The sequence below is a fragment of the Lepidochelys kempii genome, chromosome 13, assembly GCF_965140265.1.
Source record: "Lepidochelys kempii isolate rLepKem1 chromosome 13, rLepKem1.hap2, whole genome shotgun sequence".
In the NCBI taxonomy this organism is placed as follows: Eukaryota; Metazoa; Chordata; order Testudines; family Cheloniidae; genus Lepidochelys; species Lepidochelys kempii.
This window is the reverse complement of record NC_133268.1, coordinates 14966026-15038114: the sequence shown is the minus strand read 5'-3', so window position 1 is coordinate 15038114 and position 72089 is coordinate 14966026.

The following is a 72089-nucleotide window of genomic DNA, read 5'->3' as shown; positions in this document are numbered from 1 at the left end:
CACACGCATATTTTGTGATGGACTCTTAGGCCCCCTTAAAGTAGAATTGGTCTTCTTATTGTAGTTCCTAATGGTTCTACTCAAGGATCAGGGCCATACTGTACTAAGCACTGTAGAAACAAGTCACATACAGACAATCTCTGCCTGGATGGGAGAACAAGGGAACTATAAAGACAGATATGTTTTCATAAGTTAGTAACAATGGTGATCTTAGAATCACTGTAGTCACAGGTTGCCACGAACCTAACCAATATCAATACCTAAATTCTCCCTTCATTTACACCCATGAAATTCCATTGACTTCAGTCCCATGCATATATACGGACTTCACAACCATGGCAGTCCCAGAGAGTAGGATGTGGGCCCCAAATTCCATGGCATTACGTACATGCTTCAAGGTTAAGCATGTGCTTAAGTGCTTTGCTGAATCAGGGCCTGGACCCTGAGAGAAACTAATGTTACCTGACAAATGCAAATGCATTCTGAGTTACAGGAGTCTTCTGTGTCAAAAACCTGTACATAAAGAAGATAATAAATCACTCTTCAGAGATTGAGGTAACCCATAGGCACAACACCACATTAAGGATGGAGAGACATCCTGACCTACATGAATTTCCTTGCCTTTGCTGGTAAGAGTCAGATATTTCTGTTTGCTTTTCCTTCTTGATTAGTCCTACATGCACCAGATTTGATGCAGATCGGTCTCCACCAGTTACTTTATCAAGGTGAACCTAGCACTAGATCTCTTTGGTTATTGCATGACCACAATAACGGCCTACAGTACGTTGGCAAGCAACTGAGCCCAAGAAGAGTGAGGGAGTGAGGCAAATGAACTGAAGCTTTTCATCAACCTTTCTGAATTCACCCCAGCACTTTACACTCAGAGGAAGATGTTATCTGCTGTTCAGCAATAGTCATTTCTGTGCAAAAGGAAGAGATAAGGTAATATGAAAAACATTAAAACGCTTATTTCAGTAACCAACCCATTGCTTGCATATAGCGGTCTTATTTTCTGAAGAATTTTAACAGATGCAACATAGATACACAGGTTTTCGTACATCATTAGTGGAATACACCATTCAAGCAGCAGACATATTCAGTATCAGTATGTTAGAAGTTAAAAAGCACTTCTAATCAAGTTAAAAAACATTAAATGTTAGCAAATTTACACACAAAGAGGTATGTTTGTTTGCTTGGATGTTACTTGTACAGAGGTCATTAATACTTTGTGACATCAGTTTTATAGATTAAATCCAATACTTTATGCAATTCAACAGATAATTTTCCTTAGACACATTAAGGTACAACTCTCAGCTTCTAATAGTCAACGATGAATCCACAACCTTCTATTCAGGGAGCCAAGACACCTAAATTGTAGATATTGTAACTAATCTAAGCTTTTTACTAAACCTAATGGTGGGCTTGAACCAGACCCCTCATCTGAAATCATACAAGCTTTGGAGAAGTTTGGATTGTGAACTTTGTCACTCAGACATATTTCTAAATATAATACGTTGATGAGCTTCCATGGAAATATGAAAGATTAACTATCAACTCTGGTTTAAAAACAGGCTTGCAATTCATAGGGGACCAGATACTTTGAAATCAGTGGGACCACTTATGGAGCAAGGAGCTACTCAGTGCAAGCAAGCATACCAGAATCTGTCCAGAATTTTGTTTTATGCCATATAACTCTTTAAAAATGTGTTAATGATACGTATTCTGGTTGCCTTTGGTAAAGTTATTACAAAACAAATGAAAACAAGCAACAACAAAAACCAAAAATCAACTGATAGAATATCCATAAGCACATCATACCTTTTTTTATCTCTATCCATTGTTCAAATGTAATCGTTTCCCCCATTTTAAACTCTATTGAGTGCGAACAGTTGGCTGTGGCGGAGCCTTGATTTCAAAAGTCACGCTGTATTTCTTAGATACTATTGGATATCTGAATTACATGGCACTGTTTCTCCTCTCCGATTGGATATCAACACAAGCACTACCAGTGCAAATATCCGCACGTGAAAATTCAGCATTTGGTTTCTGAGAATAATCACACATTTGTCCTTGAAATTTGTTTGCTTTGTTTTCTGTAAACAGGCTGGTAAAATCGTTTGGTCATCTTTTGATCATGACAAGTGAATATAACAAGGCAGTGAGCAAGGCTGAGGTGCATTCACTTAAAATTCCAGGGGGTGTTTGTGAAAAATTTTTAGTCCTATTTGCCCAGTTATAATAAGAGCTTTCATTGTGCAAACACTTTCCCCAGCATTGAAAATGTCAAAACATTCACTGTATTAGATCCGATACTTTGTCTTTATAAATACAAGTGAAAGAGAGGATGCTTGGTAGGTAGTATGTGCAGGTTAGCACAGACAACTGTGTCAGGAAGCTGTTCCCAGCTCCTTCACTGACTAGTTGAGTCACGGAAAGTTCCCGAGCCCCAATATACCCATGTGTTAAATGGGTACAGTTACAGCTATGTCAGACAAAGGTTGTGAGGCTGATGACCTGCTTTGATTGCACTGGAGTTACTGGGAGCTTTGCCATTCATTTCAAATACAGCCAGGACCAGGTTCTAACTGTTGTATTTAGTATTTGTGATGCACATTGAAGTCCTTGAATGAAGGGGGCTCTGGCCTCGTAAACTACGTTAACATTAAGCATATGGTAGTCTCCTTGGTTAAATTATTTTACTGGATTGAGATTTATATGCATGTCAAGTATTTATTGAGTTATTTTTACTATTGTTTATTATCATTAGCCCTTTGTCACCATGGCATAGAGTTTGTATCTATATCTCCAAGTGTGAAATCCTGGTTTCACTGAAGTAAATGGTAAAACTGCCATTGACTTCAGTGGGGCCAGAATTTCACCCAGGGACTTAAAACATAATGGAATCTAAAACCGACTTTCTCGGTATTTCTCACTTAATGTTGGGAGCATGTGCATATATTAACTGTGTTCATAGTCGGAATCCATCATAACACTCAGAGTACTCCGTAAAACTTGGTACAGCCATTTTTATTCCCTTAAAATATGCATGTGTCTGGATAGATACTCAGAAATGATGTACTATCAGATTTCATGGATACTGAATCTTGAGATTGGCAGGACATGTTTAATTTGAGGCCGATTTATTTCTGAAATAAGGGTTACATGTCCAGGTTATTGTATTCTTTCTGAAAATAGAAGCAAGGTGTCACTGTTAATTTCTTGTTTTTCTTTTCAGGAGAAAAGTATTAGGTTTGTGTGATTTTTGGCGGGGGGAGGGTAAAGTTTATGAATTCTCTCTTTGTTCCTGATGATTGTAACACTTCTGAATTAGGCAAACCATTTGGTGTGTGTGAGAGACCATAGAATGAATTTTATTACAGCTACAAAACAGATTTTCAGAAGTCGCTTAGTAACTGAGAGCAGATGAAAGGGGAACCAGCTGAGATCTGTGCACTGCAAATCGTTTCCCCATGATTAAACTATTTCATCCTCCAGGCTAACATCTCCCTACTTGTATGGCAACAAGTGATAATGTTAGTGATAAAATGCTCTCCCAGATAATCTAGGGAGGATTGTAGCAATTATTATTACTTTTCTTGTGGTTAGTAAACATTCCTCTTACAGATAATATTCTGCCAAATATATGGGAGATTAAAAAAAATAACTAACATTTCCATGCCAAAGTATTGCAAAAGGTTGTGATGCGTTCCTAGAGTTTGCCCTAGAAATAGCACAGTGGGTGATCTGTTATAGTCTGGTACATGGTTCTGTTCCAGTTTGGCTGAGTACTTTTTGGTTTAGTAATTGTTAATTGCTTTTTGTTTCTTTTTGAATAACTATTATGAACTTTAATGTAGTACTTGTAGAAATCAGCTACTGTGATTAATCCTACCCAGAATAGGGACGCTATTCTCCCAGTCTAAAATAAAGGTCTCCCGTCAAACAGGATACTCATTTGGAAAACAGTCTATCATTAGATTTTTAAAATTATTTGGTAGACCGTCACATTTTTGTCAAAACACTGTAAACTTCTATCACTATGGCCAATGTTTTCCATTTCAGGCATGCATAGTTATGCATCTATATTCCTGTTTAATTGAGGGGAAATGATGCTCAGTACCATTGAAAATCAGACCACTTAGTTAGGTGTCTCGGGACCCAATTCAGGATAGCACTTAAGTATGTGCTTAATTTTGAGCATGCACTCGAGGCCAACAAGACTTAAGCATGTGCTTAAAGTTCAGCAGACTGGTTAAGCACTTTCCTGAACTGGGGCCTACCTATGAATTGCAAAATTGGCACCCAAGTCTGAAAAGTTAGTTTAAAAAAAAAATTGTTGAAGTTCAGGGAAACATTTGGAAGCGAGGCATTTAAAGATATATAAATAAATCAGAGGAAATGCTCCAAACTGCTTAAAGATGGGTGGGGAAGAAAAAAAAAACTGAAAATTGAAACAAAAATATGATTGTTGTTACTATGAATCTGTGCTTTTAAAGTGTGAACAATGCTATGCACATAAAACCTAATATATGAGTTTAGTGTGCATGTGTATCTGTATTCCACCGAAGCCAACAAGTATTGTGACAGCTATCCTGGTATAGAATCTATCCAGACTAACTATTTAATATCAGTGCTTTCCCTACTAAGCGATTTTCAGATTGAGTTCATTTTCATGTGACGATCTTTAATGAAAAATCCTTGCTGAGTGCAGTACAAACCATTTGGTGCCCCTGTGTCAGGAGAGGAAAAGACCAACATTCACTAAAACTGAAGGTTTTTATTATCACGTCGTAAATGAACAAATGGCATTTGTCAATACAAAGGAACTCATAGGGGGTATAGAAAGGAAGCTTAGTTATTACACTCAGGGTGTGCTACTGAAGTGACAAACTGGAGTTTTATTAACATGCCAGTTATAGATCTCTCACCCCACCCCCACAAAAACACACTTTCTATTTCTTTTACCTCCTTCAATTTGGTACATACAAGAAAAACTATAAAATGGACTTCCATAGGACAGCGCTTATCCATTTGATACTGCAGGATTAGTATTGTTGCCACACAGAATTAAAAAGCAGCAGTCCCTACACTGTATTTTAATGTAAAATAGATGCCTGTTTTGGCCTGCCTTCAGGAAATATCACTGAAGGGGATTAAGCAGACTATTTATGTAAGTACTAATCCCATCATCATTTTCATATTTTGGCAACAAACATCTTTTACTGCGCTGATAAATGGCAAAATGTTTATGAGCTGCAGGAAACTTTTATGTCCAATCAATAAAACCAGAGATGGAATAGTTCACATTTGGCCAGTTTTTGAGCATAGCGACCAGAGGAGGGGAGGTCTGGGAGGGATGGGGGAGGCTGCTGGAATTGTTTTACTGGAAGTTGTTAAGGTGGATTTCTCATAAAACTGTTTAGTGGAACAGTCACTTATCAGCCTGGGGCAGGTGTGGCTGCAAGCACGCAAAGGCTATAGAGGAGACCACCCCCCCCAGTACCCGCAAAGTGGGCCCAGAGAAGCCCATGGGGACACCACCACCACCCCTGGTGTTGTGGAGGAAATCAGCCTGGAAGTTCCCCCTCTGTGCCCTGCTGGTGAGCTGGTGTTTGCTGAGAGTTCACAGCAGGAACATTTCTGTGGCTCAGAAAGGGAAAGCACTGGTGTTCCCTGTCTGAAAAATTGAACAATTAGATTACAGTGTATTGAAAAGAGCTCAGTGAGCCAGATTGAAGTAATGTTAGCAACCATGGAAATAGGGGACATTGTCTATTTTTAAGGAAACAGAAACATCATAGAATGGTGTGTATTTTACCAGCTTTCTCCCCCTAGGTATGGGGACTAGTTTATTTTTATTTTGGGCAAACGTCAGAATTGCAGTTAGTGCCTAACCATAGGAAATGCTATGCAGATATTGCTATAGACAGAGCAATTTCAAAAGGGCTTCAGTTTGTAAGCTGCTTAGCTAGGAGGTGAGTCTCTTTCTCACTGATGCACTTAACATAAGTTGAGGTTTGTATTCTGTCCATGAGGACAAAAGATCCTATAAAAAAGGGGTATACTGACTGTGAACCCTGGATCTGGCCTCCTAGAGATTTAGAAATGTTCAGAGTCAGGTCTATAATTTGCAGCTCAGGTTGGCCTCTTATATGTTATAGGCTTGACTGTGCTTCACACTACAGGAGTGTGCAAAGTGGGGTAGAGTACAAGGAGCTTTTATCTACCTTCAACCCCTCTAGCGGAACATTACACCACTTCCCTCTGCACTGGACTGTGGAATTGGTCCTGCACAAGGGAGAGCTCCTGAACCACGTTCTCAAAGGGTCGTACAAGGATCCCCACACTTCCAGCTCTTCAACAAGCATTGTACCTGGCAGAAGCACAATGTCGCCTCAATTCCCATTGGAGATGATGCATGATAGCACTGCTTTGTGCCACAGGCTATGAATTACAGGCACAAATGACCAAGCAGATTCATCCCAAGAGAGCAGAAATTTGCAAATACTAACAGAAACATGAATCTCGTGGTAATACATGTTCATAATGTTGCACCTTTACCCAGCTCTGGATTTCCTGATTCTGGCTGGGACCAGCACCACTGACGTGCCATGAAAAAGACTATTTCCATGATCCCTCGAATCCAGTCATGAATTTGAAGTCTCAGAAATCTGATTAAAAGATCTGCTCAAGTGAATTATTTCAAACATATTTTTCAGAATCAAGGGGCCAAGTCCTATCTAGTGTACCTCCAGTGAGATCTGGATAGTCCAACTAAACTTTGGGTAAACACCCAGGTCCTCAGCTGGTATAAAAAGTCTTAGCTCCCTTGACTTCACTGGGACTATATATTGGTTTGCACTAATTGAAGATATGGCCCTTCCAGATTTTTAAGATTGCTCGTCATAAATGGATTTATCATATCCTTAATGCAGAAATTGTACTTTCTTTCACTGAGCAAACAGTAAAGTATAAATTACAAATTAAAAGTCCCTTTAGAAGACAAAAATCTCAGAGATGTCACATTTTGAGGTCACAGGATGGCCTGAGGTTCACATTTCACTTTCATTCACATTCCTAAATTTATAGATTCACAGAAATGACAACTTTACTACCGCTAACGTAAAAGAAGGCAGCTCAAGACTATCAGGCTGAAGAGTGCTTTATTCTGTTCCCCTTGATCTAGAAGGGTAACAACTCTAAACATCTCTCCCACACACAGGCGGAGGTGAGCGTATGCACATTCATGCACAAATGCACCAATAAAACAGAGAGACCAAACCTGCTAATACTAAAAAAGGGCAGACAAATTCTTTTGCCCTTGCCAAGTACAAAAGAATTTGCAGGGTTCCCATGACATCAAAGCAGGAATTTTGCAAGTTATTGCCATAGCAGTCTTCAACTTCATATATCTCAGGAGTATGAATCACTAAAATAGGGTTCATTGATACAAAGCAAGAGAAGGGGAAAACTCACTTTCAGAAAAGTGAAAAATAACTACCATAATTTTCACTGAAAATTGTAAGTTACATGTTAATGATAAGCTATTGCCTTTATTGTAGGGCAGTTTAGGTATTAATTTTTGTTTTGTTTTGGCATAGCCATAGATATGGCCAGAGGTGAAAGGACTACCCCATCTTTGTTAGACAGAGAGCTGGGAAAATACCTCAAAATGTTTGCAGCAAATAAAAAAATAAAATAAAAAAAATAGGGAATTTGATTTGCAAGTTTCACATCCCTTTTGTATTTACTTTCCATAATACATTAATGAATGTGTTTTCTCTTTACAGAAACAGTGAATTTTAATATTAGAAAATATTTATGGAAAGCAATTTTGAACTAACAAACCTGAGTATTTACACTGGAAACATGATACTGGCCACAGTTCAGGAAAACACTTAATCTTTGAAGTCAATGAGACTGAAGCACATGCTCAAAAGTTAAGTACGTGCTTAAGTGCCTTCCTGTTCAGCAGTGGACGTACACATGTGCTTATGTTCTTTCCTGAATCTGGGCCTCTGAGGTTTTGTCTTCACTGACACAAAGGTGGTTTTTCACAGTGCAGTAACTAACACATGATAGTTATCTTGCTGTAAAATCCGAAGTGGAGACAAGACACTTGCTGTGTTTACCAGAAGGTAGCTAGGTGAGGTCAGCAATACATTCCTCGCCCACAGTTGTTGATCTTGCTTAGGTTACCTTGTGGCAAAATTAAAAAGGCTTGTGTCCACTATGTTTGTACAGAGGGATAGCTAACATGCATTAGTTAGCCTGTAGTAAAAACACACCTTTTGTGTCAGTGAAGACATAGACCTTAGGGGTCTCTCCACACTACGATTAAAACATATTCGCTAACACCCAAACAAGGGTTCCCCTTGGGTATACCCAGATAGCAAACGTGTTAAAATTCAACTTGACCTGTCTATATTAGGAATTTAAAATGGGTTAGTTAAAATGTGTTAACTAACATGTTTTTTTTAAAAAAGACACTTTTCATCCTAAAGTGGACCAATCCAATCAAGGAACAGGAACAATATGACCCTATGACCAGACCCTTACTTGAGACAAATTGGTGTAGCGCTCACACACCAATTTACTGCACCTGAGAATCTGGCCTGATGTGTCCAATTGAAACATATATCTTTAATTTAGAATATTTGCAACGACTTGCTCATGGACAATCTAGATTTTCACAGAGAATTATTCACAGAGTCTTGGTCTGTATGCATTTGAAAGTACCTTCCAAGCACAAGCTCCTTATTTTGCCCAGGCACGTGATAAGTGAGTAGTTAGCCATGTGCTCATCCAGTCAGGGATTTGCATACCCAAAGGCAATGTGCATTTGAAAATCTGATTTTTGGTTGTGCATAAGCTTGTGTGTACAATTTTTTACAAACAATAGTGCACAGAAACTGTGCACAGATTTAGAGTCTGAGTTAAAGTCACTTTGAAATTTGAACCTTTTATTTCTTCTATGATGTACAGTATTTGCCCAGACTAATGCAGACACGTGTGTACATCTTTACATATGCTAACGCAGATCGACAGAGAGGACCAAGGCTGTTCCCTGAGGATTCTTTCTTCTCAATTAAAAAAATAAATAAATAAATTGAATGGACATTAGCCTAGGAAAGCTCTGTTATCACTTTGTCTCACCTGGTTTTAACTTTCATTCTTACTTCCATTCTTTTTTTTTTTTTTTAAAAAATAAAGTTTTAAACGTGCAAGGTATGTGTTTATACCTTAATAACTGCAGAGTTTATATTCCTGGAAGTACAGTAATATGACCCAAATTTTCTCTTTTGCCCTGCTGTTTGTCCTTGATAATAGAACAGTTTGAGATGGTTAAGCCCAATGAGTTTATTATGCTGAACAAGAGACCAGTCACGTAAAGCTTTCTTATTTTCCCCCTCTCACTTGGAGATCTATACATACCTTCTTTTATAGCCCTTTGTGCACGAGTTACCCACATGAGTAGCAGAATTATGGGGCTCAGCTAAACTTTTATTTTAAACTCAATTTTGATATACTGGGGGAGAGGAGGAATCCATGAAATTGAGGAGAAAAGAAAAAACACACATGAGGTTTTCAACAGGAATGTGATTCTGTGTGTCATGTGACTCCTACCCTTATCTAAGAATGGTAAAGTAAATAGGAATGAGATAATTGGAATAAGTTATCAGCACATAAGCTATGGCTAAGTAGGAGCACTGTGACCTCTGGCCATTTTTCACCACTGTACAGCGAATATGGGTGGACTATATTGTACAACATATGGAACTTTCACCTTTTGGGGCATTGGTGGAGTGTTCAGTGATATTAGTGGCTTTGTCATTTGTCACATGAGAGAGGCATACACTGAACAAAAAACACCATATACTTTCTAATCGAGAACAACTGTGGAAACACTGTGTTAAACCGCAAAAAGAAAAGGAGTACTTGTGGCACCTTAGAGACTAACCAATTTATTTGAGCATGAGCTTTCGTGAGCTACAGCTCACTTCATCAGATGTTTACCGTGGAAACTGCAGCAGACTTTATATACACACAGAAATCATGAAACAATACCTCCTCCCACCCCACTGTCCTGCTGGTAATAGCTTATCTAAAGTGATCAACAGGTGGGCCATTTCCAGCACAAATCCAGGTTTTCTCACCCTCCACCCCCCCACACAAATTTACTCTCCTGTTGGTGCTAGCCCATCCAAAGTGACAACTCTTTACATAATCAAGTCGGGCTATTTCCTGCATAGATCAAGGTTTTCTCACATCCCCCCCACCCCCATACACACACAAACTCACTCTCCTGCTGGTAATAGCTCATCTAAACTGACCATTCTCCAGGTTTAAATCCAAGTTAAACCAGAACATCTGGGGGGGGGGGTAGGAAAAAACAAGAGGAAACAGGCTACCTTGCATAATGACTTAGCCACTCCCAGTCTCTATTTAAGCCTAAATTAATAGTATCCAATTTGCAAATGAATTCCAATTCAGCAGTTTCTCGCTGGAGTCTGGATTTGAAGTTTTTTTGTTTTAAGATAGCGACCTTCATGTCTGTGATTGCGTGACCAGAGAGATTGAAGTGTTCTCCGACTGGTTTATGAATGTTATAATTCTTGACATCTGATTTGTGTCCATTTATTCTTTTACGTAGAGACTGTCCAGTTTGACCAATGTACATGGCAGAGGGGCATTGCTGGCACATGATGGCATAGATCACATTGGTGGATGTGCAGGTGAACGAGCCTCTGATAGTGTGGCTGATGTTATTAGGCCCTGTGATGGTGTCCCCTGAATAGATATGTGGGCACAATTGGCAACGGGCTTTGTTGCAAGGATAAGTTCCTGGGTTAGTGGTTCTGTTGTGTGGTATGTGGTTGTTGGTGAGTATTTGCTTCAGGTTGCGGGGCTGTCTGTAGGCAAGGACTGGCCTGTCTCCCAAGACTTGTGAGAGTGTTGGGTCATCCTTTAGGATAGGTTGTAGATCCTTAATAATGCGTTGGAGGGGTTTTAGTTGGGGGCTGAAGGTGACGGCTAGTGGCGTTCTGTTATTTTCTTTGTTAGGCCTGTCCTGTAGTAGGTAACTTCTGGGAACTCTTCTGGCTCTATCAATCTGTTTCTTTACTTCTGCAGGTGGGTATTGTAGTTGTAAGAAAGCTTGACAGAGATCTTGTAGGTGTTTGTCTCTGTCTGAGGGGTTGGAGCAAATGCGGTTGTATCGCAGAGCTTGGCTGTAGACGATGGATCGTGTGGTGTGGTCAGGGTGAAAGCTGGAGGCATGCAGGTAGGAATAGCGGTCAGTAGGTTTACGGTATAGGGTGGTGTTTATGTGGCCATTGTTTATTAGCACTGTAGTGTCCAGGAAGTGGATCTCTTGTGTGGACTGGACCAGGCTGAGGTTGGTGGTGGGATGGAAATTGTTGAAATCATGGTGGAATTCCTCAAGGGCTTCTTTTCCATGGGTCCAGATGATGAAGATGTCATCAATATAGCGCAAGTAGAGTAGGGGCTTTAGGGGACGAGAGCTGAGGAAGCGTTGTTCTAAATCAGCCATAAAAATGTTGGCATACTGTGGGGCCATGCGGGTACCCATAGCAGTGCCGCTGATCTGAAGGTATACATTGTCCCCAAATGTGAAATAGTTATGGGTAAGGACAAAGTCACAAAGTTCAGCCACCAGGTTAGCCGTGACATTATCGGGGATAGTGTTCTTGACGGCTTGTAGTCCATCTTTGTGTGGAATGTTGGTGTAGAGGGCTTCTACATCCATAGTAGCCAGGATGGTGTTATCAGGAAGATCACCGATGGATTGAAGTTTCCTCAGGAAGTCAGTGGTGTCTCGAAGGTAGCTGGGAGTGCTGGTAGCGTAGGGCCTGAGGAGGGAGTCTACATAGCCAGACAATCCTGCTGTCAGGGTGCCAATGCCTGAGATGATGGGGCGCCCAGGATTTCCAGGTTTATGGATCTTGGGTAGTAGATAGAATATCCCAGGTCGGGGTTCCAGGGGTGTGTCTGTGCGGATTTGATCTTGTGCTTTTTCAGGAAGTTTCTTGAGCAAATGCTGTAGTTGCTTTTGGTAACTCTCAGTGGGATCATAGGGTAATGGCTTGTAGAAACTCGTGTTGGAGAGCTGCCGAGCAGCCTCTTGTTCATATTCCGACCTATTCATGATGACAACAGCACCTCCTTTGTCAGCCTTTTTGATTATGATGTCAGAGTTGTTTCTGAGGCTGTGGATGGCATTGCGTTCCGCATGGCTGAGGTTATGGGGCAAGTGATGCTGCTTTTTAAACCGGCATCAACACATTATATTTTAAAACTCACCCATGACGTAGATATCATTAAACCCATTTACATTTGTTGAAATGGAGACCCCAAGGCCACATCTAAACTAAGGGTGTGGGGGGCTCCCGCACCCTCTGACTTGAAGTGGATTCCATTATGTACAGGGTTTACAATTTGGTTCAATGGCTCTCAGCACCTCCACTATAAAAATTGTTCCAGAACCCCTGCCTGATTCTCCTTTAATTTACATCAGGTAATGCCACTGACTTCAGTGGAATGACTCCTGATTTACACAGGTGTCAGAAGAGAGTCAAGCCTATATAGTATAGGGGGTCCATAAGCCAGATCTATAAGATACACAACAAGTTTTCCATAGTGCAGAAGATACTTGCACCCAGGCTACAGTAGAGATTCTTGGTAGTACAGGTATAGAAAAATGGCTTGCAATATTTCCTAACATAGATGAACCCACAGAAGCTAAGTGATTTGCCCAACATCCCATTTTCAGTATTGCATGCCCAGGACCAACTGTGCCCACCTGGCCCCCGAACATGCATGGAGGACGTACGAGGTCACGCCGCATAGAGGATGCCATTTTGCGTGGAAGGATAGAATAGCATGCCTGACTAAAAATGTCATGGCATACCACAGGGCAGATCTCATGACTTAACCAATACCGTCACACTGCCTCCCAATACTGTCAAAAGGTCACTAAACCATTTAGTGATCTGTGTTCTATGGACAGACCCTCAATCATGCATTCCTTACACAACCAGAGCGCCCGTTGTTTGTGCAAGAACATAGGATCAGCTCCTAACGGATTCATGCACTTAGGAACAATCTCAACCCCTTTATTCTGAGAGCTGCAATTCCACACAGAGACCGATTCACTGTAATGGGTACTGTAGAGTAATGGTTATTGTTAAACAATCAGGCTATAGTCAGACAAATGTGTTTACTTCATTTCTGCAGATGCCAGTTTTGCCTCCCTTAGGTGTGACCGCCCTCATTGCTGTAAGATTTATGGAAGTTTATTTGAGTGTGAATCAAATGACTCAGCAAGTTACTCACTGACCTTCCACATGTGTCCATGACTCTAAACCAGCCCTGCCTTTTGAAAAATTCAACCATAAAAGGGCACTCTAACTGAAATGACCTTAGTGAGCTCATCTCAGAACTTTGTAAGGACAGTAACAGCACCATGATTATGAAACTATTGTCTATTTCTCTGCTTTCTAGAACTCAGTTTATGGTTGATTATCCACATATGTGACAAGACACAAAAGGAATTTGCAGTCTGTAGTGGCAATCAAAAAAGATGAGTCATTTGTTTAGTAAAAATTATTTCATTTTCAGAACATAGCTGATTTTATAGGACTGATGAAAGCTAAAATTAGAACACATTTTGCTTAGAAGTTTGCATTCAATTTAGACATCAGATAAAATATAAACTTATACCCAATGTATACATTTCTGAAGCAGGAAGAAAGGCACAACTGAGGGTATATTTTTCAGTATCAAAGTCATGTAGGGGAATGTCTAGGCAGTCAGGTAACATGGTGAATGAGCATGTCATAAAAGCTGAGACATACTAGACAGGCAGGTAGCCATGTGGATGATTTGACCCACCAGAAAACAAAGCAATGCAATGCAAAGTATAGAGAAATAATCTATACTGAAATAAATACAATTTTACACTTCTACAGAACCTCTCATCCAACAATCTCAAAAATACTTTGCAAACATGAACAAATTAAGTCTCACAAAGCCCTTGTAAGTCTATGGATGCCTGCTTTTGGATTAGGTTTAGACTTTCCTCCCTGTACCTCACAATGATACTAAAGACATGCTCAGAGGTGGAATCCATATTAGCCACAGGACATGGGCTCCTAAGAAGGGGCCTACTTCTGTGTTATATGCTGGAAACACTCTACTGGAAAAAAAGAGTTTAAGTGTTGCATGTTTCAGAGTAGCAGCCGTGTTAGCTGTATCCGCAAAAAGAAAAGGAGGACTTGTGGCACCTTAGAGACTAACAAATTTATTTGAGCATAAATAAATTTGTTAGTCTCTAAGGTGCCACAAGTCCTCCTTTTCTTTTTAAGTGTTGCATAACCCTCTTGCCCATAAAATCTTTAGGCTGCTTCAAGTTATTTCTCTGCTCATTGGTTTTTGGAACAGTAGTGTTACCATTAGAAAGGAGGAATGTCAAAGGCTCATTTCAAAGACAAAGGAGGATTTGCCCAGGAAGGTCTCTGGTGAAGAAAGCTGTCAGTTTGGTATTCCACAGACTTTTTAACTACCTTCATTAACCTATATGGCAAACTAAGGGAGTTTAGATGAATCCCATTGAAAGCGAATAAGACTTGTGCTCCTAATTCCATTAGGCATTTTTTGAAAACATCAGTACTTAAATCCTGACCTGTCTTCTACACCCAAATTATATTTTGTAACTTTATTGTTTAAAATCAGGCCAGTTTTGAAATTCCAGTCTCATTTACATTTTGTAGGTCAAACTAGCAAAAAATCTCAAAGCAATTTATCACAAACAGGGATTGTAAGACGCAGCAACAGTGCAGGATCTAGTTAGACATTTTAGTCAGATGACATTCATCTTTGCAAGGATCTATTGTTAAATTCAATTTATTTCTGTCAATATTGACATCTGACCATGGACACAAAATGATCCTTTTTCTTGCCTATACTCTCCTGTCCAACTTTGCATTAAGAAAGCAATTGAAAGGCCTAATGCATGGAAAGTGAATCTTTTGTATTCACTATAATGCCCAATTTTTCCTTTGGAGTTACCAAAGCTGTCCAAACAAGAGCTAGATTTTCCCTTTCAGAAGAGAATAATGGAAACTTTAAATGAAATCAGAAGGTTACTTGACCTGTTAGAAACTCTGAGGTAGAACTGATGTGAAATTATAGCATAAAACCACATGAGGCTGTTATATAAACTATAACGCATTATACAAACTCATATTTTCAATGTAGATTAAAAAAGAAAAACAGGCCAAGAGCTCTGACAGATTATGCTGACAACTAAAGAATGAACAATATCATATTTTACATTGTTACCAGGCCAGGAGTGTGAACATTATTTTGTCAATGTATTTGCCATAAAAGATTGATCATGAACAAATAATCAAGATACCGCTAAGAAAGATATTGGTTTGATTGCAACTTAATTTCATTCAACACATTGTTATGTGAACCTTAATAAATCTTGCTTAAATTCACATAAATAAGGATGCCTGTTACTGCATCTGAGAGCAAATTTTACATCTCTGGACCTGAGCAGCTAAGATTTCTCAAGTTATAAATGCATATAGATAATAGAAGAGATGTTCAGAGATGTTCAGATCTGTGCCATTAATCTGGTTGCATCCGATGAAGTGAGCTGTAGCTCACAAAAGCTTATGCTCAAATAAATTGGTTAGTCTCTAAGGTGCCACAAGTACTCCTTTTCTTTTTGCGAATACAGACTAACACGGCTGCTACTCTGAAACCTGACATTATCAAAAGGAGCTGGTCTTTTTGTTGGGGACTCCTGACAATCTCTGGTGTGGTTCATAGCAACAGGCAAAATGAGGATTTTCACTTACTTGACCAAATTCAGATAATTGGTTTTACTACACGCGCAGCAGTTCTGAATTTGGCCAATTGACTTCAGGATAAATCAAAAATATCCTAAAAGAAAGCACTACAAATGATCACATCCTAAATGTTGGAATAACCACCACCAGCCAAAATCTTCATTCCACCAGCACCCTTGTTTATGAGAGGGACTGATACATCAAAGAAAGAGACGGTTGCTTTATATTGTTTGCATTATTGTTGTAGTCATGTTCGTCCCAGGATATTAGGGAGACAAGCTGAGTGAGGTAATATTTTTTATTGCACCGACTTCTGTTGGAGAGAGAGACAAGGAAATAGTCCCACCTTTGTTTTAGCTGTGACACTCTGTGTATCTTTCCGACACCAGAAGAAGAGCTCCATGTAAACTCAAAATCTTGTCTCTTTCACCAGAAGTTGGTCCAATAAAAAAATATTACCTCACCCACCTTGTTTTTCTTATGTTATAGATGTTTATTCAAATAGGAGAAAAATGGCAAAGATGTATGTGGCTAAATTATCAAAGAGAGAATTAAGACCAGCTCATTTCTATGTTTGCCCCAAACTGCAAAACAGCCAGAGTACAGGTCACCTCTTGTGTCAGTGGTAATTACAGAAGTTAGCACCTCCCTGAGCAGAGGAATCTAATTTGTGCATTCAGGTCCATACTTTGTTCTAAGTTACACTCAACTATACCACAGAAGATAATGGGAGAATATAGGTCTAAGGAATTTTGCTCTCAGATGTTCTTCTAAGTGCTATAGCCATGAACTGGAATTCTTTACTAATTTGTGTGCATTTCCAAACACGACACCACTAATATCCCATCTGCTCTCCGCATTCCATACTGAAGAATACCAATTGTGTATAACTAACAGGGGTGGATGGCATAAGTCCCTTTCTGCAGCCTACCCAAAATCTGAGGCATTGTGAAGCAGAGCCCTTTGTGAAAATAATGCTTCAAATATAAAGATATAACTGTGAGGTAACTTTAATAAAAACAAAATAATACTTCACAATGATTTATTTTTACTCAGCAAGGATTAAATGAATGCCTGACATTAACAACGTATAGGAGGATGGGTGTGACTTTTTAAGATCTATTCTTTTTATATGCACTTTACCACTATTTTGTTTTGATTAAAGTGTCCCTGCCTGATTTGAGTGCAATATGTTGACAATGAACAGAATTGCCAGACAGTTTTGTCACTTATGCCATAGATTTTACTATTCCTTTGAACCCTGATTGGCATAAAAGAAGTTTTTCTTAATAAGTAGTTGTTCATCCTTTGATATGCACATCTGGATGTGCCTCTTATCTGCAGCATGTTAATGCTGTTTCCTGAAGATAATGATAAAAGAACAACTGCAAATAACAAAATAACACAAAATGCCTCTGAGATATACCTTAAAAATAATATTGAAGAAAAAAGCAATCATAAGAAAGTTTCTCATTTTCTCTCTTCATTTCTCTGGCCTTGTATACCAACAAGAGCTAAAAGGAAAGCTGCCACATGATCTATAGATATAGCAATAAAGATGTAATATGGTTATTTTCTAAGGTTTTTCTTTTGGAAAGAAGATTAAAGAAAACACAGAAAGTTTGTACAGCATCCAGCACAATGTAGCCCTGATTCGGGCCTTTACATATTACTATAATATACATAAATAAAAATAAGAAAACAATATGGGTATTAAACAGTTAAGTACATAGATCTCTCAATGCAGCTTAGAAACAGTTGTGGGGGGAAAATTATGCTTTTGACAGATTTTTTTCCCCAGAGCATGATACTACATATATGTATATAATTTTTCCATCTATGCGATCACAGCATGTTTCCCTTAACAATTTTCAAAGTAAAATCATTCCCTTTCACACCCATACTCAACTGCTGACATTTCAGGCTTCCCACCCTGCTTCCATTATAATCCATGGGAGTTTTGGCTTGATGCTTGATAGGCGCAGGATTAGGCATACAGTACACAATATAGAACTAATGGGTCAAATCCAAGGCCCCAGGTGCTTATCCTGCATAAGATTAACTTATTTTTTCACTCAGCATACAAATCAATTTGTTGTTCATACATTTACACAAAAATATCAGACCCATAAAAGTCTCCAGTTTCCAAAGTTATACCGAGTACATGCAAATCTCTGTTTTCTTCTTTACATATGTCTAAAGGGATTCCCTTATCTTTTGTGCATATTTCATGGCTGGTTTTCCCATGACAAATCAGGAAATAGCAAGTCAAACTTTTTGGTCAATCAATTTAATAACATAATACTTAAGCATCTGGTTACCACTGATTAGAAATATCTAAGATATTTAGCAATTAATTAAAAGGGTAGTACCAGAAACTTCTGTTTCATATAAAATTATGCGTGTGTGCATATGTGTGTGTGGAGGGCGGGGGGGGGGGTTTGGAAATGGCAGCATTCCCTATTCTGAATACAATCAGAGATTGTAGTGCTGGACCTTTCTTAGCCTTACAGATAACATTCATGAATTGATCCCTCATTAGTATGCAGCAGGCATGGGAAAATGATAAACTCCTATTAACACTGTCATGGCAACTGAAAAAATGGCTGGTTTGGAAGAACAAGGTCCACAGCAGAAGAAAAGCAAAGGCCTCTTTCCTTTCTTCTGTTTGACATCTGTTGTTTAACATACAAAATTGTATTATAGTGATGCACACTAGCACAAGCTAGAGTTAAGGGACTGCCTTTGATTGTTATCGTTATAAACTCCTATTTTTGAGGGCTTATGTGGCTCATCTCTGACATTTCCCTGTAGGCTGCAACTGGTCATACAAAATTTCAGCACAGGAGCAAAATTTATTGTACAGCTTTTGTTTGGCCTTTAGCAAGGTTAAAGAAGAAAAAGACAGCTCCCATTGATGAATTCTCCCTTGTGACAATACCTTGGAAAGTACAAAGTATTTTTTAAAAAGAAAGTTAGGCTCCTAGCACAAAGTCTCGAAGTCCTTTGGACTTTCAATGAGACTTAAGCTCCTAAGTCACTTATTAAAATAGGAATTAGTTGCCTATGTCACTTAGGCACTTTTGAAAATTTTACTCTGATTCCTTTATATTTATTTCATGTAAAATAGCAGAGGTATTAATTTCAGCTACTGAGCTGGAACAATATCTGGTTTCAGAATGTACTCAACCAACATTCATGTATATGTATTAATAATCTATGTCCCAGACTAAGCAGCATAACCTAATTGTAATAACAGTGGAATTCTGTTCCTTACTCTGTGATTGACTCTCTGGGTGACTTTGGGCCTCCATTTCCTCCTATCTAAAAGGAGGACAATTACCTATATATGTAAAATGATAAAATCAAAAGTGAAGAGAATCCACTCAGGTAATGATTTTAGAACAGAAATCACAGATCTGAGAAGACACATTAAACTTAATTGCTCAGTCACTTTGGGTTTTGTCACATTCTGTTCTTCACCTGCTCATTGTCAATTTAGACATAAGCTCCTTCAATCAGGGACCTATTCTCCTTATTTGTCTATAACCTACTTTGAATGCTATAAAAATAGTGAATAATAAAAGAAACAAAATTGACTAAACAAAAATTTTATGATGTCTCTGAACCAGCACTTTTAGTCCACCAGGTCATGTATGAAGTGTTGCGGTAGACATGTTGGGCTCAGGATATTAGAGCAAGGGTTCCCAAACTTGGTTCACGGCTTGTTCAAGGTAAGCCCCTGGTGGGCTGCAAGATGCTTTGTTTACCTGAGCATCCGCAGGTTCAGCCACTTGCAGTTCCCAGTCCCCCACTTCCTGCAGCTCCCATTGGCCGGGAAAGGTGAACCACGGCCAGTGGGAGCTGCGAGCAGCCATACCTGTGGGAACTCAGGTAAACAAAGTGTCTCACGGCCCACCAGGGGCTTACCCTGAACAAGCCGCGAACAAAGTTTGGGAATCCCTGTATTAGAGAGACAAGGTGGGAGGGGTAATATCTTTTATTAGACCAACTTCTGTGCGTGAGAGAGAAGCTTTCAAGCTGCACAGAACTCTTCCTCGGGTCTTGGAAATGTACTCAGATTATCACAGCTAAATACGAGATCAAACAGATAGGTTAGCATAAATAGTTAAAAGAATGAGGAGTACTTGTGGCACCTTAGAGACTAACCAATTTATTTGAGCATAAGCTTCCGATGAAGTGAGCTGTAACTCACGAAAGCTTATGCTCAAATAAATTGGTTAGTCTGTAAGGTGCCACAAGTACTCCTTTTCTTTTTGCAAATACAGCCTAACACGGCTGTTACTCTGAAACCACTTCATCATGCATCTGATGAAGGTTTTAGGCCATGAAAGCTGATGCCCAAATAAATTTGTTAGTCTCTAAGGTGCCACAAGTACTCCTTTTCTTTTTGCTGATACAGACTAACACGGCTACCACTCTGAAACATAAATTCTCATATTCTAGGGGACTATTCAAGGTGAAGTAGCCAGGTCAGAAATTTAAAGCGTGGCTAAACAAAGGATTCAGTATAAAAATGCTCCATATCTTTTTGGAGTTTCATTCTCTGCACTGGGGTTCAGATTTTTTTCACAGCATAGACTATATCTTATTACTGACATTTTGTAATGGAGCACCTGTGCTCTCAGAAGCACCTGGACCAACTCCTTTCCTATTCAATGATCTCAACAGCCCTGTGGCAGCTTCCAATGGAAAAGTAACATTAGGAGGGTTTTAATATACTTGGAGCTATGTCAATGTGATTTTTTCATATTCTCTATGTATATATAAAGTCTGCTACAGTTTCCACAGCATGCATCCGATGAAGTGAGCTGTAGCTCACGAAAGCTCATGCTCAAATAAATTGGTTAGTCTCTAAGGTGCCACAAGTACTCCTTTTCTTTTTGCGAATACAGACTAACACGGCTGTCACTCTGAAATGTGATTTTAGTAGCTGGACTAAGCAGGAGCCAGCACCAAGCGTCTAGCCAGTTCTCTGAAGTCCTCCAGCAAATCTCTGCTCTATTGTATAACTTCCTGTAAAAAGATGCAGCTTCTATTAGCTTTAATTACTTTCCACTCTGGCTAGCATAGAGGAGGTGTGCCTAGTAAACAAGGGCATGGATTGAAAACTGCTTGATAAAAGGATGGCTAGTTTTATGTGGGCAATTTACTAATCCAGGGTAGCAACTAAGTAAAGATGTGTAGGCCCAGATTCTTCTCTGTATTAGGGCCACTGTGCTGCACCTGTTTGACAGGCATATTAATATAATTTAACATCTATGTTGTGATAGCACCAAGACGCCAACCAGACTGGGACTCAATAATAAACTGCTGTTGGTGAACATGCTCCTCCTGCACTCCCAGAAGCATTAAATCTGCTCCTGGCCTCTGAAAATCACAATGCCTCCACTTAGAAGACACACCTCATTACTCTGTGCAGCATGCATTAGGCTGTTGGGGCCATAATTGAGCCCATGCACTGTCCGTATCTCTCTGGGATTATTGCCATCTCCTCTACTGTCCATTCACCAATCATAAGGTTACAAAGATTTGACTTGTGGGTTAAAAAACAAACAAACAACAACTTGCCTATAGACTGGTTTAAACTTACTGGACATAGCTGATTTTCTTCAATTGCTCACATTTGGGGGGAGCTGTTCCCTTTGTTCCAATTCCAAAACTCTTTCCCCTTAGGATTCCTGTTCCCATTTTAGAATCAGATCCCCTTTAGTGAAACACTTTTTTCAAACAGAATGACATATGCAGTTCACAGAAATTACAAAAGTCATCCCACCTATGTTGCCTCCCACCACTTTTAATTGCAGCAGCACTAAGGGACATAGGTGCTGGAATGAGGTGCTGCCACACCCCCTGGCTTGAAGTAGCAATAACAACCCAAATACATGGTGTCTGCCTTCAGCACCCCCACTAGAAAAGTGTTCCGCACCACTGCTAGGGGGTTTCCACCACTGGAAAAGTCGGCTCTTCACTCTATCTTTACATTGCTGCTGGACACGTGACTCAATGAAAAGATTGAGGCATTAGAAACTCTTTAATGAATCCCTAAATGAGCTGAAAAACTATCAAACCTGCATTTGTTCCTGCTGTGTTTTTAAGACCACTCTGGAAACACACAAGTCCTAATTTTTTCATTAGATTTTCAATATGATGCTTTATAGCTGTGAAAATTCTTGAAATAATTAGGATGCAGAAAAGCAATATATACCTGAATACCATCTGCCCCTTCCAAAAGTCTATGGGAGATGTGTTCTCCTTTCCTGTGCACCTGCATGCATTAATTGCCTTCCCACAAAAGCTCTCGCTCTCTCCTTAAAACTGTAGTTGTGCTGTGAGCAGATAAATGCACACAGAGGTGATCTAATTTCATTTCCTCTCATTAATAGCCTTCCTCCATGGCAACATATATGCTGTGACAACAGGGAAGAATTCCAGAGACTCCAAAGTAAATGCATATTAGGTGGAGGTTGTTTAGGGGCAAAGGTATGTCAAGTTCATTAAAAAATGTGTTTTTACAATTCCTGTGAAACAACTGGTTAGAAATTGCTTGATCAAGAAGATATTTAAAAAAGTCAGGACATGAGGGGCTTTGCACTCAGTTGTTGGCAGAATCCAAATTACGTAGTCTAGGATTTTAGGAGTACTTGTGGCACCTTAGAGACTAACCAATTTATTTGAGCATGAGCTTTCGTGAGCTACAGAAGTGAGCTGTAGCTCACGAAAGCTCATGCTCAAATAAATTGGTTAGTCTCTAAGGTGCCACAAGTACTCCTTTTCTTTTTGCAAAGACAGACTAACATGGCTGTTACTCTGAAACCTAGGATTTTAGGTTCTCTCTGCAATTTCAGTTGGCTCTATCACTGTCCACTGCAAAAAGCTGACACAGCTATCCTGTTAGCACAAAGAAAAGGAGTACTTGTGGCACCTTAGAGACTAACCAAGTTATTTGAGCATAAGCATAAGGTGGCACAAGTACTCCTTTTCTTTTTGCAAATACAGACTAACATGGCTGTTACTCTGAAACCTGTTAGCACAGTTGTGGTCAGGGTAGAGGGGAAATGGTCTGCAGATGAAGAAGGGCAGCAGCAAAGGTGTGAACTCAACTCTCCCACTACCCCATTCTCCTCAAGTTGTTGTTAACTACAATACTTAGATGGGCTATTTAAATGCTAAAATTATTTAGTACAAACATTCAGTTGGAAACAAGAATCTTTTTGGAAACTGAAAATGCTGTCCTTATGCTCTTCCCCAGGACAGGGTTCTTGCCCCATGTATTCTCAAAAGGGCTTCCTGACTGTGCCTGGGGTGCTAATAAATTGGGGTTCACTCTTTGACTCCTAGAATTCTAGAATGTTTTTCAACTTAACTATATAGCCCCCCTCACAATAGTCTTTGAGCACCTGAATGCAATTTTGCAGCTTTTCCTTCTAGTGGTATACATAGCAGGCAAAGGAGTTGCAACAAAGTAAAATTCAAACCCAGATCTGAATTTCATACCCCACAGTTTGGAATTGCTTAGATAATCAGTTTTGGTTCAGCCCATTACTGAGATATGGAATTTGAATCCAAGTTTTATTTGAATCCTGAATCAAAAAATTGGCAGTGCTTCGATCCAGGATTCTGGTTCAGGCCCAAGTTTAAATCAAGAGTAACAATGGTCACAATGTATGCTAATGAAGCAGCATATTTTATGAGGTTCCTAATGTTGTACTCAATTGGTACCACTAGGAGCATGGGGCTTTTTAAAATAGTACACTGGATGGAAAGATACCAGAGCCAGCTAATGTTATTAAAACAGCACCAACTTTCTAGGTGATGGTCCAGGAATGGCATGGACAAAATAATAAAGTCAGACGCATATACAATAACTAATACATTACAAAAGCATCACAGATCTAGAAGGGTAAAATCAAAAATAAAATTTCTTCACACTGTCCACTTGCTTATTTATGTAATTTAAGTTAGAGACAAGCCAACCACTTTGGAGCAATTTCTTCCCTCATTTTGAAAAGATTTGGATTCAGACTGCTATACCATCCAGGAGGGTTGATATATTCCGAGAAGGCCTGATTCAAAGCCTGTTGAAAACAACAGGAGCCTTTCTATTAATTTCTACAGGCTCTGAATCAAGCCCATATAAACTGACATCCAGATTTGCAGTAACAGTTGCTAAATAGGATTCTAAGTCAGTGGTGTTGGAACAATTTTTATAGTGGGGATGTGGAAAGCCATTGAACAAAACTGTAAAGCCTGTATACGATAGAAATCACTTCAAGCTGCCACGCCCCCGGTTCCAGCATCCTGTCCTAAGTGCACATCCTGAAATACTGGGAGAGACTGCTGGTGTGGTGTGAATAATTGGGTCTGGATTCAGAAGTATTAGAAACCTTATTTAAAAAAAAAAAAATCCCAGAACTTCTATTCTAATAAGTTTTTCCATCCCAATTTTGCAGACTCAACAGGTTTGGAGATTAGGGATAAACAAGCTTATCAGTATCAAACATGATCTCCAAACCTGTGGAGACTCACCCATCACTGGTTTACGTACATTTTCTTTAGAATTACACAATATTTCCTTCATGAAGTTTGTTGAGGATACAGTATCTTAATTACCTGCTTTGAGCTAACAGAGGCAATGCAAGTTGTGCAACAGAATGAATTTTCAGTGTCATGTCAACATTTTGAAATAACAGTTTTAGAATTTAAAAATGTGTAACTTTATTTCACTGGGACACGTTTCTCTGGGAGTGAGTCCTGTTAACTGCAGGAGCAGAGCTGGGCACATTTGTTCCTTATTCTTCAGAGAAATAAACTAACTGCATTTTTAAATTAAATTACAGTTGTGGACTACAAACACTTATTGGCAGTATTCCAACAAAAATGTGTTTTATGCAATAAAACAGTCTTACTAAATATCAGGTAAAATGATAACTAAGTTACCATTGCATTTAGCTGTGGTGATCGGAATATCTTTCGCACACCTGAAGAAGAGCTCTATGTGACTCGAAAGCTTGTCTCTCTCACCAACAAGAGTTGGTCCAATAAAAGAGATATTACCTCACCCATCTTGTCTCTCTAATATCTTGGAATCAACACAGCTACAGCTACATTGCATACAACTAAGCTACCATGTTATACAACATCAAATTAGCAGAACAGCAAAAACCCTTTTAAATTGTGGTTCTACTCTGAAAAGTGACTAAGAGAAAGTCATACTGTAAAAAAGAAAAAGAAAAACAAAAGACCCATGGAAGAGAAGCTCAGAGCTTGGGTCAAGCATAGGTGTGGGAAGTAGGGGCGCTGGGGGTGCTGCAGCACTCCCAGGTTTTATGCAGGGCCGGGGCTCCATTCCCCAGCGAGGGTCCCAGGGGCTGGCCCCGCTCCTCAGCCGCTGGCTCTGCGCCTGGGGCTCTGTTCCCAGCTCTGCACCTAGGGCTCTGTTCCCTGCCCTGCACCCAGGACTCCACTCCCCGGCTCTGCGCCCAGTTCCCAGCCCTGTGCCCCACACTCCGTTCCCCAGCCCCACACCTGGGGCTCAGGTCCCAGCCACCAGCCTCGGCGACCGGCTCCACTCCCCAGCTGCTGGCCCTGTGCCCAGGGCCCCACTCTGAGTCCCATGCAAGGGGCTCTGCACCTGGGGCCCTGGCCACCGGCCCTGCTCCCTGGCTGTTGGCCCCATGCCTGGGGCCCTGCGCCCAGCCCCCCATTCCCAAGGCTCTACTCCCAGGGCCCTGCGTCCAGGCCCCACACCGGCCCCCAACTGTGGTCACAGCCTTGGCCCCCTTACCCCTGTCGAAGTCCCCCCTTCCTGGAGACACAGCCCAGCTCCCAGCCTCACCTCGGGGTGAGGGGAGGCTACGGACAAGGGTAAGGGGGCTGGCTTTCAGCACCCCCACTACTAAAAATGTTCCAGCACCACTGGGGTCAACTGATTTGGACTAGTGCTAAAAACAGCAGGGAGGATGTTTGGGCTTGGGCTGCAGCCCAGGCTCTGAAATCTGACAAGGGTGGGGCTCCAATCCCGGGCTCCAGCCCAAACCTGCATGTCTACATTACTATTTTTAGCCCCTAGTGCAAGCCCGAGTCAGATGACCTGGGCTCTGAAACTTACTGCTCCAAGCCTTCTTCTTTGCAGTGCAAATGTACCCTATGTAAAATGGCATCTTCTCACTTAGAAGATCTACAGTAGAACATCAGAGTTACAAAGTGAGCAGTCAACTACACACTTCATTTGGAACCGGAAGTACACAATCAGGGAGCAGCAGAGACCAAAAAAAAAAGGGCAAATACAGCATAGTACTGTGTTAAATGTAAACGGATTTTAAAAAAAAAAGGGCGGGGGGGGGGGAAACAGCATTTTTTTCTACATAGTAAAGTTTCAAAGCTGTATTAAGTCAATGTTCAGTTGTAAACTTTTGAAAGAATCATAACGTTTTGTTCAGAGTTCTGAACATTTTAGAGTTACGAATAACCTCCATTCCCGAGGTGTTCGTAACGCTGAGGCTCTACTGAACTTCCTGGGCCTGATCCTGATCTCATGTGCACTTATTTTTTGTTTTAAACACTTGTTTATTTCCATTGACATTTCCTCAGTGGAATATGTGTTGGTGTGGGATCAGACTCAGCCCTCATGTGTATCCAGTGTTATATCTCATTACTTCAGTGGCTAAAATATATATTTTACTCCTGGTTGCAATGCAGAGCCAACTTCTGTGAGGGAGAATGTACCTCAGCATAAAGGTCTAGTTGGTTTTCATTTTTAGGACTGACCCAGACTGGGCTGAATCCAAGCCCACCTCACTCAAGTCTGAGAAGGTTGAGTTGTTTTTTGACTCAACCTGAACCCGCCTCTTTCCCCCAACCTGAGTCATCAGCATCAGCATCACTGCCACCACCTCCTGCTCCTGCCCATGGGTTTAACATGGCGGTGGCTGCATGCGCTGGCAGCTGCGAGCCCTGCTCCTGCTGTTCGCTGCCCCCAGCTGTGCTGTGTGCCTGCTGCAGAGTGAGAGGTGCTGCAACACTTTGGCACACTCACTCTGTTTTCCCACCCAACACTTGTAGTCAGGTCCCACTGGATTTTGGGATCTACCTCCACAGCAGAATTATTTACTCAATTCCAATCACTTGTATGTGTGCAAACCCTTTGAAGCTACAGGGTCACATAAATATAAATGAAGGCGGAGCTTGGCTTATGAAACCTTTTTTATTGAGGATGATGCCAGAGAATGAAAGAACCCAGCTTGATTTTCAGATCCCAAGGTGCACATGCAGCACTAACAGAACACATCTTCTTACCTGAAACTGAGCATGTTTGACATAGAAATTGAGAGCTAATTGGCCCAGATTCTCACACTGTCATTTAACGAAGTTACATGTCAGAGTAAAACTGCACTGTAAAAGAGTTTTATGATTATGGATGCTGTTACCTAAGAGCACCCGTCAATATATCTGTAATATTTAGGGCTTGACAGACTATGGCAGTAGCATCAAATTCTATGTTAACTTTGCAACAAACAGAAAGACTTGTGTGACTAGGTGCAGCAAACACCTGGTTATGGAGACTATACACATCCCACTTTAAAATAATGCTCTGTGATAAGCAGACCTAGCAGCTGACCAGCATAGACTTTAAGTCATTGTTATTGCATTGGTAATTTCAATCATGAAAAAAAATGCCACCTTGTTATGCCAGTTTTACAGGAAGTACATAAAAAGGTATGGAACTTTCATTCCCAATATCATTTATTATTCCTCCAGAGAGGATCAGCAGACCTGTTTCCTGGCCTGTAACTGTAACTCATCTTTTAATTACATATTACTTCAAAGGAGGATGGAGGCAGATAACAACTACACTGTGTTGCAGACATTTTAAAAAAAATAAAATGGGAGTATTTTATGGTGGTAAAAGGTGCCAGACTGACAGCTCTGAAGATAGAACCGTACAGCACACTCAACAGCAGTGCGGGCTTCCTTGACACAGCCCGGCCTACATGTTTCATCCCTGTCCTGGAGGAATCACTAGCGTTGAAAGGGTATTTAATTCCCCTTGAACTCTGCTAATGCTGCCAACAAGGGGGCAACTGATGAACACAGATTACAGCATTGTCCTTACTGCTGAAAGAAAGATATGCTTTTTAGCTTGAGGTAAGTAACACATAAGCTATCCCAAGGTTAAAAACGATAAAATAAAAAATACAGTGAAGAAAAGATACTTCAGTTTTAGCATGAGGTAAACTCGCCAAGGTCAGCCCTATACCCCCACCTAGGACTGACCTCTACTAGTTTACCTTATGCTACAACTAACGTGTCTTGTCTTCTCTGTGTTTTTACCTCAGGATAGCTTTTGTGCATTAGTTACCTGAGATTTAAAATGTCTATTTTTATCAGTGAAGACAAAGCTTAGAATGAGACCACCATTTATTTCAGATAGACCAGCAAATAGTGATCGGACAGGAATGATTTTTAGTAGCTATCCTAGATTGCGCCAGAATCAAAGAAGAGATTCAATGATATTGCCACTCGGCTATTAAATAGAGCTTTCCATCAGTGTATCAAAGCACTTTACAAAGGAGATCAGTATCATTACCCGCCATTTTATAGATGGGGAAATTCAGGCACAGAGAGGAGAAGCGACTTGCCCAAAGTCCAAGAAGGCCAGTACCAGGAGTAGAATCCAAGCGCCAGTCCAGCGTCCTATCCACTAGGCTACATTTCCTCCGGTAATAAAAGGGTCCTGTATCTCATTGCTAAGCCAGCCTGTTCCGCATGTTATTAGAAAAAATGTGTACGTACTACTTCAGCCCAATGAAAATTCTTACTTATCTGCTGATATTTAGGTTATTTCCACCCCCCCCCCGCATCAGTGTTTCTCTCTCTCCCACACACCCACCCTAAATATCAAGGCTATATATCTTCCTTATTCAAGAAAGCACTTAAACACATGTTTAACTTTAAGTATGTGCTTAAATCACATCGACTTTAGGTTAAGCATGTGCTTAAGTGATTTCCTGATTAGGAATGGATTTCAGCCTATCCTTAGGTACTTTCTTGAACTGATCCTATGTTTGGATCTCCCTCCCATCGTGAAATACTTGGGTATTTATACTTTGGGTATACTTTGGGTACATCGTGAATTACTTGAGCTGAAAAACATACTCTTCAATGATCAAATAACTAGGAGTCATGGATGAAATGAAGAAAAGGCAATTTTTAGACTGAATATTAGGAAATATTTTCAAACAGTAAAATTGAATCTAAGGGACCGTGCAACAACACAAGGGGAGTGGTGGAAGCCCTGTCACTTGTACCACATAAAACTGTTAGACAAAATACAAAGTAGATTACAATGAAGGGAAGGAGAGGAAAGTAGATGACCTGCTAGGTTTCCCACCCCCCATCTCTAATTGTTATGATTCATATATAACTTTTGTTGACATAACATACTAGAATATATTTCAAAACAGAGTTATTGTAAAGATCAAGACTTTGGTTTCCAACCATGTGAAAAATTTCCCCTTTCCATGCCAGTTTTACAGGTATTACAGTACGTTAAAAGATAGCTAGGAACATGCTTTTTCCACAAAATTATTGCACTATGGAGTTAACCAAACTTGTTTTCCCTGCATACTTCTGGCTACCTTTTAATCACAAAAATTCTAATTAAAGTCCCAGAATTGAACAGAAATGAAGTACTACTGATTATGGGTCCAGTCCTGCAGGGTGCAGATGACTCTAGTATCAATCTGCAAAGCACTTAAACTCATGCTTAACGTTAAACATAATAAATCCCAGTGACTTCACATTAATTGAATAGTCTAATCAGAGACAGACAAACCAGCTGAAATCAATGGAGATAGCTCAAGTGCTTTGCTGGATCAGGGTAAGAATGCTCAGCATCAAGCCCTATATCACCTTATTGATAGGACATTTATTCACATCCATATGTGGCTTCAGAACAAAACATCTGTATCCACATCATGCATATAATTGAAAAAGAAAATTGAATGAACAGACTTGACCACAGAAGGTTTATGCCCTGCCTACCTCCTCCCCCCTTATTAATAGAGACCTTGAAGTCAGCAATTGTGATAAGATATTTGGTTACATTGATGTAAATGTACTTTTTCTTATCAATTGGCAAACAGCACCCTAAATCTATTTATCGCCTTCACATTTTATTTACAAGATTTTTCTGTCTTTGAAGATGGCTTTCTAGTTTCAGTACCTGATGGTACCAAGCTCATTTCTGAAGCAAACAACATTCATTATGTGCAGAGGGGAGTGTTTTATTTTTTGGTTGCATTTTCCAGATTTTATCTTGTTCATGCTGCTTTGATAAGCATGCCTCAGTTGTGCATCTGATTTGTCTCCTTCGGGAATGCATTTGTGTAGCATGATCTTTTGGTAGAACCCTTCACTTGGCCCTCTTTATGTTCATCTCGCTCAGTTATTGTGTCTTGTCTCAAATTAGATTGTAATTCCTTTGGGGGTGGGGAGCATGTCTACGTACATGTCTGTCTCATCCACAGCACAATGGGGCCTCTAGGCTTTACCACAATATAAACAAGTAAGTGATAATGGAAAAGGGGAAGAAGAGGCTGAACAAGACATGGAAAAGGATTTCTCTCACTCCTTCACTTCTGTTGCCAGCTCTTTTCTTCTTGGAGAGGTCCTTCTCCTCTCTTGTTTTCCCCTACTGTTTAAGGATCAAATCCTGACCTCATTGAAGTCTATGGCAAAACTCCCATGGACTTCAATGAGGCTTGGATTTCACCCTTATCCTTTTTTTACTCCCTCCATGTCAATTTGCCTTTTCGATCATCTGCTTCCCTGGTCTTTAAAAAATAATGTTGCCTTGGTCTCTAGAAAATCACCTGAATGGCCAAATCTGGTGAACACTCTGTATATCATTTACCATCTTAGTCTATGTCTCCACTACCGCTTACGTCCGTATAACATATGTCACTCAGGGGTGTGAATAAGCCACTCCCCTGAGCAACGTAAGTTACATGATGTAAGCGCCAGCGTGGACAGAGCTATATGAGTGGGAGAGCTTCTCCCACTGAGATAGCTACTTGCGCTTGTTGGGAGTGGATTAATTAAGTCGACGGGAGAGCTCTCTCCCATCAGGTAAGAGCACTTACAGCACGGCAGCTGCACTGCTGCTCTAAGCTCTCTACTGTAGCCATAGGCTTAGATCATTTAAATATATTGTACCAAGTGTTCTTAGTCAGACTTACTCGTGGCCTTAACTTTTGGCGGAGGTAGTCACATTCCTACTACAGAGGGGTGCATGAAGTCCAGACAGGAATTTATTTACATGCTAACGTTTAGAACAACATCGTAACACACACCTGGAGGCAAGGAAATAGCAGTCTCTGATTTCTTTCCAGGAACTTGTGGACCTTGGAGTAAAAGTCAAAGCATCCCATAGTAATACTGGGCATATGATGCCATCACTTTCTTTCCCCATATGTTTCTCCCTGACCCTCACCTACTGCAGAAGGCATATTGGTGAAGTCTTGGATTCTAACTATTCCAATAACCCGCCCCAAACGGGCAGCTAATTTCTTTTGGTCATATAACTCCAGTGGAATTCAAGTTCAAGTCAGTGCAAAATTATTCTATTGGAAAGAGTCCAGCGGAGGGCAACAAAAATTATTTGGGGACTGGAACACATGAGTTATGAGGAGAGGCTGAGGGAACTGGAGATGTTTAGTCTGTGGAAGAGAAGAATGAGAGGGGATTTGATAGCTGCTTTCAACTACCTGAAAGGGGGTTCCAAAAGAGGATGGCTCTAGACTGTTCTCAGTGGTAGCAGATGACAGAACAAGGAGTAATGGTCTCAAGTTGCAGTGGGGGAGATTTAGGTTGGATATTAGGAAAAACTTTTTCAGTAGGAGGGTGGTGAACCACTGGAACGCGGTACCTAGGGAGGTGGTGGAATCTCCTTGCTTAGAAGTTTTTAAGGTCAGGCTTGACAAAGCCCTGGCTGGGATGATTTAATTGGGGATCGGTCCTGCTTTGAGCTGGGGGTTGGACTAGATGACCTCCTGAGGTCCCTTCCAACCCTGATATTCTATGATTCTATGAAAATAGATCAGTGAATGCTAAAAATATTATACAATAAAAAGTGTTTCAGCACAGATAGATGCTATCTATCACTGGGCATTATTAGCATCAAATGCACACCTTCAGTTAACATATACATAAAATGATGGTTTTTAGCTGGACTGTGTCCCAGGCTCACTTTTTGCAGAACTGCAGAATGAACCCTGAGGAGATATCTGAGTACTTGTACCTCCAGCTATTCGACTGGCACTTGCAGTTACTTACTTAGTGGCACAAGCACTCAGACTTCTACTTGCAAATTAACGGTGAACGTGGGTTCAACTTGTGCCTGCAAAAGGGAGGCCACCCATCTGGAACATGTTCCCCTAAATATCCTGCTATATTAAAATGGAAACGTCATTGTATTTCGGTCGTAGGGACAAAATGCTCTGTCTGTTTTGATTGTTTGAAAAAAAAATACAGTTAGCTATGCATTTATATGTGGTGTGCATTGTGGAGATGTTTTAAACCACTGGTTCAATAGTTGTGCTCTTTGGACTATTGATTAATTATATGGTCAGTTTCTACTAGCACTGGATCTGTAGCAGCATCCTGTCATTTGTTGTCTTAAGTGCCTTTTCTGTTTAGACTCTTCTTTTAATAGTGGTCTGTATTTTGTATTCATTCATCTGGAGATCCTTTGCAATTAATCCATTTAATCCAGAAGGCTGCCTTTTTTATCCAAAAAAACCCCAACCCAACCCAAACAAAAAACAAACAAACACCCCCCTAAAGCTAATGAACTTTATTGGCTTGTTTAGTGCTGGATTATGGCATGTAGTCACTGGCCTGAGGGGGAATGCCCCTTCCTAGGGATGAGCAGAAAGGGATCCTAGCTTCTACTGCTTATGAGAACCAATCCCACCCTGAGATCCTGACTGTAGTGGGGAATATACATTCTGCAATCCCTGGTGCGCCTAGCTCAGCGATTCTCAAACTGTGGATCAGGACCTCAAAGTGGGTCACAACCCCATTTTAATGGGTTGCCAAGTCTGCCGTTAGACTTGCTGGAACCTGGGCTGAAGCATGAGCCCTGCCGCCTTCGGCCCTAGGTGACCGGACTCAGGTTTGACTTTGGCCTCTCCCGCCTGGTGTAGTGGGGCTCAGGCTTTGGCGCCCCACCCCCAACCACGAAGGCGGGGCTTGGGCAGACTCAGGCGGGTCCCCTTTCCTGGGGTCCTGTAATGATTTTTGTTGTCAGAAAGGGGTTGTGGTTCAATGAAGTTTGAGAACCCCTGAACAATGCTGTGGAACGCGTACACTTGGGTATACTGTCCTTATAATTGTGATTCCTCAGACTGCAGAGATATGGAGATGGATGAGGAGGACACACACACACACACACGGGGGAAGGTGGAGGCAGGGACAGGAAAAGACTCTGAAGACAGAGTCATTTTCTGAGATGGAGACTGAGAAACAAAGTAATAATTATACTGCTATGGCTATGCCGGTAAGTTTCCCCGGGGTAAACAAGCCCTAATGGATAACAGGGGCTCCACGAAGAACTCACACAGCAGAAGGAAGGTGGGCTTATGGGATATTTGTCAATGGGGAGGACACACTTCTTTTCTCAAAATGAGAAACCACATGAAATAAATAAATAAATACATACACACAATACTCATTTACATGGTTCCTTTCACCCTACAGGATCTCAGGGTACTTTACTGAGTTACACGGACACGATAAAACTATTCCATCATCCCCAGTGAAATGCAAACAGATCCATGGTGAAATACAATAGCAGCTTAGTAGAACACAGACACATTATAAAACAGTTTAGGAAAACAGAGGGGAGAACAGTGAATACATTTTGTACTGTGCAAGGAATTTATATGTAGTAAACCACCACCACTCTGATTTGGTAGCATTTTACAATCACTTCGCATTCATTTTGCACAGATGTAAGTGAGGACACAAAGCAGTAAAGGAGGAGAGAATCAAGACCCAAGAGTGCAAGTTTAACAGCTGCTATTGGCAGCCTTGAATGTAAAGAGCAGTACGGTTGTGTCTTTCTTGGCTGCTTTTGCTGAAGGACTTAATGGGAGGGCCTATCCATCTCCAAGACTGTGGGAGGCTGATTTGGCCTTTAGAATAAATAATAACATTACCTAAGTCTTTTATGGCTTTACAATATTTAATGTATTTATCCTCACAACATCCCTGTGAAGTAAGGAAGTGTTCTTATCCCACTTTTACAGATGGGGAATGGAGGCACAGAAAGGCAAAATGACTTGCCCAAGATCACACAAGAAGTCTGTAGCAAAGCAGGGACTTGAAGGCAGGTCTCCCAAGTCCTAGATTAATGTCCTAACCATTGGCTCATCCTTCAGGCCAGCTTTAACTATAGTCATGGCAGCTCTAGCCTTTAAAATAAAATAAAATAAAATAAAAAAAAATCTGAACTTTAAAGTTGGGGTGGAACTCAAACTGTAACCCACTGAAAGCTCGCAGCATGAGGTGCTGTATTTAAAATTACCTATTGTTTTGTGGCACATTCCTACTGTAGGCACAATGGAGTGAAATAAAAGCAAAGTTTCAGCTTTGTCTTCTCTTCAGATTTTGAACCTTAATTGTAGTAGCTTTATCGGAATCCACAATGTTCCAGCTTAAACAAGGAAAAAGTATAAAAGAATGTTCCAGGAAAATGCATGGGGATTTTGAATGTACTTTGATCAGGTTCTCACCTCTTTCACAGTCCCTTTTTTAAAACCAGTGCAAATTTTTGTTGAAAGTGAATTTTAATGATGCAAAAAACAAATTTTAAATGTGCATGCACTGATTTGCAGTAGGAATGGATCCATTCTCCTCCAACGAGGGAGCAGACATGATGCCATGTGGATTAACTGACCAGTCACACAATGTGAATATTGAATTCACAATGTGAATTACGTGCAGCAAACTGTTCACAATCATGTAAAATTAGATGTATTTTAATAAGTCATTAGTGACTTCACAGAAGTTATTAATTTGAGGAAAGTACAATTTGCTCATAGATATTCTGCAAACAGAGAAAGCATCAAGCAGTTTGCTTTCACAGAGGAAAAAGAACAAGTACAACATTTCCCCCCGATTCTTTATATATTTTGAAAGTGCAGTTCTGAAAAAGCATTTAGGCAAATGGTAACATGTAACCATCAGAATTTTGGTGGATAACTCCTCTTCAGGAGAAAGACACCGGAGGGTTGGTTTTTAGTTTAGATAGGGGAAGCATTTTAATGAATCTTCTCCCCACCTCCAGTTCTTTAAACAATGAGTATAAAACCACTCTTTTCCTCTCCCTGGCAAATTCTTACAGTAACAGAGACAGAAACTTGGTTTAAAAGCTGATTATGACTGAGTCTCTGCAGGACCTTACCTAGATACCAAGCTGTGAAGGATATTCTCCTAGAGCTTGCATTTGTCTCCTTGAGGGATACTGAAGACTGTTGTACTGACATCTATTGAGCTTTTGCAGGGCTTACTTGCATGCTTAAGAAGATGTAGGATTTGAGATCCTTTTACCTTTGCAGCTCCATTCTTCCCCTACCCCACACCCCTGATTTTTCTCTTGAATTTGGGAATTGGGTGCCCAATTAATTTAAATTTTGATTGATCAGTCATAGTAGATTAATAAACAAATCATTTGTAACTTAGATATACAGTGTATGGTGTTTTCTATGGGACAAACATGCCCCTGCATAAAGCTTTGCTTTAGCTCATGCAGTATACAGGCCACTTGCACTCCAAATTTCTTTGGAAAGACAGACCTATGGCCTCACACAAATACAGATGTGCATATTTTACTGCCTTGTTACTCAAAGAATTTTATTTTAAAGCATAAGGCTTAAGGGTTTTAAGTTCTTAAAATGTCTAATGCTAGAATGTTACCAAAGTCTTCAAAGATGCACATTTGAATACAGTATATGGGAAACACCTGGATTTAGAAACATTTTGGTAAAATTTGCTGTTATCCTTCTGTTTGACAAAAGGGTATATTTATCCCTTGACTTTTTGTCATGACCTTTGCATTCTGAAATGAATTAAAGGTTTATGTGCTGGAATGCAGAGAGCAGGAAATCAGGAAATAGCATGGGAAATGGCTTTCCTGTCCCATTTCACTGCTTTACGTACTGTAACGTCATCAAGGGCAGAGATTCTGTCAGTTTATGTCGGCATAACTAATTTGTGATGTGCAGGCCATATTGCTCGATAATGGTGATCAGAAGCAACACAGTAAAATGAGATATTTTAAAGGATACATTGTTGCTTTATCACATTGATTTCACTCCATCACTGTAAAAAGCACGCTGTGATCTCAAACGGATTAATAAATCCACTTATCTGCAAAAATAATAGACATGCTTGGACTAATTGCATCCAATTATACCACTGGTGAATTTATCCTTAACTGCTGTATAAAGAGTAAAAGCAGCAAAAGAGATCAACTCTATCCCAGAGACAGACCTCACCCAATATGTTCACAAACTCAGTTCTCGCTAAGAGGCGATTCAACTTGGAAAGAAAGTTATTTATGAATACAGGAAAAATTTTGCAATTTATAAAAAAGTCCCATACATTTTTTTACGCTTTTAAACACTGTAACAAAAGAACAATGTAGGCAAAGTGTATTACATATTTAGTGTTGGAGCTTAGGCCTGCTTGACATCTGTGGGAACTGAGGATGCTCTGCACCTAACAGAATGTGCTCAGCACTTTGCAGGAACAAGACCCTAGTGCCAATCTTGCAATACCTGACTCACGTGTGCTGTGCTATTGAAGTCAGTGGAATTACTGCTCATAAAACCAGGGTAAGAGAGATGAGCATCAAGCCTTCTGTCTTTACCCATACCCTGGCCTGCTAAACAGGGCCTGATCCTGTCCTTATTATTTACTTCATTGGAGTTCTTCCTAGTTGACACTGTTGTGAGCGAGATCGGAATAAATCCGAGAGTGTTTAACTTCTCTTAAAAAAACAACTATATTCTCTTCTATATACTCTGCATATTTCCATATCTTAATTTATGCCTCCTGGTCTTTGATGCTGATTTATTTTTAAAAACAAATCCATTAAATTTGTTAAAATGCATAGTTTTAAAATGATGATTTACTCACGAAACTGTTTAAAATATAGTATTTGGAATTGGATTGGTGTGAGCAGGAAACTGCAAAATAGGAGTGTATATTTTTATGCAGTAATTATTTATTGTTTAATATACCAACTGAGAAGGCAAAGAACAGCACAAATGCATAATTGTTACCAGGCAGGGAGAAGTAGAGCATTAGGAGATAGCATAAATAGTCAAACGTGACCTCAAAAGGTCAAAAGAGAACTAAACAATTTTGTCACAGCACTCGCTTATTTAAGTCAATGCAAGCCCAATTTCCTCTCTGCTGTTTTGCCTGGTATTTTACATTGTCCAGTATTACTCTTATTTGACAGAAAGACACACAGAGCTGGTTGTCCTAAGTACATTTATTAGATGTGTGCAATTATTAGGTAAGGACCACCTAAAGCATTTCACAAGTCAAACGAAACTATTTTGACTGTCATGCCACCTAAAACACTAAACTGAAATGTCTATGTTATATTAATTTCTAAAAATGATTTACTGAGGTCAGACACAATAAAAATGCAAGTGTACTGTAGAAGCATTTTGTAACATGGATGATTTTTTTAACCCTTCTCATGCTGTCACAAACAAGATTGCAATTTGGCAGATTGAAACAATGAAGATCAAAATATAATTTAATGGCCCAGCTCTCTTGCTTTCAACAGGACTTCAAATGTATCTCTGGAACAAACACCACTTATTACATTCATTCATGTTTCTGTAACTTTCCCCCTTTTTCAACATAAGACTAGGCTTTCATTATGGGAGCATGTGATCACAATATGTTCACTATATGAATGAGAGGCTTATTTGGTTTTACATTTAAGATCATGTTCATTTTTGCAGCACGCTCTGAACAACAAAAGGGCATTTTATTGTCACTTTTTTTTTTAATATTAGTATCCTTTGGACAGTTATAAAAATCACTTAAAAGCTAAGGGGGAACTATGCCTCAGTGACAAAACAAATTTGCCACAAATCATTTTACAAAAGAACAGCAGGACTTTAGACTAAACTCGGGAACTGTTCCTATTCATCATTCATTTGTTTTGGAAACTCCACCCTCCTCCTGCCATGTTCAATATCTAATTGGCATTCTGACACTTCAGATAACTAAACATCTGCTGCATGGATGCTTCTTAGAAATCTTTTGTTCTGTGAGATGGAGTTCAAGGGATACAGCTCACCGATACACTAGATTCTTGCCATTGTTAAGGCAACTACTTTACTGAATGGGGGAGAAAAAAAACATTCAAAAGACAAACATGAACATTTTGCACAAATACCTTTCCCCCTCGGACAAGCTATATAGGCATTCAAAATGTTTTAAGATTCAGATGTCAAGGGAGTGCTGCTTCCCACCTATTTCCACAGTCTCTGGAGTATTGAAGTCTTTGCAATCCTCCGATAAACAGCTATCGACAAAAGGTTAATTACTGTTGCAATGACAAGCATGTTTCATAATTGATTAACACTCAATGCATTTTTTAATACAGTAGTTCAATTAACATAAGTGGACAAGGTAGATGATGCAAGGTCTACCTTTCAGGGTTGCTGTGGGACTTTAATTAATTAATGTTTTGAAAGCATTTTGGAATAAATGTGAAGTAATATTATTATTGGATCAACAGATAAATCAAATGCAAGGTTTGGGGATCAAAATTTCCATCCTTCTGATGCTAGAGGCTTTTTGGCCCAAAAGTTTGTATTGCGTAATGTCGCTATTGATCTAATATTACTCTTATTATTTGTATCACAGTAGCATCTAGAGGCTCCACTGTGCTGAGGGCTGTACAAAATGAGACAGTCCCTACCCCAAAGAACTTACAGTTTAAACTAAAAAGACAGACAAAGAGTGAACAAGGAAAAAAGCAGAGAGAGGTGAAGTCCAAGGTCACACAGCAGGTCAGTACCAGAGTCAAGAATAAAACCCAAGTCTCCTGCCAGTGCCCTATCCACTAGGCCACACTGATTCGGTCTCCATATAGATATATTTTCCCTCTTTAACCTTTCACAAGGTCCAGCATAGCAATATGGTTACACAAATACTTTGTATATTAAGCTGAAACGTAGATTCTCCTTTCAAAAAGATTCACTGTTTACAGATATATAATGCATGTTTCTAATCAGAGCCAACATCTGGTTGCTATAGACATTTTAAGAGATCCACTGCTGGAGCTGTACAAAATAATTTACTCCTAAAGTGATACCAGCAATGGAGATATGGCTGCACTAGTCAATGTGAGGTACTGGGCCATCACCAGTGATAGACTGACTGCTGCAAAAGCCAATGAGAGTGTCTGCTTCAAGGCTCCTGTTTGGCTGTCAGAGTGAGTCTGGATACTATATCCAATCAACGCATGTCTCGTCTAGTCATTGGCAGGTGGGTTTTCTTTTATGAGTCTATCCATAACTATAGCCAAGTTATTTTAAACTCTCTGAGCCAAGTTTCAGAAGAGGACATAATGCATGGCCCTGCAAAACCCACTGTAACCACATTTGCACATAAAAATGACTACTGAAAGTCCCACATAGGAAACTACCTGCATGATTGTCCTTTTGCACACCCAATCAAACTGCATGCATATGCGTGAACTTTGGCAGACACATTCACTTTGCCCACCATTAAAAATGTATCCCTCGTTATTTATTTAGAAAAAGCTCAATTGTCGACATGAAGGGCTTGATCCAAAGTCCATTGGGGCAACAGATTCCCAATTATTTCAATAGGCTTTGAATCAAAGCTTAAAGTGAGTAAACTAATGTTCCTAAACTACCACTAAACTGTCCAACCAGAAGGAAGGAGGAGTCGTAGCTATCTACCCACTACAGTGACAGAATGGTTCTCTCACAAGGGACTTTTGCATCTGATGAATCCTAGCCCACTCAACCCCCTTTTTAATTTAAAGGGGTAAGGGACTCAAGAGGGGCATCTGTTAGTCTCAGTTGATGACACTGTTTGAAACTGCTCTTCTTGTCTTCTAAGTGATGATGTACATCCAGTGTGGAAGGCTCCAGAAAAGGAAAGATGACCCATTGCTTAGAGTGCTAGACCTTGGACGTGGGAAATTTGGGTTCAATCCCTGTTTTGCCAAATAATTCCAGTATGACCTTGGGAAAGTCACTTAGCCACAGAAGCACATTATGGGATTGAATCATGGGCTCCTGGCTGGGATTGGAAGAAAAGAAGTTGAGAAATAACTAGTTTTCCTCCTTTGTGGTCAGAGAATATTCTGGTACATGTTTGACATGAGTTCCTACTCTGCCAACTTGTAAATACACTATTAAATGGCATATGCTTTAATGTAACTTCTATTAACGATTACAAACCCCACTCTCTCTCTAGATACTTGTCTTGTCATTTAATTGGAGTTCATCGAAAAATGCCAACCAAATTTGGTGAAAATTCTGTGTTCCCTGGATTTGCTCACAAAGCAAAACCCAACAGGAGGTATTTCTGCGAGAAATCTACACTAGTATCACCTCCTTCCTCCAAACCTTTGAGGTTCCTGCAGAACTGACCCCCCCCCCCAATCTATGAGATAGTTAAGTATCTGACAAATAAGTTAACGGGGTGGGCAGCAATTCTGTTTTACTGCCATTAGGAATACAGTAGTAGCGATATTATTCTTATTCATATTACCAGAGAGCCTAACCATTGTACTACTTGCTGTACAAACTCATTTGACTGGGCATAATTATTGCTATTGAGTATTATACCATGCTATTTCAATATCCTTGTTGATTATGGGTAATGAGGATACTTTCCTGCTCACCCTTAAATCAGGATTCCCATTTTGTACCCCCACTTTTGTCAGCAAAAGTAAACACCAGGGTCTGTTTGATTCTGCCAGGCTGGGTTGAGACCTTTCAAAAATCAAGTGCATGTGTGTTTCCCCTGTTTGGCTCCAAGGAGCACTCTTCTTTTCATTGCCATCCCTCTCTTTCTCATCCCCCATGCTCCTGGCCTCTTCAGAGGGATCATATTCGGACACGACTGTCAGGGCCTGCTGTCATTTTCCCGGCCCACTTTCCCTTTTCTTCTTGACTAGGGGAAAAAAAGACGAACATCTATGTCAATGAATCCCTGACCTACATAGTCTGACCCTGAAGGTTCCATGGATAATACAGGAGATTAAATTAGGCCAGCAACTGAGGAAAGGGATTCTATATAGCCAACTTCTCAGATGTGCTTTGCTGAAGACATTACTTTCTCAGAATAGTGTGCATACATTCTAACTTCTGTGTCTTTTGAGGTCCTTTTGGAATTACAGTAACCACCATATTTTTGTCATTATTGCTACATTCAGAGAGAGGGTGAGGAGGGGAGCTTCCTCATCTTCTCCTTCATTTGCCCCCTTTAAGGCATTGCTACACTTGAGCGGATGTGACAAACTCAGTTCCAATAAACATAATGGAATCTGATAAGCATCGCAGCTCCTTTCACAGGACTGAGGTTGTACCATCTCTCTGTGTACTACATAACTTTTAAGGAGAAGCTCCCTTTGTCCTGTACAGAAAAACCCAGAGAGCAGCCATGTATATCTCTTGTAAAGCGAAATTAACACAAAACAGGTAAGATTCAAGCTGATTCAGATGGGGCCAGTTTCAAAATGCTTATTTGCATAAAGTCACAAAAATGTCACTCTATACCTCTCATACCTGTTTTAAGTCATGCACAAAACATACTAAAGCTTTACATGTGAATCAAAGGTCCTGCTGCTTTCTCATTTGCAAAAGAAAGCACTTTACCTGTTGCTGAGAGAGGGAAACAAAGTCAGAATCATATATCAGGTTTCAAAGTAACAGCCGTGTTAGTCTGTATTCGCAAAAAGAAAAGGAGTACTTGTGGCACCTTAGAGACTAACCAATTTATTTGAGCATAAGCTTTCGTGAGCTACAGCTCACGAAAGCTTATGCTCAAATAAATTGGTTAGTCTCTAAGGTGCCACAAGTACTCCTTTTCTTTTTGAGAATCATATATATTCATTCACAGCATGAAACAGGCTTCTTTAGGGATGGTAACATAACATCCAGGTGGTAGGCCTCAACCCCACTTCAACTATTGTTTATTGCCATTGCATGGATTAATCCCTGCTGTCAGTCCAGTCCACAAGATGCTCTTAGAAAGAAAGGTCTGCATAGCATCACAAATGTCAGATCCTGCTTTGATACACTTTATCTTCTCTTATCCCTTCAGACTCACCATGACTGCTCTGACTGACATGCTAAGAAATGCTTTAGAATGGACTAATATTTTTTTTTTTGTGATCAGAAATCATTGTGGATCTGATAAGAAGTTTGCAGAGCATTCCATTACAAACTGGGAATCCCAAGAGTCAGTGATTCATTAGTAGTTATCCTAGAGTTACAGGAAGTAAACAGCTTTTAGATGTGTAGTTTGCATCTAATTATGTCATAGTTCACTGTCAAAGGTGTGTGGTTTTTCAGAGTAATAAATTAAAAACAACAGATTTTACAACAGCATCTAGGAAGTCAAAGAGCTAAACAAATTTTTTTTAACATAAGTAAAACACCTTTGCTACACAGTCAAGGCATACTGTGTCATTTGTTGTTTTAATTTAATTTACAAGGATATGAAAATGTAATTTTCTGGATGGACATTCTCTTTCATTTGATGTTCATTTTCTGCCTTCTAAGGGATTCAGAATAGGTTTCTTTCTTTTTATATTTACACCAGCATTCACTAGTAATTTAATTAAGTGACTAATAATTAATATTCTTTGTGGTAGCCACATAGGGCCCAATTCTGCTCTCAGATACAATGGAGGAAATTATTCTGGATTTATACTGGTGTATTAGAGGACAGACCTGAGCTCTCAGGATTTCTCTACAATTGAAAGTTATTTCAGGTTAAATTGAGATTTTTCGAATTAAGTGCCTTGGGTCCACACACAAGTTTGTAAAAAGAAAAGGAGTACTTGTGGCACTTTAGAGACAAACAAATTTATTTGAGCATATGTATGATGTCCATCTGTTTGCATTTGGAAAGGAAGATGATGTCTGTCTGTATCTGTATGAATTTTTTCATGAAGTTGATAGATTTGTTAGTCTCTAAGGTGCCACAAGTACTCCTTTTCCTTTTGTGAATACAGGCTAACATGGCTGCTACTCTGACACAAGTTTGTGTTTCAAATTATCTGGCTTTTCAACCCCCACTAACAAACCCACTTTGGAAGTAAATTTATTGAGATTTGGGATGAGTCTTCAAACAACAAAGTAGTTGGGACCATAGGGACCAACCTATGACTGTATAAGTGTTAACAGGCCACTTTACATTACATAGTTCCTTACAATATGTGCTAACTACTTATGCTAAACAATCTGTTCCACCTGGCATTTTGTTGTGACTCTCCAAGTACTTTTCCCAGACCTGAAGAAGAGCTCTGTGTGGCTCGAAAGCTTGTCTCTCTCTCTCACCAGCAGAAGTTGGTCAAATAAAAAAAGATATTACCTCCCCCACCTTATCTCTCTAATATCCTGGGAGGGACTGACACAGCTACCACTAAACTGCATACAACAATGTTCTGCATCTGGCAGTCCTCCCAGTGCTATCCTGTACTGTTTTGTTAGCTACCTGTGTGCCCTCTTGAGACACAGAGACCGGATGTAATCTTCCCAATTAAATGCTGGTCTGTGGTCCTTTGTGATTCCAGCTCATGTCAAGTTCACACAACCAGAGTCAAATACCAATTATACAGCAGCCATGCTTCCGTATAGACCCATGATGAGGTCTGGACCTTCACTGGGAGAGGAGTGTGACCCAACTTATCCAAACAGGAGTCTCTGTAATGCATTGCTATCAGAACATATGAGTGAGAGGGGCACTCCTGGCACCTGAGCCAATGCTGCAATAAGGGAAAGGTGCTCCAGAAGGTTTATAAGAAGGTCAGGTACAATAATGAAAGACCTCTGGCAGAGCTTGCATAGTCTGCAGATACTATCATGAGCTGGATGGTATTTCTGGCAGAGATGCCACACTGAATGACAGCATGTTGTGGACTCCACCAAGGACCCCACAGATGTCGACCAGGATGCCAAGCTGAAGGAGACTGAGATCTTGGATTTCAGGATCTACCCAAAGCTACTAAACCAGAGAGACTGCCAGAGACACAGGAGCCATCCAAATCACAGGCTGAGAACTAACTTGGAGAGGGGAGCTCTTCCTGCAAATAATCTGGGTTATATTACAATAAAAGTGCATTGGGGGATTTAAACACATTTGTCCTGGATACTGTCGGGGTGTCAGCATATTGTGTTAGCTGCTCTCTGCCTCCTCAGCTTTTAACAGTTGGGTGCTCAAAATGGCCGGCAGCCACATTGGAGAATAAAAAAGCAAAATATGTAAGCACACAACCACCCCTCAAGCTTTCCAGGTCATGCCTTTCACCCCTCCTCACCATATCGCTTACTGATCCTTGCCCCAGATGACCAAGATGACGGCACCACATCGTTAAAAAATAGCATACACTGAATGGAAGACATGTTTTTTGCAGTGACAAATACAGGAAAGAAAAAGCAGTCGTAACATTTTTCTGGCTCACAGTTTCATTTATGCCCTCAGCTTTGAGCTAGCCTGAGATTTTACAAGGTAAATTGCCCAACTCAGGCTACGCAGACATTTCAAAATGCATACAGAGTTTAAAGCATTATAAGATATTCCAACTCAGGCTACGCAGACATTTCAAAATGCATACAGAGTTTAAAGCATTATAAGATATTCAGGCATACTCCCTCCCTTGGATTCAGAAAAATTACTGCAGAATTCTATTTAGTTTGCAAGGCACTTTATGCTGATCATATAAGAGAACTTAAGGCAAAGATGGTGCTCCATTCTGGCATGCACACTGCACAATAAATGCAACTCTGTCAAGACTGCCCATATGGCTTGTGATTCCCTTGCACTCCCACACGAGATTTGGGGGAATCATCCTGGCAAATAGCAGTGCGGTATAGCTTCCTGATTTGTTCATTGCCTTTCTGAACAGGATCCCCCTCTGCCTTTTGGGGACACACCTCAGGTTAACAACATCCAAAGTAAGGGTAGCCTGCAAAGGTGCACATGCAATTACTGGCCTGACCATGCTACTACCAAAATCACCTACTAACCCCAGACCACCAACAATCTGCATGATTGTACACGCAATTTTTAACAGTCTTCCCAGGTGTCTCAGTCAAAACTTCCCAGCCACCACCCCACCCCTTGGAGTCCTATACAAATGGGGAAGAACATTTGAAAATGTCTCACCATCTCCAAACTCACTTCAGGCTAGGAAGAAACCATGGGAATGGAATTCCAAAATTTAGAAAAAACAACATTTAAATGATTGGTGGCATGGAGACTAGAATTTGGACAATAACTACTTCTGTTGTCCACTCCCTTTCCTCTTCCTTAGCGTTGGCAGTGGACATGCTACAGTCCCCATGGACAGAGAGAAAGAGAAGAATGAGGTACAGGGTCCATCCCAACCTACCCACAGCCCTCTCCCTCTGAGAACTCTGCATACTGGGATGCACCTTTCACTTTCCTAACTCCAAGGAACTGGCCCTTCCCTCAACAATCCAAATCACAGGACAACAGTGGATATTGAGGAATCCTTAACTGCCATGATCTACCCCCATCCCATACCCCAAGACACACACAACATTTTAACCTCTCCTCCCCTGTATACCAATGTGAGATCTTGAAAGCACAGACATGCAATTCTTTGTTTATTAGTTCTGCCTGGATTGGGTTTTAAATTATGCATGTTCAATAGAGGTTTTGTTTTAACTATTCACAATGTACAACTTGGTGGATTATTTCTTATTTATTAAAAATTATTTGGAAATGTTGGCATGTGGTGTACAAGTTTTATAAAAGTGTTGGACAAATCAACGTAAGAATCCCAAGTGAAGCTTACTAAAATTTTTGCACCAATCATCATAATCAATCCCCTACACAAAGCATGCGCGCACGCACACACACATACACACCCTCTAAAAACCTTACACCAAAGGTTCACAATATTGTTCTAGCCTCAAAAGAAGAGCATAACACATCCCTGACCTTGTGTCCCTAACCATTTCCAGCATTTCATAGAGGACACTTTTGTTGGCTTTTCATAATGTGCTCAGTAAGCCTGTCCACCTCTCTCCTAGCTCTCTCACCAGATGTTCAGTATAAGACTTCATAAGCCAGAAAAGCAGATGGTAAAGACTGGTCCTCCTAGAATGACAGGTGGAATCACAATATCATCAGTGTCCATATTTGTCCTTGGAGAAAAAGTTCCATTTCTCCATTGCAGAAGACAGGCCAGCATTTCCAAAAGGTCCTGACATTATGGTCCTTTTACAGTGACCCGCCCCACCCCCAGGCCTTCCAGCACCTGGAGAAATATCCCTTTGTGTTGATCAACTTTGAGTGCTGCTGTGGACAGCAAACAATAGGTATTTGGGTTTCATAAATGGCTCCCAATACAGTTTGGAAATCCCAACTGTGAAAATCCATCAATAACCTCCCAGGCAATCCTTATGACCTTGGGGAATAGTACTTCTTGATAACAGCACACACATCCCTGACAGGTGATTTAGTAACAAACTGGTTAGCTAGTGGTGAGGTTCCAGCTGGTGATGACCAGGCACTTCTCCATGCTGTGGGGAAATCATGTGGGTGGCCCAGCAGTGCAGCTTAGGAATGATGAGCTATGCACAGGTTTCAGAGTAACAGCCATGTTAGTCTGTATTCGCAAAAAGAACAAGAGTACTTGTGGCACCTTAGAGACTAACCAATTTATTTGAGCATAAGCTTTCGTGAGCTACAGCTCACTTCATCAGATGCATACTGTGGAAAATACAGAAGACATTTTTATACACACAAACCATGAAAAAATGGGTGATTATCACTACAAAAGGTTTTCTCTCCCCCCACCCCACTCTCCTGCTGGTAATAGCTTATGTAAAGTGATCACTCTCCTTACAATGTGTATGATGATCAAGGTGGGCCATTTCCAGCACAAATCCAGGTTTTCTCCCTCCCCCCAAAAAATGCACAGATTTTTAGGAAATTCATCTTTGACATCCTAAAGTTCCGCCACCACTGTTGTTCATCCCAGGTCTGCATCACTGTCCTGTCCCACTCCTCAGCGCTAGCTGGATGAGCCCAGAAGCAGTGCTCCACCAAGAGAAGCTACTCTAGGCATAAGTCATACAGAAATGACTGCTCAAATTCAGCCATCTTCTCCTCAGGTGTCCATATTGCCCTGCCTCTCAAGCCACGGCACAATTTGACATACAAAAAAAGCAAACTGTTTGTGTTAATGATGGTCAGGATTTCAATGCTCAGCAGGGTTTCCGACAATGCTGCCTGATGGCACTCTGAAAATGGTGTGAGCTTGCCAAAGAATGATAGGATGCAATGAGAAGAATAATAGGAATTATTTAGTTTGACCCCAAATCCTAGAATTCCAGTGCTTTCTGGTAGCTATCTCACAATACTCAGCAAGAAAAAAATCCCAGAATGCACAGAGCATAGTGGAGAAGCATTGCACCATGGGACATCTGCTTAGAATGCGAGAGCTTATTTCAGAACAACACAGCATTGTATGGATACAATGATTCGAGGGGGAAGTAGCTTAACCCAGGATATCAAGGTGGGTTGTAGATGCCTGTAGATGCCCTGCTTGCCCAACAGTTGTTCTGGATCACTTAATGTAGACAAATATAACCCAAAACAGCTTTCAAGCGGGGACAAGCCCTGAGTTTATTGTTCTGATTTTACCTGTCTGTAAAGTTTCCAAGGAGTTTCCAGGAGATACTAATTGGGATTTATATAGTCAACCACTTTCATTCAAACCCTTACCAACAGGCCACATTTTCAAACTTTGCCCTCTGATTTTGAACATCCCCTTGTGAGAGAGACTGATTGCATCTGTAAATGGGGCATAATCCCTATGCCCCAAAACACAGCTACTTGTGCATGTATATCAGACATTAGGTATTCAACTGCATGGTCTCCAGGTGCAAACATGAGCTTTGTACTGCCAAAATAATACACACCTCTTTTTGTGGAAGTAATTCACTGTATACGAAAACACTGGTGGACTAGATTGCAAGTTGGCTTGAGGAGGTTTGAAAATTTGACTCTGTATATTATAAGGAGTTAAAAAGCATCTTAGAGCTGGGCTAGGAGTAAATGGGCATAGAAATATGTGAACTGACACAATGAATCACAACCATGCTTCATCTAATCCAATGTTCTGTTTCCAACAGTGGCTAGCATCATATTCTCCATAGAAAAAGTATAAACCACTCAGAACAGACAATTATGCATTAACATATACAAGAAGGAAATTTCTTCCTAATCCCTGGCAGTTTGTAGTAGTCTTAATTAAGATATGCAGAAAAAACCAACATTTGAGCACACAAGCAGGTATTTCTGCACTTGGAGCAACTAGCGTACATGCTACATTGAGTTTCACTTATAAGCAGTTTGTTAAACAAGCTTTGGCCAAATTCTGGCAGGTGTTTGAAGCAGGCTCTGCCCTCTTCTCCCACTGATGGGCACGTCTTCACTGGCAATGTTAAAGTGCTGCCATGGCAATGCTTTAATGTGGCTTGTGTAGTCGTGGCATAGCGCTGAGAGAGAACTCTCCCAGCACTCTAAAAAGCCCACCTCCACGAGGGGAATAGCTCCCAGGGCTGGTGCACTGTCTACACTGGCACGTGACGGTGCTGAAACTTGCAGCGCTCAGGGGAGTGTTTTTTCAAACCCTGAGCGAGAAAGTTGCAGCGCTGTAAAGTGCCAGTGTAGACAAGCCCTAAGTTGCATGAGCAGCAGAAAGGGCTTTTCTATCCTGGCTGAGCTCAGTCTAGTGTACAGTCCCCTTGCTTGTACTATTACCGCTAAGAGTACAAACAATTGTTATGGGGGGCTATGTGTAGGTGCAACTGGCTAACTAAGGTAGTGACATAAGTGCATTTATGGACCATCCTCTAAGAGGAAACCAGCAAACTCACTTTCAGTTATGATCTAAGTAAAGCTGGCCAGAAAACAATTCCCCTCCTCCCTCTGAGAAAATTTTCCTCCAGTAAGTTTCAAACCAATTTGAAATGAAAGTTTTTGTTCCAAATCGCATTTCGAAGTGAAACAAAAATGTCTGTTTTGTTTTTAAGCTTAAAATTGCATTTCCCACTCCAAAAATGTAGATTTGAAATAAAAAAATTTGTTTCAGAATTTCCTACAGGAAAACCAGACTTCTGTTGGGATTGACTCTTTGTCCCATGAAACGACCCCTGTTGCTCAATAGGAAACCTGTTCGGGGGCAGCTCTAATGTAGGACATGAACTCAGGTCTCCAAATGTCAGAGGCTGGTGTAATAACCCCACATATTACTCACCCCAGAGAGCACCCACCCATCCCTATGGCTTTTCTGAATCTTTGGACAACCTAAACTTTGTTCTAGAGGTTATTTATGGTCAAACCATGAGGCTGGAAATCAGGAAACTGTAATTCTATTCCTGGTTTTACGACTGATTCACTGTATGACCATGTCACTTCAACAACTTGTGCCTTGGCTTCTCCATTCCACATAGACTCTTCCAACCTCACTAGGCTATTGTGATGCTACATTTCTTAATGGCTTTAAAATAGTTAAGATCTATTGACAGAAGGCACTATAGAAGACCAAAACATTATTATTCTATCGAGTTTAATGTGCATGTAAATGGCACTTGAGTAACCAAAATTTCTGAATTTGTTTTTCTTGCTGCTAAACCAGCATTTCAGTCATGAAAACGGATTAGTCCACTTAGGCTATGCCTACAGTACCGCGGTAAGTTGACCTATGCTACGCAACTCCAGCGACATGAATAACGTAGCTGGAGTTGACGTACCTTAGGTCGAGTTACCGCGGGGTCTACACTGAAGGGGGTCAACGGGAGAAAATCTTCCATCGACTTACCTTACTCTTCTCGTCAGGGGTAGAGTACAGGGGTCAACTGGAGAGTGATCTGCAGTCAATTTGGCGGGTCTTTACTAGATCGCCAGTGGATCGATCTCAGAGAGTGGATCCTAGCTGTAGTGTAGACCTGCCCTTGGACTCAAATCTTAAAAAGGGGCGTTATGCATTAGCAGGCTGTCATTTTCTTCAAGGCATACATTGTATGTCCCAGGCTGCGCCAGTGGGACAATTCCATCTGGCCCCCAAACAGAGAACAAAACGGCATCCTTTGAACAACATGACCTCTCATGTATGATGTACTGTATACACAAAGTCACGCAGTGCAGAGGATGCCATTTTGCATGCCTGGCTAAAAATGCCACAGCATGTCACTGACGTTCTGTTTCTAGGAAACTAGAGCAGAGAGTATTTTAGGTTACTTTAAACAAAATTCAAAAGTGCTGCTGGCAGTGACAAAACAGAGTTTGAGCCTAAGATGGAAAGTGGATGGGTAGTAAATAACATTGAAGTTAAAACAAATTGATTCAGTCCTGGAGTTAATCTATTATATTCTTTCAATGGAATTTGTTTTGTTTAAAAAGGATTATATGAAATCATAACTAAAGCTTCATTAACTTAGAGTGATTCATTTTTTTTGTAACCACATGTTTAGTTACAGCTGATAAAACATGAAAAACTGCATTCCTTGCAGTTTGTTTTGCATGGGTGTGTTGAGTAATGATGTCAAATATTAAGGTACAACATTGCTCTTCTTTATTGATGTGTTAGTGACTGATCTGCTTATCAGTTCAGTGGGAGAACTGAATGCTAGAAAAGGGAAATGTGAATCTGTTCGAAAGAGCCCTAACGAGTACTGAGTATTTATAGCACAGAACAGATTGATAATAATAAAAAAAAATTAGAAGAGAATCTCTATTGAGAAAACCTTGCTCTCTATGGAATAACAAAGTAAGCAATGAAGCTTTGGAAGAGATGCTTCAATTGCTGAGATTGTATGAGAGATTAAAAATTCAGATACGATTGCCAGAAATATGTAATACTGCCATCTCTCTTTTCATTACACATAGGACTGTGTGTTCATCAGAAGTGCTTACATAGGAGCTTTTTAAGATCTTGCAATAGTATTGGGTACTAAGCACTTTTGGAAGTCTGGTCTTTTTTGCTTTAGTTTGCCTTCATCTCCTTTGTCAGTATTACTTTGTCTTTTTCATATTCACAACGTTTATACCTTAATACATTTTGTATTTTCTAGTTTTTGGGTCAAAATCTCTTAAGGATAACTTCCAAAGTTTATCACAAATGGAGACTGTAACTCAATCTTTAAGATTGGTGGAAATGGAGAGGGAAACTTCAAGGCTTTTCTTAGCTGAACTTTTTATAAACAGAATAATCATTTCCAGAAATAGAAAATGTCAGTCAGATCATCTTTGACACAGGGTCAGCTTTCTGCAAATAATACTCCTGGGGGAATTCTGTGCCAAAAAATTTAAAAATTCTATTCACAATATTTTAAAATCCTGCATATTTTATTTGTCAAAATAATCACACACAGACAGCGGGAGCCCCAGCCAGAAAAAAAATGGAAAAAAGAAGCATTTTGGTGGAAATCACAAATCCTGAGTGAAAAAAAATAGAATTCTGAGGGGAACACTAATTCTGCACAAATTCTGCCTGGCACAGTGGTATAGAATTCCAGCAGGAGTAAAAGAAGGCTGGTGGCATATCAGATGGGAAGATAAAGCAATGTCTTTCCATTATGTGACCCTAAGGTGCAGTTCCTGCTAGAGGGCCTTCACAATATTAATTCAGAGAACATGTCCTAGCTTCTGTGGCTTTGGATCAGGGAAAATGTTTTTGTATTCATTTTTTAAAATGCATCTGTTTCAGTTCATTGCTCTTGAGTGTGATGGATCGGATTGTCTTTAGCCGGGCAAGAAGCAGCTTCAGTAGACTGGGGCCTGGTCTACACTGCCACTTAACAGCGCAGCAACTTTCTCGCTCAGGGGTGTGAAAAAACACCTCCCTGAGCGCTGCAAGTTTCAGTGCTGTAAAGTGGCAGAGCAGACAGCGCCGCAGTGCTGGGAGCTACACAGCCAGGTTAAAGCGCTGCCGAGGCAGCACTTTATCATTGCCCCTGAAGACATGCAGGTCAAGACTGAGGGTAACAGCTCGGTCATTCCACCTCTGGCCTTCCCTTGTGCGGGCACTGTCTGTCATGCACAAGTTGTGTGGTGGGTTGGGCAATATTACAGTGTTGCTCACTCCCACTTTTTAAAACCCCATCTCAGTTGATGTAGAAAGAAAAAGAGAACTGGGATTCTCACATAATGAGTTTCTGGCCCTCATGGTTGCACAGAAAGGCCTGAAAATATGGCTAAAATCCAAAAGACAAAGGCCACGTCCACACTTAGAAGCTTGCAGCAGCACAGCTATACCGATGTATAGAGCGCTCGTGTAGCCGTGTGATGCCGATGAGAGAGACCTCTCCTGCCAACATAAAACCAGCCTAATGAGCGGTGGTAGTTATGTGGGCAGGAGACCATCTCCCGCCAACACAGTGCTGTGCACACGAGCGCTTCTGCCAGCAAAAATGATGTTGCTCAGGGGAGTGGTTTTTCACACCCGAGTGACAAAAATTTTGCCGACATAAGTGCTAGTGTAGACATGGCCAAAGAGAACTCAGCATGCATTTCTTAAAACAAAACCAACAAAAGAAAAAAAAACAACATGATTTTTAAGCCAATCTCATGACATTTCGAATGCTTGAGGGCGGCAATATTAATATGACTCACCTTTCCCCCCACTATTATTTATTTACAGGGCTGCCCACTGTATGTGCCAGGCATTTTTCAAACACTGAAGAAGAATAGTTTATACTCCAGTCTGAAGATAGACAAGTAGACAGAGCCAGGGAAAAGAAACAACAGGCATAAGTGGTTACCAGAATGAGACTAAACCTCCATTGTACCTTGTGGCCTAAATTTAGATTTGAATGCAGATGTTTGGGGTGAAAAGCTTGGGCACTTGCGTACTGTGTCATCTAGCCCACTAATTATATTTCAAATGTCTTGAATATCTATGCTATCCAAAGTTGTTTCTTTGCCATAATTGTGCAATTTGACAATATAGGAAATTAGGGCCAGGTTCTAAAAGGTTAGAGGCATGCAAGGTACGTACCCAATAGTGCACCTATTTAGCATGGACAGTTACCATGATTGTGCATGTACATAACTACACACGTGCAATTAGGTGCATTTGCAAGAGCAATTACATAGCCTGCATGTGCAATTGCACTATTCCATGCCCATGCCTTTTCTGACAGTCTGGCTCTTATTTTTCCCCTAATATCTCTGTTTTGTCATTTATGGACATGTATTTCTGTCATGTAAAAAAACCCCAAACAAGCAAACACAACACACAGCACCTGCTAAATAGACTTCAGGATAAGGGAAGCCCTTTGAAATATATTATGCCCTGGTCTACACTAGGACTTTAGGTCGAATTTAGCAGCATTAAATCGATGTAAACCTGCACCCGTCCACACGATGAAGCCCTTTATTTCGACTTAAAGGGCTCTTAAAATCGATTTCCTTACTCCACCCCTGACAAGTGGATTAGTGCTTAAATCGGCCTTGCCGGCTCGAATTTGGGGTACTGTGGACACAATTCGACGGTATTGACCTCCGGGAGCTATCCCAGAGTGCTCCATTGTGACTGCTCTGGACAGCATTCTCAACTCAGATGCACTGGCCAGGTAGACAGGAAAAGAACTGTGAACGTTTGAATCTCATTTCCTGTTTGGCCAGCGTAGCAAGCTGCAGGTGACCATGCAGAGCTCATCAGCAGAGGTGACCATGATGGAGTCCCAGAATTGCAAAAGAGCTCCAGCATGGACCGAACGGGAGGTACGGGATCTGATCGCTGTTTGGGGAGAGGAATCCGTGCTATCAGAACTCCGTTCCAGTTTTCGAAATGCCAAAACCTTTGTCAAAATCTCCCAGGGCATGAAGGACAGAGGCCATAACAGGGACCCGAAGCAGTGCTGCGTGAAACTTAAGGAGCTGAGGCAAGCCTACCAGAAAACCAGAGAGGCGAACGGCTGCTCCGGGTCAGAGCCCCAAACATGCCGCTTCTATGATGAGCTGCATGCCATTTTAGGGGGTTCAGCCACCCCTACCCCAGCCGTGTTGTTTGACTCCTTCAATAGAGATGGAGGCAACACAGAAGCAGGTTTTGGGGACGAAGAAGATGATGATGATGATGATGAGGTTGTAGATAGCTCACAGCAAGCAAGCGGAGAAACCGGTTTTCCCGACAGCCAGGAACTGTTTCTCACCCTGGACCTGGAGCCAGTACCCCGTGAACCCACCCAAGGCTGCTTCCTGGACCCGACAGGCGGAGAAGGGACCTCCGGTGAGTGTACCTTTTAAAATACTATACATGGTTTAAAAGCAAGCATGTGAAAGGATTAATTTGCCCTGGCATTCGCGGCTCTCCTGGATGTACTCCCAAAGCCTTTGCAAAAGGTTTCTGGGGAGGGCAGCCTTATTGCATCCTTCATGGTAGGACACTTTACCACTCCAGGCCAGTAACACGTATTCGGGAATCATTGTACAACAAAGCATTGCAGTGTATGTTTGCTGGCATTCAAACAACATCCGTTCTTTATCTCTCTGTGTTATCCTCAGGAGAGTGAGATATAATTCATGGTCACCTGGTTGAAATAGAGTGCTTTTCTTCAGGGGACACTCAGAGGAGCCCGTTCCTGCTGGGCTGTTTGCCTGTGGCTGAACAGAAATGTTCCCTGCTGTTAGCCACGGGGAGGGGGAGGGTTGAGGGGGTAGCCACACGGTGGGGGGAGGCAAAATGCGACCCTGTAACGAAAGCACATGTGCTATGTATGTAATGTTAACAGCAAGGTTTATCCTGAAAGAGTGTAGCCACTGTTTTATAAAATGTGTATTTTTAAATACCGCTGTCCCTTTTTTTTTCTCCACCAGCTGCATGTGTTTCAAAGATCACAGGATCTTCTCCTTCCCAGAGGCTAGTGAAGATTAGAAAGAAAAAAAAAAAACGCACTCGAGATGAAATGTTCTCCGAGATCATGCTGTCCTCCCGCACTGACAGAGCACAGATGAATGCATGGAGGCAAATAATGTCAGAGTGCAGGAAAGCACAAAATGACCGGGAGGAGAGGTGGCGGGCTGAAGAGAGTAAGTGGTGGGCTGAAGAGAGGGCTGAAGCTCAAATGTGGCGGCAGCGTGATGAGAGGAGGCAGGATTCAATGCTGAGGCTGCTGGCGCACCAAACCAGTATGCTCCAGTGTATGGTTGAGCTGCAGCAAAGGCAGCTGGAGCACAGACTGCCACTACAGCCCCTGTGTAACCAACCGCCCTCCTCCCCAAGTTCCATAGCCTCCACACCCAGACGCCCAAGAACGCGGTGGGGGGGCCACCGGCCAACAAGCCACTCCGCCACAGCGGATTGCCCAAAAAAAAAAGAAGGCTAGCATTCAATAAATTTTAAAGTTGTAAACTTTTAAAGTGCTGTGTGGCATTTTCCTTCCCTCCTCCACCACCCCTCCTGGGCTACCTTGGTAGTCATCCCCCTATTTGTGTGATGAATGAATAAAGAATGCATGAATGTGAAGCAACAATGACTTTATTGCCTCTGCAAGCGGTGATCGAAGGGAGGAGGGGAGGGTGGTTAGCTTACAGGGAAGTAGAGTGAACCAAGGGGCGGGGGATTTCATCAAGGAGAAACAAACAGAACTTTCACACCGTAGCCTGCCAGTCATGAAACTGGTTTTCAAAGCTTCTCTGATGCGTACCGCGCCCTCCTGTGCTCTTCTAACCGCCCTGGTGTCTGGCTGCGCGTAACCAGCAGCCAGGTGATTTGCCTCAACCTCCCACCCCGCCATAAACGTCTCCCCCTTACTCTCACAGATATTGTGGAGCACACAGCAAGCAGAAAAACAGTGGGAATATTGGTTTCGCTGAGGTCTAAGCGAGTCAGTAAACTGCGCCAGCGCTCCTTTAAACGTCCAAATGCACATTCTACCACCATTCTGCATTTGCTCAGCCTGTAGTTGAACAGCTCCTGACTACTGTCCAGGCTGCCTGTGTACGGCTTCATGAGCCATGGCATTAAGGGGTAGGCTGGGTCCCCAAGGATACATATAGGCATTTCAACATCCCCAACAGTTATTTTCTGGTCTGGGAATAAAGTCCCTTCCTGCAGCTTTTGAAACAGACCAGAGTTCCTGAAGATGTGAGCGTCATGTACCTTTCCCGGCCATCCCACGTTGATGTTGGTGAAATGTCCCTTGTGATCCACCAGCTTGCAGCACTATTGAAAAATACCCCTTGCGGTTTATGTACTCGGCGGCTTGGTGCTCCGGTGCCAAGATAGGGATATGGGTTCCGTCTATGGCCCCACCACAGTTAGGGAATACCATTGCAGCAAAGCCATCCACTATGACCTGCACATTTCCCAGGGTCACTACCCTTGATATCAGCAGATCTTTGATTGCGTGGGCTACTTGCATCACAGCAGCCCCAACAGTAGATTTGCCCACTCCAAATTGATTCCCAACTGACCGGTAGCTATCTGGCATTGCAAGCTTCCACAGGGCTATCGCCACTCGCTTCTCAACTGTGAGGGCTGCTCTCATCTTGGTATTCATGCGCTTCAGGGCAGGGGAAAGAAAGTCACAAAGTTCCATGAAAGTGCCCTTACGCATGCGAAAGTTTCGCAGGCACTGGGAATCGTCCCAGACCTGCAATACTATGCGGTCCCACCAGTCTGTGCTTGTTTCCCGAGCCCAGAATCGGCATTCCACAGCATGAACCTGCCCCATTAGCACCATCATGCATGCATTGGCAGGGCCCATGCTTTCAGAGAAATCTGTGTCCACTCATGTGACCGCGCTGACGTCGCCTCCTCGCCTGATATTGCTTTGCCAGGTTCTGGTGCTGCATATACTGCTGGATAATGCGTGTGGTGTTTAATGTGCTCCTAATTGCCAAAGTGAGCTGAGCGGCCTCCATGCTTGCCTTGGTATGGCGTCCGCACAGAAAAAAGGCGCGGAATGATTGTCTGCCATGGCTCTGACGCAGGGAGGGGCGACTGAGGACATGGCTTACAGGGTTGGCTTCAGGGAGCTAAAATCAACAAAGGGGGTGGCTTTACATCAAGGAGTATTTCAGGCAGGACTTCACGGAGGGTTCCAATAAGAAATGGTGCACCTAAGTTATTTTTCTTATTGGAACAAGGAGGTTAGCCTGGCCTCTGATTGATACATGGCTAGATTTACCTCGCTGCACCTTCTCTGTGAGTGACTACAGTGTGACTTAGAGGAATGAGTCCCCTAGACGGGGGAGGGGGAGAAGCAAATGAGTACAAAACAAATCTGGTCTATTTCTTGTTTTGATCCACTCCATCTATCTTTTACATCTTTGGCTGGCAGCAGACGATGCAGAAAGACTGCATGCCATCCACATCTCATGGCTGCTCGGCAGAAGATGGTACAGTACGACTGCTAGCAATAGGTATCGCCTGCCTGCTCACCATAAGACGGTTCAATAGGACTGACTGCAGGACTAAAGAGAATGACCTGGTCAAGTCACTCCAAATTTAGTCCCTGCGCCCATGTCTGCCCAGGCGCTCCCAGCCGACGTGGCCAGGAGCACCTCGGACACGACGATGACGGCTACCAGTCGTATTGCACCGTCTGCTGCCAGAAGGCAATGGGTTGCTGCTACTGTGTAGCAATACCGTACCGCGTCTGCCAGCACCCAGGAGACATAGGGTGACAGTGAGCTCCATGCTTGCCGTGGTATGGCGTCTGCACAGGTAACTCAGGAAAAAAGGCGCGAAACGATTGTCTGCCTTTGCTTTCACGGAGGGAGGGAGGGAACGGGGGCCTGACGATATGTACCCAGAACCACCCGCGACAAAGTTTTAGCCCCATCAGGCATTGGGATCTCAACCCAGAATTCCAATGGGCAGCGGAGACTGCGGGAACTGTGGGATAGCTACCCACAGTGCAACGCTCCGGAAGTCAACTCTAGCCTCGGTACTGTGGAAGCACTCTGCCAAGTTAATGCACTTAATGCACTTAGAGCATTTTCTGTGGGGACACACACACTTGAATATATAAAACCGATTTCTAAAAAAACGACTTCTATAAATTCGACCTTATTCCATAGTGTAGACATACCCTTTGTGACCCGTAGTTTTAGTCTGCTGAATGCCACATCATCACATAGACTAAATATAACAAAAGATTTTATTTTTCTCGATGTCCTCACTTGAGACAACAAAGTCAAGTATGTTGTTAGGCTCAGGCATCTCATAGTCTATGCAGTTCCTGACCCTCAACACATTTGATTTTGAATAGTATCAAATTTACAAAAGCAAACCTGTGTGATGTTCCTGTAGATAGTGTGACAGGGTGTCAGATGTTGCATTTTCCTGTGTATGCACAGCTGTACTCTTTTTAAAAGGGGCTGTCTTGATTCTGTGCAGGTTAAATATGATGAAATTAGTAGGCGATAAGATTTGAATGATTCTGTTTCATAAGTTTATTTATATTGACAGTGACAAAATCCAAAGTTTTAAAAAAGGCATAATAAAAGCAGAACATGCAAGGAAAAGCTAGGGTTTTTTTAATGGGAACCTTGCACTGAGATTCCTATTCTTATCTTTGGACTTAGATGCATATAATCATCTTCACTTATGGGAAATACATCTAAAGAAGGTAGAGTGGCATGTACTCTGTCCTTTTGATGCTTATGATGAGTAGACAAGTAGGATTATAGATACTGTAAGCAGTTTTTTTATATATGTTTTATACATATACGGATGATATACTATACATTATCACAATTAACTAGTTAGCCCACATTCAGATATCAGATAGATCTGAAATAATTCAAATATTATGCCCTGCAACAGGGGTATCATCCAAAGCCTGTTGAAGTCAGCGAAAAGCCTCCAGTTGACTTCTGTGGGTCTTGAATCAGGCTACTGATCAGCATTGCTACAACTGGAGAACATCAGCAATGCTTCACTGAGGCATGAAAATCAACTGCTCTTCAAAGAAGTGGGACCTTTCAACAAGAAGCAAAATTGTACTTTAAGAGGTAGGATTGCTCTGTTTTTGAAGGCACACAGTGCCCCCATAGTGATTTGTACAATTGTAATTAGATCACTAACCATGTGTTTGCATACGGAAAGAAAGGTGCTCATGGGTTTGATGTGGTGTGGGGAAAGCTTGCATTGGTACTTACTGTGTTGCATTTAGCCTCTAGAGTGTGGACCTCAGTCACCAGAGATTTTGCTCTGGTATTTTCCATTAGCAATAGATTGGGGGGTGGGGCGGAAATCATTGATTGCTCAGCTTGCACTGAGTTCTGTTCACATGCTGTGAACGAGAGTTTGATGATGATTTGGTAAATCTGCAAGTATGAGTGTAAGACAGCGTCAGATACATGCACCAAAATGTTATCAGTATTTGCTATGTTTTTGGGTGAGGATACATCTACATTGCTCAGTTTGTACACTTCAGTCCCCTTTATAGAATGCCCTGCATCCAACATGGAATCTTGTATAACTGTAAAATTATTTGTTTTAAAGGAATAAAAATAAAGAATACAAAAATCACAAAAATGCCACAACACTACATTTAATTGCCTATAACAATAAATTTCCCTAAGGAGAAATGGCAATGTAGTGGAACATCTGCCTTTCTCAAGAATCTAATTTTCAGGTCTATAAAAGATAAGGTTAAAATCAGAGACGGGGATCTCATGTTCTACATTTCCTCCTACCTAATGAGACTCAGAGAATGTTTAGCTTTTTGTACAACAAGAATTACATTCAGAATAGCAATTTATGAAGCTGCTTTAGATGGCATTGGGCCTGCCGTGTCTTTTTGAAATCTAAACAGTAGTAATATGATACACTTAAACTTCTCATGACAAGAGATGTTTAATGAACCCAGGATCTAACTAAGATACTTAATTTCTTTTCTCTTGCTTTCTTTTCTCCCCCATGAACAAGCTAAGTAGCATTTCTTGTGTAATGCCTGTATGAATGACAGCATGCACAAGGCATGGCAGAGGATTTCCAAAACACCCAGGCTTGTATTGTGCTTTATTGTGCTGCACCTTATTATCATTCTCTAACCCTGCACATATGGTCATCTTCCATTCTTCTAACTGGTTCCAGGGCCCTGGAATTCAGCATGACCCCTAAGGGCTATTCTAATGCAATCAGTAGGAATACTATATCCAGAGCCAGTCCAAAATCAAAGGCCTGGCCAAAGCCCAGGATAAATTACAGCTGTTATAAAGAAATCACCTTTTCACCTTGGCTCTCATATTCTTTCAGTTTACAGTCATAACTCAACAAGGCCAGAAACATTTGTCATTAATAAACCTGGTTGGATAAACAAGGCTGATGGATTAACAAGTCACATGTAAAGAAACTTGAGAAAGTGAAAAGCTTTGGACAGAAGGTAAGGATAAGCTGGAAAAATTTTCTGGGAGGGAAGATTTAATATATTTTATATCTACTTTCCCTACATTATTATCTCTATTGGATTTTTCTCTCATGATTGACAGCTATAGATACAGTAGTTCTGATTTACTGCCAAATTTTAAAAAGAGAGTAATCCTATGTGCTCTTGGAATGCAAACATGACTTATTGACCTTTATTTTGCAATGCTACCAGACATGGCAACTTCACCAGTCTATAGGCTTTTTTGCCAATATGTATTTCTTATCTGAACTGAAAAAAAAAATCTCATTAATTAAATTCAGAAAAGCCTGTGGATATTTCTCTTTGAAATACATGTTCATTAAGAGGCTATATTTCAGAGTGAGTTGTGTCATCTTTCTCAAATAAATTTGTTAGTTTCTAAGGTGCCACAAGTACTCCTTTTCTTTTTTGCGACTACAGACTAACAGGGCTGCTACTCTGAAACCTGTAATTATTTTTAATTTTGTTTTGTGGTGTGGATATGTTTTTGGCCTTCTGATTAAGTGTGTTAGACTGAAGACAGATTCCAAAACATGTTACTTATGTAACTCGGCAACATATATTTCTGCTCATCAACAATGTTTGACCTTCCCCTAAAGCCAAAAACAAGTCACAGCAAGAGTGATTTCATCCCAGAAGCTAAAGGGTTAAAACCAACAGTTTGGAAACAGAGCTTCAGGTAATCTGTGAGAAAAGGAGGAAAAGCAGGTTATATTTTTACCCAATTGTCTCAGAAAAGATAGTAAGACTTTTTCCTTTTTGCTTTACCATTTCCCCAACTTGGATTTTTATTATTAAAATTTAAATTATTATTAAATACAGGAAGTCCAAATACTTCTGTCACTGAATGACACTACTAGAAATATTTATGATCACTACATTTAAGAAGTGCCTAGGCACTTGTAAGTATAATCATCATCAACTAACATAGGTTAGTACATTTTTTTCTTAAAAGCTACATACCCATTGGTAATTTTAAGGAAGACTGTTTGAAGGGACAAGACAGTTCAATTACCAAGTTTCTAAGAAAGTGATTCCCAGGTGTTCAGAGATGTTTGTCTTGAAATTCAAACTGAGTGAGAAGGCTGTATTCTTGCTATTTCTGTTTCTGACACAATTTGATCTAATTAGTCCTAATTTGCCACTCAGCCTGGTAGGTTATAATTAGAAGAGAGGGTGGGGGGCTAATGAGAAAAATATAATTTGGAATGGCTCTGCAAAACACATTTTCTGTGTGTCTTAATACAAGGTCATGGAGGAAAAAAATCAATTATTAGTTTGATGGGGGTTTTAAATATTTGGCCTTAAACTGTTTTCATCTGGATATCAGCTGTTTACTCTGCAAACATCCCCACCCAGTCCACACAATGCAAGGTACTCCATTTCAGACCAGGGCAGCTGCAGAGCACCTTTTGTGTTTTCAATTTAAAGCCTTTGGGTTGATAGTTCACATTAACATGGACAGAAATATACAACTTGTGAGTTTGAAAAGCAGTTTTTACTCATAAAAACCTTTGATAGTTTAGCCATCTGGTCAGAGTGAAAGAAGCTCATAAAAGAGGCCCAAATAAGGTCAAAGGTCATCTGCTACGTGGGTCAAGGGGGCCCAAGAAGGTTTGCTGTAGTGGACTTTACTAAAAACTTGTCAGTAAGGATCTTTGACAAATTATGGCACATTCCATGGCTTTTGGGGGAAAGTATTTGATTACAGTGTGCAGGAATGTTGTTGATATTTGCAAAGGTAAGTAAAAAGAAAGACATTTAAATGAGAAACTTTAAAAATACTTTTAAAATTGTTTTTGTCTGAACATGCACATAAAATGCCTCCTATTTTATTCAGCTTTTCACTCATTTTTTTTCTAAATCATTTTACACTGAAAAAATATCTCCTGAAGAACACTGGCTACAGGCTTTGACCTTTGATTCAGGTCATTTATTCCTTTAAATGGTCTTTTATTATAAAACATCCTAATTACTCCCTCCTCTCTCCTCCCGGTTGGTAAGTGACAACATTTTAAAAAAGAAAAAGTATCTTCCCTCCTATTGTTCTATTTATATCAAACTAACTATATTTACAAGTGGTTGTTGTGGACATAACAATCTAAGGAGATTAAAAGGCAATGTTCTTGAAAGGCGCAGAAGAAAGCAAACTTTTTTTTGAGGTGTCTGTAGGCACAGCATTTATTAGCATATTTCCCTATGCTGAATATGGGACACCTGGTAAAATTACTCTTATTCAAGTGAGTTCAATGGCAATCAATTGTACAAACAAACATCAAGTTGACTGAGCCCGTTAAAAAGAAATACTGTGTAGTTGGCACAGACACCGACTTTCCAAAGTGCCGGGGGGTGCTCAACCCTTGGCTCTGCCCCAGGCCCCACCCCCACTCTACCCCTTCCCCCACAGCCCCAACCCACCCCGCCTCACCTCTTCCCACCCCCGCTCCACGCCCACATCACCTCTTCTCACCCAGTTCCACCCCCTCCCTCAAGTGCGCCACATCCTTGCTGCACCCCCCTCTTCCCCCTCAGCCTCCTGCATGCTGTGAAACAGCTGATTGCAGTGGGTGGGAGGTGCGGGGAGGGAGGAGGAGGAGGTGCTGATCTGCGAGGCCCGCAGGCAGGCAGAAGGCCCTAGAGGGGGTAGGGGGAAGTGGTTGCTGGGAACGGCGAATGGCGGCCACTGGGAGCTGCAAGCAGCCATACCTGTGGACGCTCAGGTAAACAAAGTGTCTCACGGCCCACCAGGGGCTTACCCTGAACAAGCCGCGAACCAAGTTTGGGAACCCCTGGCGGGAAGGGATGACCTGGCCTGTGTGGCCTGTGTCTTTGCAAAGTTCTTCTTCCCTCCCCCTGTTTCTGTGTGGCTGGAAGCAGCTTGTCCCTTCCTGCCTGCACTGTGTCCAAAGGAAGTTAGCACCTTCAGGCTGCTGCTGGCCACCAACGTAACCCAGCCGCCTCCTGTCCCTGGCTATAGCGTGGGCAGGAAGGGGTTAAGCCTTAAGGATGCATTGTGCACCAGGGCCCAGGGAACCTGACTGCAGGGACTTCAGTGAACCTGGACAGAGAAGTGGCTCAGCAGGGGGATGGAGGAGAAAGAGCAGCCCCTCACTCCCTGGGAGCAGGACACAAGGTGAAGGGGGGTGTGAGTGAAGAAGATACTAAGTCCCTGCCTTGGGGACTGCTGTGGAGTCTGCAGGTTTGGGGCATGAACAGGCTGGAAATCGCTCCCCCCGCACACCACTCCAGTGCTTAGCTGAGGGGCAGAGAGGCTTCCCTGGGCCAGCGCTGTGTGGGGTTTTGGCTAATGAGGGGAGACAGAAAATACCATGACAGTTTGCCGTTTTCCAGAAAAAGTCGGGACACCTGCAGGAAGGCTTAAATACAAGACTGTCCCTTTAAAAACGGGACGTCTGGTCACCCTAAGCATTATCATCAACCATAGTATAGTTAAGATACAGGACTACATCAACAGGTAACTAAAAAGAGGCTACACTAGAAAAACAAAAATAACTATGCCAATATTTGCAGCTCTTTCATCCTTCATTTTAGAGGAGGATAGTTAGGATTCTGTATTTAAAATGTAGAACTTTAACATTCACTCCTTAATACAAATCCATCTGTTCTGGCTTAATCCAACTTCAGATTTTGCAAATGCAAGTGATTGCAGCTCCCAGAAAGTTGGATGCATATCCATTTTGCTTGTGTATACCCTGCATTTTCACACTCAGCTTTGTGGGCACAAGCAGTTTAAAAAAATAAAAAAAAAGGCAAAAGTAGTTAGGCCATATTGGAAGCTGGGCTGAAAACTGGGTGGTGTAGCAATATGGTTTATAAAGCATTTTGTAACTTGTTGATTTTCATTATTTTTAAACGTTGACACTCCAGTTTTTAGCCAAGTAGTGACCCCGGAGAAGAGCCCAATATTGCAAAATATCTACTCCTATGCATGCTTAGACCATTGCAGCAGTGTGTTTAAAAGTACATGGCAATGCATGTGACATCTCAAATTAGACTCTGACCTTAAAACTGAAGCATTATATCTCCCAGTCCAAAACAAAAACACTGGATTACATCTAACTAAATAAAGATATACATCAGTCAGTTGTCACCTGGACATTTGTTTTCTAAGAATCATAAATCACTTTAATAAGATTTTTAAAGAAAAACTTTCTCTACATAATATTGACCCTTGAATGTTGTTTGTTTGTCCTACAAGTGTACTGATTCATCTGGTGTCCATACTCATAGCACATCATTCTCCAATGTAGAAATGCTCATTTGAGCTTACTTTACAGATGAAGGGCCAGATCCTCAGCTAGTGTAAACTAGCATAGCTCCCCTGACATCAGAGCTATGCTAATTTACACTAGCCGAGGATCTGGCCTATGAGGTTTATACTGCCTTAAAAATAATGGTTTCTCAATACCTTTTTTTAAAAAAAGTTTCTAAGCGTGCAATTCTACCCGCAGGCAGGTTACTGAGTGAAAATGATTTTCTGTAGTCAATAGAAAAAAAAAAAATTGATGTGCTTTAACAGTGGTGTTGGGGGTGCTGAAAGTCATTGAACAAAACTTTAAACCCTGTATAGGATGGAAACCACTTTAAGCCGGGGAGTGGGAGGGCGGGGGAGGGGGACCACTTTAAGCTGCAGCACCCCCCAGTACTCCTTGTTCCAGCATCCCTGTGTTTTAATTTAAGAGAGTCAGCAACAAGAATATCATCTCTATTACTTAAAAGAGGTTGTCTCGAGGCATTTGGCCATGCTGCCAGATTTTTTAAAATTATTTAAAAAACAGCTGTGAGTGTAGAAGGCTAATAATGGTGGCTTAACCCATATAGACATAGGTATTGCCAGAGCAGAGATGAGCAATGGTTCATGCAGTATGGTGCCTGCTGAAGTGGTCTATACCAATACTCAATATTTCACAGGGAAGGAGAAACTATGGACTAATGCACCTGGTCAACACTGTATCACAGGCTGGGGGAGTGCAGGCAGGATTGTCCTCCTCCCTGGGCTGGTGATCAATTTATGACCTCACGGATGGACTGATAGGATTAAGAGGGGTTGGGGGAGGGACTAACTAGTGTAACCAGCAAATGCTATTCTTATTCATGTGTCTAATCCTTAAATCCTACAAAACTATTTGTCTCAGTAATATCCTGCTGCAGTAAATTCCACAGGTTAATCATATACTGCGTCCAAGATTATTTTTTATTATGGATTTTAATTTGGTTGCTTTTTAATTCCATCAAGTGGCCCCTTTTTCATTGGATGGATGAATAAGCACAACTGATCATACCATCTTGGTGCGATTTTACACAATATTTTACAAATATTTCTATGGAATCTCAGGGGGTTCTTAAACATTGAGGTAGACCAACCCCCACACCCTTCATGTATTTGTCAAAAGCCTAATCACCATGGTTATACTCATGACTCCACTTTGGATGAGGTGCACTTGGCATGTCAAGTGTGGTGTCCCATGGCTGCAACTAGGTGGAAACATTATATCTTTCCCTGGAGGAAGGTTAACTGACATGCCCAAGAGGTCCATTTAGCTAATGGGGCCCTCAGTAGCCATTTGATTACATGTTCGTGGCATTTATACAGACCAGCAGCTGCTGTCTAAGTGCAAAGTACCCATAGAATTTACGGAGACAAGTGGTTGCATTCTGACTGCATGGAGTTCATGTGGATCAGTACCTGATGAAGCTGAAGTTATTGCAGTGATCCCTCCTGTCTTTGTAATGAGAGAGAATGATTAAATATGAAGGTAGCAAGAAGAAAGATTTAAAGTTTAAGGAAGAACAAGCACAAATAAGAGGTAGTTTTCATGCTTAAAGTTGTGCATGTGCTTAAATGCAGTCTCAAATAGCTATGCTTTCCTGAATCAAGGCCAAAGTCCTTAACTCATAAAGCAGCACTCTCTTTTTAAATACAAAACCCCCTCCTACTTCAAAGCCACAACAGCACTAGCCATAGAGATGTGCCAAACCAGGACAAGAGCCGTGCCCTTCTAGCTTTCATTCACCTCTATGAATTACATCATTTTTAAGGAAAATAGTTTAGGCATAGTGGCTTATCTGTTAGATGTGATACAATGAGGAACACATTGAAACAGACTTAAGAACCACACAGATTCAGCTAATTTACCTAGGACTATCCTGTTATTGACAGGTCTTTTTTTATTCTTCAGCCCTAGTCTTTTCTTTCACCAGAGGATCTGTTTGGTGTAGTCAATACTACCAGTTTAATCAGGTTTCCTTAATAAGTGTAAAGTGCCCATAGTTTTCAAGAATTTGTTCTTCACAGTCTATGTTCCAGGATTGGGACAACACTGCCCTACTGATAGCAAATGGCTTTATATTTCCCATTGAGTTGACCGAGCTGTAGCTGTTTTTCTTTTTCTTTATTATGAGATTCACAATATTCCATGGTTAACCACGAGCATGGTGGAGATGGGTTTGATTTGTTATTTCTCTCTTTCTTTGGCTGCTCTTTTCTCATGATCTTAGCTTGTCTCCTTTCTACAGTAAAACAAACAAAAGTGGGCATAATGATGAGCTAATCAATCTCGATTAATTATATTAGCAGCGTGGGGAAACAGTCCATTCTGTCATCTCTCAACTATTGCTTGGCTTCAGCTTTTGCTCTCTCAATCCGATTTGTAGGTGCTTATTCTTGCACTCGTGACCTCCCGATTGGATTATTGGAATTCTTTGTTGACAGCTCTTCCTGATAAGGCATTGCATAGGATTCAATCAATCCAACATGCAGTGGTGAGGATTCTGTCTGTTCTCCATGCATTGACCCAGTACTACAACCCACACATTGGCTTCTTGTAAAATGTCAGGCCCACTACTACCAGGATGATTTGATTATATTCTAAGATGCTGCAAATGCAGCTGCTGGCATATAGGGATTTAGTGAACATCTCATTCTTCTCCCTTCCCCTATATTCCTGGCTCCACAATGTGATGTGCTGGACTTTGGGTTATTCTTGATCTTTTCACCTACTGACCTTCCAATCCCTATTTGTTCCAGATTTTGAAATCCTTCCATCCCAAATATCATGATGTTGGGAGGAACATTTGTTTAAAGGGCTCACCTAAATGTTGTTTGATTTGGATTTACCTGATTTATTTTTCATAGTGCAGTGTTCACTTTGCATTCTGATGGTGAATTTACATGAAGATGGTGTTGTCATTGATCTGTAAAGCCTAATAAGGACTTCCTTTCTCAGCGGAGATCAGCTGAAGTGTTCAGAGTGATAGCTTCTATGGGTGGTGGTAAGACAGTCTCAACAGAGGGCTCTTGGCCTTCTCTAGTCCAACAGAACACAAGTCTATTGTTCTTTAGGTTACAGGGCAAGGTCTTATTTTCTCAGGCTTTTGGCTAAATGATGTGATTGTTATGGTCAAAAGTTAGTCTACTTTAGACAGAGAGAGACTTTGACTTAATGTGATGGGGTTGGGTCTTTTAATATGCCTCGTAACTTTTACAAACCTTTACAAATTAAAACCCAAATAACGACAATCATTTTGTGCCTGCATGCAGCCCTGCTGATTTCATGAGGGTTCTGCAATCATGGAAGTCTACCCAGTGGATTCTTTTGAAGAATCGAGGCCTATCAGTCCACAGTTTGCCCTCAGTTCTCAGGGAAACCAGTAGGAATTCCTCCCTGCGCATAGCTGGGGGCAGAATTTAGCTGTATGGAATAAAGTCAATGAAGCTACACAGAGAATCATGCAGGTAGATCTCTGCATCTGCACAGAGTCCCACTGATTGCAGTGGAATTCCAAGTGGGTGCAGGGCCCCTCCCATGATGTTCTTTTTGCAGGATTGGGACCATGAAGTACTCAGAATTCTCTTCTGTGCAGCTGAGAAATATTTTCAGAAAGTTTCATTTTATTACTTCAGCACGGTTCATCAAAAAAAATTTACGTGAACAATATCAGGCTGAAAATATTTACTTTAAAACATTTTAACCTATTAAAGTAAAATGTATTACTGAGACAAGATGTAAGACAAGAAAAAAGTTTCCATTCTTCTATATAGAACATGGTTTACATTACTTGGCCGGATCCTGCGCTGGAGTAAATGGATGTAGCTCGTCTTTTCTATATAGATGCAAAAATAATTACACTCTCTGAATCCAGTGGCTAACTATGTAATTTGCAAGCAGAACTGTTACATAAGCTTGTGTAAATTAGCAACAAGGAGCTGGAGATGCCTAAGCTACTGATGGCTATGTGCTCAGAAACCCAACTCGCACATAGCCAATAAGAATATTTTAAAAGTTCCAGAGCAAAAAACCCTCATGATTCTTATTTGTAAATCCTGAGTCTTAACAAGTATTTATCAAAATCAAGCATTTGTGTTGCCGAGGGCTTACTGTAGATAAAATTTAGATAACCTCTCAAAATTAAGGGCCACTAATGAAGTTCACATGAGGAATTAACATTGTTACTTTGAGAGTCCACGTTGGCCCAGAATTAAAAGGTTCTTGGCCTGCTAAGATTTAAAGAACCAAGATTCCACTTCACACTTCAGCCAAGTGTATTTACATCAGAAGAAAGTGAGCATGTTTTCTTCGAAACAAAATGCAGACAAAGCCAGTTAGGGAACATCTGAAACATTTATGATTGGAGGAGCTAGCCCAAAAAGACTTGGAGTAAGCTCTAAGAACTTCAACCCTGAAACACCATATTCTAAACCTGCAGGGCTGACCCAGTTGATTTTAAAGGATGCCAGCCAGGTTGCATGCACTATTCCCTTTATTATTTCTGGGTTCTCTGCATCAGAAGCCCAGCATCTGGAATGCTGGCTATCTTTGCAAATCACCTGGCTTTATAGGGGCTATGGTCCAGATTCACAAAGGCACCTAAGTCCCAGATTTGAGCACCACTGCAATCTGTAGAGCCCCACATTTAGCAGCTGCCTAACCTTGTAGGTGTCTAAACTCACTGTGCCTACATTTTCACTGTAAAAAGTTCCCTAGGCACCTATGTTACTACCTCTGAGCATGTGCACTGCTATCCCAGGCAGGTGTCCTGATTAGGGTGACCACCCTTCCCCAGTTGGATGGGAGAGTCTTGAAATGAAGAGTTCAAGTCCCGGTTGGATGGGGATCCAGGACAGGGGCTGCTCTTGGGCATCCCGGTTCTTCGCCCAGGACAGGTGGAGGATCCGAGGTTCCCCATAGCAGCCCAGGCTCTCTGGACGGCTCTGGCTTCCAGTCTGGCCAGGAGGCAGGACTTGTGGGGAAGAGGAGGAGGAGCAGGGCCATGGAAGGGGCAGGACTCCTGCATATGTCCTGCTTTTGCCTTTTGAAAGGTGGTCACCCTAGTCCTGATGCCTCTCTCAGGCCTAAGCCCCAGTGTGATCTTCAAACCAGGTGATGACAGATGAAACCCCACTTATCTTGCCTGGGGGCCCAATCTGATAGGCGTGCTCAGAGCGCGCCTAACTCCACAGAAAACCGCCAGGGGAGGAGGTAGCAGTGGTGGTGGCCTCCCATATCATTTTAGTACTGTGGTTAGGGTTCTCACTCAGCAAGAGAGAATGTCTGTTCAATTCCTTCCTGTCTGATGAGAAGGAGAGGCTCCTTACCTTGTAGAGGAACTGGAATTCTTTGCGGTGTCTTGTCCTTATGGTTCCCCAGGTGAGGATGTACGTGGCTCATGCACTCTTGACCAAAGATTTTCTTTTTTGTTATCAGTGCCCACAGGTCCTCACCTGCACTGTACACCTCCTCATGCTCTAGTACAAGGTCACATAGAGAGGAGAGGACCTAAACCAGTTATTGTACAAGGTAAGTATCGCCCCCTTTGAATTATTGTCCCTATGGGTGCTCCACATGAGAAGGCTCCCTAGTACCACCTCCCTGTGGAGGACGGTGCGGAGGCAGCAAATTCAGTACAGAACAGCTTAATCAAATACCATATCTACTCTGAAGGCATGTACTGAGGCATTATGCTGTGAGACTTTGTGTCTGGAGGACTAGGTGGCTGCCTTACAAATGTCCTTAAAGGGCACCTTTGGAGGGAGGGCTATGGAAATGGATTGAGCCTAGTGGAATAAGCAATGCTTCAGGCGGTGGGGGTGGGGTTTATTTTGGAGAACTCATAGCATGCCAGGACACACACCAAAACCCATTTAGACAGTCGCTGGGTGGAATAGAATGGCCCCTCATCCTCTCAGTGGAGGAGACAAAAAAGCCAGGCAACAAAAAACAAAAACAAAAAAAAAAGGAAAAGGTTTCAGATTTCACTATCAGGGCCTGATAGTTCGTGATTCTGAATTAAGGGAGGCTGCCTACCTGCTCTTATGGCCTAGAAGGTCCAGTCATTTAAGCTCCTTATCAGATGGTGTTGAAGTGAAGCGATGCTGCCTATTTCTCTCATTCTGGTTATCAATGCCAGAGTGAAAGGTGTGATGGGAGAACAGATAATCTGAGCCTGTGGCTGGGACACATTTTTTAATCAGGTGAGTGGGATGGTAGCTGGAGTTTTCCATGCTGTGTCAGTAGGGCATTGTTGAAAGGCAGGACTATGTAAGAGGAGAGGTGTGAAGGATGTCCACCAAGGAGTGCTGCCTTTCTTGGACTTTTCCAGAGGAATCTGTAAACACTCTACTATGCACTTCAGCAGGTCCTGAAAGACCTTGAAGTCATTCATGTAAGATGTTGGAGGGGGCACAGTTGCCTCATCTGGGGAGGAAAAGGAGGTTGAAGTCTCCTCTTCTATTCTCTGCTCCTGTTCCTCTGGTGGGTCTTCTTGAGGAAGACAAGGAAGGTCCTGAGGTGTTGGTGGCAGAAAATCTTGGTGCGTCCTCTTGCATGAGGGCTTGGGATTAGGGTTAGGGATTTGAATGAGTAGTCTGTATCGGGGGCTGGATATCAAAGGGGAACAATTCAAAGGGATGTGGGGATGGGGTGCTGCTACTGATAACCTATAAGGCGAGGTCAGGGCTGGTGAAGCGTACCTGAGAAGCTGAAAGGCTGGTAGTGTCAGAGTCAACACCAGAGTCCGTTACCAGAGTCAAGACTCCTTCATGCTGGAGGCAGGGGGTAACAAGCTGATTGACAGTCCTGGGCACCCTGAGAACAGTTACAACAGGTGTGTGCATATCCTCAGAGCACCCATATGGACAACAACTTGAAGAAGAAGGGATTTGAACAGAGGTTTTCCACTTCCCAGATGAGTGCCCTAGCCACCGACTATGGGATATTTTGAGTCTCTTTTGGAGAAGCTGTTCCACTTTGTATTAAATAATTACATATTGATTTGTACAGAGAAGGAATGAGAATGACTCTATTGCCCACTGCTTAGCGCACTCACCGGAGAAGTGTCCCCCACTTCCTGGGTAAGTACCCTAACCACTTAGTGAAAGGTTATGAGGGACAGCTCCCTCCTCCCCAGCCATTGTGTGTGGAGTTAAGCAGGCACCAATGCCATTCTTGGAAAA